The 65,986-nt window shown below is 46.8% G+C and overlaps 2 protein-coding genes across 3 annotated transcripts; both read right to left on the bottom strand.

Moving 5' to 3' along the window:
* Positions 1-14,678: 14,678 nt before the first annotated feature.
* prdm5 (PR domain containing 5) lies at positions 14,679-37,938 on the bottom strand. Of its 2 annotated transcripts, none has more exons than XM_003973916.3 (16): positions 37,693-37,938; positions 37,021-37,104; positions 35,943-36,065; positions 34,295-34,466; positions 34,037-34,214; positions 33,836-33,928; positions 33,610-33,731; positions 32,987-33,066; positions 31,631-31,715; positions 31,401-31,558; positions 30,939-31,032; positions 29,441-29,601; positions 26,854-26,947; positions 20,582-20,667; positions 16,869-16,973; positions 14,679-15,480 (listed from the first exon to the last, which is right to left on the bottom strand). In XM_003973916.3, the coding sequence occupies exons 1-16, from the start codon at positions 37,789-37,791 to the stop codon at positions 15,316-15,318; spliced, it is 1,899 nt and encodes a 632-aa protein (XP_003973965.2). In that variant the 5' UTR covers positions 37,792-37,938; the 3' UTR covers positions 14,679-15,315. The 2 variants fall into 2 exon arrangements, with proteins under 2 accessions (XP_003973965.2, XP_029684518.1); XM_029828658.1 differs by having other exon boundaries at positions 30,939-31,137.
* A 7,656-nt stretch (positions 37,939-45,594) lies between these two features.
* Positions 45,595-55,786, bottom strand: ndnf (neuron-derived neurotrophic factor). Its single transcript, XM_003973917.3, has 4 exons — positions 55,391-55,786; positions 50,294-50,488; positions 49,835-49,959; positions 45,595-48,570 (listed from the first exon to the last, which is right to left on the bottom strand). The coding sequence occupies exons 2-4, from the start codon at positions 50,485-50,487 to the stop codon at positions 47,174-47,176; spliced, it is 1,716 nt and encodes a 571-aa protein (XP_003973966.2). The 5' UTR covers position 50,488; positions 55,391-55,786; the 3' UTR covers positions 45,595-47,173.
* Between the last annotated feature and the right edge of the window lie 10,200 nt (positions 55,787-65,986).

Genomic DNA, 65,986 nt, shown 5'->3' on the forward strand with positions numbered 1-65,986 from the left:
ATTTAATTAATCCTGCAGAGTCCTCAGCAGCAAACTTTGATGTTAAAAAGGCGCATTAGTCACTTCTCAAAGAGCCCCCGGAGCTCTGTTAAGGTTCAAGATGATGCAGCTGGGAGGAATCCCAAAGCTTTCCGAACACCTGAAATAGTTTCGGAAGTGCAAGGAATGGGAAATTCCCCACTCATCGGTGAGATGTGCCGTTGTGTCCCGAGGGTGGCGAGGAACACCTCCCAGACTGTAGCAGAAAATCCTGCCAAGACCCCACACGTTACCAAAAAAAGCTATAAAAGTCCTGTTTATTGCAGAGCAAACTGGATCGTGTCCTCCGACTTGGGTTGAGATCATTGTGTAACTTCCTGTTTCCCTGTTGCCCCTCCCACTAACCCTCACTTTAATGTGGTCATTAAATAATAATACCCTGCTGGTCGGCCCGGTTTTCTTTTTTTCGGAGTCGTCGGGCTGACTGGTACAAAAAACTGTGTGGAAAACAAAGGCCTTCCCGACATCCAAGCATTTCCGGAATTTGGGTGAAGTCATCACAAGTCTGCAGACATCACACCTGTGCAGGTCATTTAACACAGCCCGCAAGTCTTTTGACGTTCAGAACCAGATCGTGTCAGCTTTATTAACAGATCTGGGCTGGACGGTTCATCGCCGGAGCTCAGATCAAGAAAAAAGAGACAAAGTGAGAATTCTGCTGACATCAAATGGAGGTTGAAACATCTGTCTCTCCTGACTGGGGTCAAGTAGAGGCTTAAAGCCGCGTCATACTGTAAAAAAACGGCTTCAGCGCCGACGAAAGCGGCTCGCCTGCTTCGCCGTCGTGAACATCTCGGCACAAAATTCAACTTTGTGGACAAAAGTTCTGGCTGTTGACTTTGAGAGCACATGGATGTTTAGCCGGTGACGACAGAAGCTGCGTTTGTGTAATTACTGACCCGGGGCCAGACAGTGGGGACACAGGGCACCTCGTGACATGTATGAGAGGTGACTGGATGACAGACGCTGACGGCGGGACCTTTGTTCAGACCAGGCAGTCGAAGACAGCGTCAGTCAACACTCGGGATTGGGACTCAGGCTATTAGTCAAGTCAGAGGACCTTCATCTGTCCTTCAGCAGAACTTTAGCACACCAGAGGAGGTGGCGGCCAAACAAACGGGCCGAGTTCTCAGAGACACAGGTGGCGCACAGTTGAAAGAGGAGTCCCGAGACAAGTTCAACGTCATCAGAGCCTCGGTCAACAAACTTTTAGAGGGAACCCTGAACATTCGGGCAGGTTTCATGACCCGTTTGACCCCGATGGCGAGAAAATGACACGTGAAAACGAATGAATTTTGTTTATTTTGGATCAAAACTAAAGAGTGTGATGTCCTTATATGGATGTGATGTCCTTATATGGACATTTGTTGCACTAGCAGAAAACTGGTGACTCTGGATATCAGCGTCTCATTGAGTCAGAAACAGGCTGGAGAAGAACTCCCGAAAATAAACTGTTTGGTTCAAAGTAAGGTTAGAATTAAGCAACAGGCAACTGATTCAAAGCACTAAATCTCCTAAATGGGGGCGATGTGCATAACTTTGCTGTTTGCTCAGCAACATGATTCAGAACACAATTATCGCAACGTCCAGTTTTTGATCTCTGACTATCTGGCAGTTATGAAGCCCCAAAACAATCTGACGCCGAGAGAAATACGACTTCCATCCGAGCGTCTTATTATTGAATCAGCCGAGCGAAAGTGACATCCAGAGAACAGCGGTGATGTCATCCGTCAGAGGATGTGATTGATAACGCTAGCATGCTTTTGATTTCAGCCTAATTCGCTCTCTGCGTGAGCGCTACGCCGCCGCCGCCCGGCCCTCATCTCTGTAAAAAAAAAAGGCTTTATCTCACCAGTGAGATGGTGTTTATGTCCTCTGCGTTAGCGGAGCGAAGAGGGCATGTTTGGCCGCCAAACCACCGTGTCGATGATGTCATCCCAGCCGCCGCAACCACAGGAGCCGCGTCTGCGCCCGTGCAATCTGTTACAGTAGGCAGGTTCGCTTCATTCGCGTCCCGCTGGAAACCAAGATTGCATCTGAGGGTAAACTGTAATTTCAAACACAAATGGGATGGGAAAGGGTTTGTCTCTAAAGAGAATTCTTGTTTTTTTGTTTTTTTCAATTTGTGATCCTGCAGCTGGCCTGCGGACGTGCTTTTGGCTGTGTTTTTAAGCATTTATGTCACACTCACGTTGCACCATTACATCTACGCTCTCCTTACAGAAAGAACACAATCTGTCTTTTATTTATTGCAGTAGTGCTTGTTTTGAAAAACAGAAACATTCCGCACAAATACGTGCACGCTGGCTCTGCGTCGCTCCACGTTCAATAAAAGGGGAGCTACGATGCTAATGTCCGCCCACCCTCTGCTGCTGAATACGAAATCTCAAGCACTCACAACAAATCTCTTTGTTTTAGATCTTTCAGACCCTCTCCCTTTGGAATTTCACTTAAGGTGATATAGAATGGAAATCATAAATACCTTAGTCACAGTAGGTTTATTATTAACATGTATTAGCCATTTCATCAATATTAGCCCGCTAACCATTAACAGGATTTCCCACCAGAGATAAAGTGATGGATTGAATGTGGCTCCGCCTCCTACCTGTCTGCAGCTTCTTAGCCCCTCCCATGAGCCCTATTCTGAGAAGAAAGCTTACTCATATAAAAGTAAGATAATCCCAAAGGAAATGTGTTAAACCGGCCACCTATGAAGCCTGTGATTCCTTTAGATCTTGCTTCGCTTAGCAATGCTAGTTGCTGTTCAGTGCCTTGCCAAAGAGCTCCTCTTCCACACTCACTAAAAAGCAGATGGTTACTGATTCACCATCCCGAGACAGGAATAAAGAAAAGGTTGCACCAGTGCAGCGGTGCAGACATACGACGTGCACATTCCAGAGCCTCTGGAGCTTCTCCTCTCTCTGCTGCGCTGGGATCCATGAGCCAGTATCTATCAAAGTTCACTGAATCATTCAGGAGCAAAGAGTACTAAGTTTCATAACACCACGGGAAAAAAACCCTCGAAGCTCAAAACTCAAAATCCTCAGCTGGCACCAGAAACCCCTGTTCTGACTTGACCTCTGCAGCGGGGGTGCGTACAACATTTACTTTAGCAAGACAACATATATTCACGGGACATAATGGAACCACTGGGTACAAAATGTAATTTTATTAGTGTTTGTATAATAAACAGTGAAAATGAGCCTGCAACACAGTGGCTAATGCCTCTTCCCACAGTTTTTTCTCTCTCTTTTTTAGGTCTTTATCTGTCAAAAACTCCCGTCATTATGTTGTGAAGCTGGCAGCGAGATAAAAGATGCCTCCAGATTTATTGCCGTCTTTTCTTTGGCTCCACCACAGACGAGTTTCTGCACCGTCTTTCTGTTTAACACCAAACAAGATGTGAGAACACGCAACACGCAGCGCAAGATGGAACAAGTTGAACGCGATGTGCGGAGGGCGTGCAGATGTGCGTGGCTGAGGCGGGGAGCCAGGTGCCGTGCAGGAGAGCCGTCCGCGGCCCCGCCGCTGCGTACGCTGCGGGCCTCTGACACCTCGCCGTGGACCTGCGCCACGCTAACGGCTTTTACAGGAACATCTGGCAGTCGAGGGGTCTTATCGTCCAGCTCCCTGCCAGTTACACTTACTCTGCACACACACACACACACACACACTGCTGGCAGGTTAGCCGCACAAGGACACAAAAACACCAAGAGAAACCAGGGCTAATCTGTCCATTTTTAAGCCCAAAGTTTATTTTTACGGTCCCCAGCTGCTCTTGCTTCATGTGTGGAAGCAATCAGGAGGAGCGGGAGAGAGAGGAATTATGTTCACAGATCCAAACGTCACCGAGCCTGCAGGACAAACTGCAGGAGCAAGTATGAAAGGCCCCATTGAAAGGAGGTCTGATCGGGCCGCCTGGGCAATTGCCTCCAAATGGATGTCGCGTTTTGTTTTTATTTCCCAGAGAGGTCACTTTGCAGAAACGCTCCGTCTGAGGGCGGCGAATAAGCCCCGAAGACCACTTCAAAGCGCATTGTTGTTTCAGCGAGCGAGCGGGGAAATACGAGAAGAAGCTGCGATCGTTTTCCCTCGTCTTTCCCTCCTTTTGTTTTCACTTATCAGGTCTGGTAAACGTCGTCTCGGCAACAGCAGCCTGGACGTCGTGCTGCGTGCGTTTAAACATTACAATGCAGCGTTAAGGCTGTCTGAATCAAAGGGCGCTGAGATTTCCTTTGACGGCCATTTTGGCGGCGCACTTCCACATCAGTCATCGGAACCTCAGACCGATCGTCTGCTGCTTCTCAGAAACAACGAATGAATATATAAATAGATAAAGGTCTCAGTCCAAGCCGGCGCGGCCTTGAAACAGCCTGAATGCTGGGCTGAATCAATGATCATTGACCCTCCGCGTGACCCTCGCCGGGCATTCTGCCCTTCGCCTACAGCTGGAGCTTACCTGCCCGTCCGTCACCGGTTGACAAAGTGATCCGCTCGGGAAGCCAAATGAGAACTTTGAACGCAACAACAGAGAAAACTGTCACCTTTGCCCTCATGAGTGGGGAATAAGGTGGGGAAAATAACAGGAGGCTAAAACACAAAGATTCATGGTTCAAATTAGCTACATTGCTGAACTGAAATCAATAAAACCATTTTTAAATGTTCTTCTAATGTGCAGTCATCATCCGTGTTGCATTCACTGCCAGAGAAACACTGTAAAAACTGCATATTTAAAAATGGCTGCCATCAAAAATATTAATTTCTTCCCATTTTCAAAGTCAAACTGACACCTGGATAAATTTAAGAATAAGAAATAAATAAGAACAGATGGGCTCAGATATCTTAATTGATGTATTTTAAAGGTCTTTGGCGCCAAGGGTTCCTCACCGAGGCTGCATGCTTCCTCCGTCAGCCCCGAGGATGACTCTTCTCTGCCCTCGTCGTCATCTGACACCTTGTTGCTCTGATGGATGTTTGCCATCTGGTCGACGTGTCCCTGCACTTTCATCAGGTCGGCAGCGGGCAGAGCGCCGAGGCGAGGGAGCGGGGCGGCCACCTCGCACCTTCCGTGCAGGAGATAAAACAACCGTCCCATGTCACCACTCGGGAGATAAAACGGGGCTCCTCTTCACAGATCGTACATCAACATTATACCATCTGACACCGCGAGCAGCAAAGCATGCTGGGTAGATGACATACGGGCAAAGATGGCTCTCTGGTATCAAAGGGGAATAAATTATCCAGAAAAAGTGGTTTAAGCGTGAGCGTGGGAGGATGGGTCGCTCTGCCTAAATATAGAGATTTACAGCTCTTCTGGAGGACTTTGAAACGCTAAAAAACAGCGAAGAACTGTTTGTGCCTCTAGCGCGCGCTCCAAGTTCAGGAGTGTGTGCGACCGTGCCGTCCCGCTGGGACTCCAGGCCAAAACCACACAGCCTATATGATCTCTATAGAAGACACCGGGGGCACATCTGTTAACCATTGGCTCCGCACTACATTGATTTTTCAACAGATCACGACAGACTCAACAACTGTACCGACTGGTTCCTTCACCTCAGCGCAGGATAACGTTTCCCAGGGCATTCCATAGCTCCGCGGATAAGATAGTTGCTCTCTCTAAAGGGCCATATATATGGCTCATATCATAAATAACAGCTATTAGCGACATCTTACAGTCGATAAAATATGAGATAGTCGTGCTGATGGCTTCTATTCGTCTTAGCTTAAGCATTTATGACCTTTCCGCAGCTTCAAACCGGGGCGGGAACTTTGTTTTCACTTTTGAGGAAGCGAATATGACGGAGTGTTTTAATTTCTCCCAGCGTCCAGCGGCAGACTGATTGTCTTTGACATCGCTCTCACTCGTCTGTTCCTCTTCGTGTCTTCCACCTTTCAGACGCGATTAGAGGCGACTGTTCCGTCCTCCTCTCAACGGGATCACACCGCCTGTCATTCCGACCTCGTGGTTTTCATCTCCGGGGTTCGGATTTCCCTTTCTGGGGGGGGGTGACCGGCCTGCTTTGGTCGGACCTGGGCCGCTGGCGTGGTTGTTTATTTGGGGGACGGGCCCTCACGCCGTCTCAATGACTTCCCAGTCGAGTGCGCCGCAAGCTTTAATTACTGGGGTCTGAAATGAGGCTCCATTAAAATGAATGACCTTCATTAAAGGGGTATTAAGGGGCAGATGCCTGCGCTGGTGGGGCTGAACGTGCAGAAAGGTGGAGGAGCGGGGGGCACTTGACCAGACGTACAAGTGCCTGAATAAACAGCTCGGCAGGTTTTCCTTCTTTGAGCCCCTTAAAGCGAAGCCCCACTGCGACCGCCGTCGAGATTACAACCACCTGGCCGCGCGCCTGGTTCCCCCTCCACCCCCAACATTTAATCATGGATGAAATTCATTTATATGTTGCGATAATTGCGCTTAATTGTTTCTTTGAAGGGGACTCGGCCCCGGCAGCATCTGGCTGACATCTGGCCCAAAGCCTGAGAGAGTGACTTAGTGCGCAGCAGGAAGCCGTCGGCCCGATCGGCCTCCATCGCCCATTTAGCCGGAATGAAGACGAAACCGAGCCGCGTTTCCGAGGTAACGAAGCCGGCCCAGAACCCCAAGCAGACGAGGTGCCTGGCCGCTCCGTCTGCCTCCACACGCGTTTGAACCTCATTGAATGCGCGTCGCCGCCGACCATTCCAGGTTTTAGCCTTCTCCCAACCCGGCTCCGACTGTAAAACCCATCTGGCCCGCAGACCCGCTGGTGACGAGGCACGACCCAGACACGCCGCGCTTTATCCGTGCACAGATGAGAACCCAAAGACGCACACACACCCTCGCGAGACACGGGCATTACCTTCATTACGGGAGATTTACGTCCAGCAGCCAGTGCCAGCACAGGAAGTGCCGTCCAACGTCCACGCGGGAGACGGAAAGTTCACCCAGTCGTGAGCTTCCAAGGGGAGCGTAATCCTTCTGGCTCCAGTCCTGTCAGGAGAGCAGCTGGTAGACATGCATCCGTTTACAGTGCGGCCAAACAAAGTGAAGTTTCGATTAAGACGTTTGACAGAAACGGTCAGATTTCATGCTGCACATGTTCTGTTTTCCAAACAACAGCTGGACGCAGTGACGTGGAGCAGAAATCAGAGGAGTCGAGCAGCTCAATGTGGCTCCTCCACATACTGTCAGTGGCTCTCGGAGGCGACGGTGGAGCACTCAAAAGGTTGGGATGATCACTGTTGACACGTGTTTACAGCCTCAGAAGCTCAGACTGGGATGCGGTCGCCCTTCAGAGATGAACAAAAACCAGCTTCTCTGAAAAGTTTCACCCACAATAAACTCAGGGGTCATGTGATTCCATGTCTGCAAGCAGGTAGCCAGTCCTTTTCATAATGAAATATGCTCCCTTAAGTTTCTCCCTGGACGTTTTAGGTTGTTTTCTTATTTCAGAAGCTAGGTCTTGGTCCCAACCTGAGTTCCCCGTCAACACAACCTTCCCTCAAAGTGTCAGAGACATGAGCACAAGTTGCCATTCAGGACATGATTATTATTATTTTTTGCCTTCTTGAGTGATATTCTCATTCACACGGAGAGCCTGTCAGTCATACCACCGCCCCCCCTCCACTCACGAAGTGGCGTTAAAGCTGACACGTCACATCTGGAAGCTCTTCCCTACATGTGGGAGGTGAGCTGGGGAGGCTCCTGTACCGGCCTGATGCAGGTTCCTCTGGAAACATTCCCCTCCGATGTTGCTGGATCTGGCAAATGCAGGCAGATCGAAAATGGTAGCAATTTGCTGGGAATCCAGGAGTCTTTAACACCTTTTTCCCAGAGACTCTCGGTGCAAAAGTCAGAAGAGCGGCGCGGGTTCGAAGCCGAGGTGTAAAGAGCTGCTAGGTAGCATGTGAGAAAGCATCGGCGCTTTAAATCTTAGCGACATTTGCTGGCCGCCTGGCACTTGTTGATTGTAAAAGGAGGCAGTGGGGACGATTCCAAGTTACTGTTTCCTGTGGAAAATCTATGCTAAGTGCGCCGCTGTGTATAGTTAAAGGACAAGGGTGGTCCCCTGGCAGGAGGAGAGAATTAAATAGCCATAAATAAATCTGAAGGCTAAATGATGTCATGAACGGCGAATAAGTGCTGCTGTCAGGTCTTATGACACAACTGCAGAGTGACACAAGCGTGATGTGTCGCGCACAAATACACACTGCACACCGCACTGAAACACACACGTGTAGCGGACTCCAGTGATCTGCTTCCAGTTAGGTCGTACAGCGTTCCTGTTGGGCGGCTGTACAAAGGGATGGATCCAGTTTCAGGACATGCTTTTAATGAAACTCAAGCTAAAACACGTTTGTGATTGGAGAACAAAGGCCGGGCATCAAAAGCTGTAGCGGGGGTCACCTGGGCTAAAGCGCCGTTGCAGCTCTAAACTGCAGGTTTTTGCAAACAGCAAACTCCAAACAAGGCCCCTCCGGAGCGTCGCCTGCCTGGAACAACATAAAAACAACGTAGGGGCTTTAAATTCTTGCTATCTAGGGTTACCGCTTGTATTCAAAACTCAGCGGTGGTTGGGCTGGAATTTAGAAGGCTTTCCAGAGAAGAGAAGGCCAAAAGCTGAAGCCACTGAAGCCCGAACAAGCCTTCAAAATGAGAAAGCAAGAACCAGCTGAATGCACCATATTAAGTGCATTTTTTCAGACTAGCGTGTTAGCTTAGAGAGACCAAACAGCTTAAAACACACTTCACTGTGTAGGATTTAGGTGCTCCAACAACATAATATGAAGAGAAAGAGAATCCTGATGAGTTCTCTTCTCTGTGCTTGGCCAAGAAATATCCTTGCACCACTTTTCCACTGCATGGAATTACACACATCACCTCAGACCTACACTTCTGTCAGGCTTCCAGGTACTTTTGTGCCGTTTCTTTTTCTGTAAAAAGCTGAGGTGATTCCAGTGTTGCAGTGCTCAAGCCCATTTTGGAAAAGCTTGGTTCCTTTTACACTTTAACCCAACTGTTGTTTTTTTATGGCAACTGTGCAAGAAGCTGCTGTGAGGTGACACATTGAGCTGTGAATGAAATGACTGTTTATTTTCTAAGAACAATAGAAAATAAGCAGAACCTGTGGGTCAAAGCAACAAATGCTGAGTTCAAGTTGGAAAAAATGGATTTTTCTGGGCAGAAAAGAGCAGCTCGCACAAAAAAACAACTACATCCCTTCAACACACTAATATATAGAGATTAAGCACCAGCGACCCACAAAACGACACACTTTAGCCTACTTAATTGGGATTGGTGCGTTAATGTCATGGAGGAGCAGTTTTAAAGCCCTAAATTATCGCTCCACACACCACTGCGCGCCAACAAGCAGCTCAGAACTCCATTTTGAGAAGAAAATCTGGAGTTCTTAGAAAGAGCTTCATCAATCCCAGAGCTGATCAGAACAAACAGGAATTTCCCTGAAATGTTGCATCTTTATTAGAGGCGACGCCGGTTTCTTTCTTTCTGGCTGTGCTTGCTGGAATGGTGCTATTTATGGAATGGAATATGTTTCGCCGCGAACCCGTTGAGGGTAAAGTGGTGGAAGAGGGACGGACGGGTGGATGGAATATGTTTCTGAAAATTGCTTCACCGCGCACACGTCTTCCCACGCCTCCACCGCAAATCCCAGCGAAAGAAAGCGATCCTCATCAAAGTCCCCAAGGCGTTCTGAGGCCGGGAGGCAGGTTCCCAGCTCCAGGACTCGCACCTGCAGCCACACCACGTCCAAGACAGGGAACCAGAGAACAAATGTTGTAAAGAATAATGAGCCGCTGCTTAATGGAGCTTCAAACTGCTTTTGCTTGTTTACTGTGATGAACGGGAGGTTCGGAGCAGCTCTCAGACAGCGTCTCCCAGTGTGAGGGGGCTCCCGCCCTGTCGTGCACGGGTGATCTTGAGATGCTATCAGATGGAGGGGGGAGAAAACCCGGCGGGATGTGAGAGCGACGATTGTAAAGGGGTTAAATATAGGGGTTGCCCACATTTTCCAGGAGAAGCGAGCGGAAAGTCCAACACAAACACCATTGTGCAGCGGCGAGGCACAAGCTGGTGCATCAAAGACTCACTCAAGGACATGGTGGTAAACTGTCTCAGGCCCAACACAGACTGAAACTCAAGAGTCTCAATGAGGATTATTGTGGAGTCGCTATCTGCTTATTTTCACCCCCCCCCCCCCCCACCTCCCCTTGTCTCCATAAGACGTCACGGCAGAAGTGCATCTGTCGACAAGTGCAGGTTCTGCTCCTGCCTGCCAGAGTGCTGGATTTCATCGCTTCATCCCCCCCAGTTCTCTCCACAGACAAGATTTTATTTATAACAAGGGTATAATTTATGGGAATCTGAAGTCCCTGACTACTCTATAACCCAGGTCAGACTCACTCATTCTTCAGCATGACAACCCCTGGCTCCTGGAGTTATGGGATCAAGGCTGAAGTCTTGCGGAACGCTGCCCGGGGGAACCGGGAACCGCGCTTCCTTATTTTATCAGCGATTCAACGAGTGAAGACGACCAAGGGCCTCAATAAATCATCTGCTTGCGATGGCAGCGCGGCTGCAGCAGGGCAGAGCGCAGTTTCATGTCATTCGTCTCCATTTTTTTCTTTTTTAGAGGGGACACGTGATTCCGTGAATGCAGGACTCACCTGCACAGAAACACCAAAGCAATGTAATATATGTATTTTATGAATCAATAAAACACAACACTCTCTCAGCTTCTCAGTTGTGACCACAAAGGATGATGGGATATACTGCTTGGTTAAGGGCAATCAGTAAAACATTGCTTTTCGCAATGCATTATGGGATATGTTGAGTGGATTTAATAGGGTACAGGGATCCTTTAGATAACACACGGTCAACTCTACAAAAGACAGGTCCTAATTAGTGCACTATGTAGGGATTAGGGAGTGATTTTGGACACAGCCTAAATGTACACGTTTAACATTAAATTAGATTTGTTGGTGTGCAGAGAGGAAGCCGAAACATTTGGGCAGCGATGGGGATTGGATGCCTTGCTCAGGGGCAACCAAGAACCCTCCTGTTAGACCAATTCCTTTCCTCTGACCCACAAGTTGCTGAGAATGACTGGGGATGAGATTCAAACAGATCTCCACGTACAAAATGAGCCTATTGTTTGAGATTTAACCATCTTGATGCTAAAGCAACAAATTGTCTGTTAGCAAACGCACCCTCTTTTAATTAAAATGACCTCACTTCCTGTTCTAGTCAACTGTGTTTGCAGGAAAGGAAAGGAAACAGGCAAAGATGGCTTTGAGCGCCGTCTGCGCTGCGTAGTCGCTCGTGCGTCTCTGTGGGCGCGAGCGGCAGCCACGGTGACGGTCGACATGACAGGAACAACAGCTTCATTACAGTTGTTTGACCAATAATTTCCTGTAGAAGATAGATGTGTTTTGGCTCCGGCAGCTGTTCACTCTAACAACAGTCACTCCCTTCACATGGTGTCCAAATATGGCAGAGCAATTACAAGTCTGTGCACGTGTGCGTGCGAGTGTGTGTGTGTGTGTGTGTGTGTGTGGTCTGGGTTAACAGGTTCTGCGTGGCTAATTCAGAAGGTTCAGACTGAAATCAGGTCCCACCACCCACTTTTCTCTGACACTGACCTTCTTCATGAAGTTAGCACCCTGTGTGTGTGTGTGTGTGTGTGTGTGTGCGTGTGTGTGTGCGTGTGTGTGCGTGTGTGCTCCAGGTCATACTCAACTGTTTGTTGGACCAAGTCCTGCGTGGGCACATGAAAGGTGTGTGTCTCGCCGCTGTGGCTCTGACAGGAAACAGACCCTCGCTGCCGTCTTCGGTTTCTCCAAACTCACATCGATTTCAAACATGCTGCGAAATCCAAAGCAGAAGTGGCGAATCAGCGAGTCAATGACGGAAACGTTATGCCACCGCTGAGATTGCTGGCAGCTGTTTCAGACATTAGAAATAAAGATATTTGGAGCCTATGAAAGTGTTTTGTTTTCTCGGCCAAAGCCGCATTTCCTTCCTTATTTATGCTGATCTGAGCGCAAAACCACCGAGCTTACGTTGACGGACACGATATGAGCTGAGGGAGTGACAGACGAGCAGCACCCTGAGCAGATTTCTAACAGCGGTGGATCCATCATCCGACTCAGGCCGTTTTGGCGGGAGCGCCTGAGTCTTCTCCGTCAGCACCAATCACCTAGCAATAAATCCGCGAGCGGCGTGGAGGAGAGAGGCGGGGCGCCGCAGCGGTAGCGGCCTGGGGGACATCCCATCCGAATGGAGAAAGGCTGGGTTGGCGGCTCCTCGCCGAGCGCCTCGGCCTTGGCAAAGGTCAAACTCTTATTGGATTTGCTGCTTGTTGGACGCCGTCTGTCAGGTTCAATATCTGCCGCGACAGATGAACCTGAACACGGCGGCGGCGCCGTTTAACCCCTGCTGGCTGCATTTTGTAAGGTGACACCTTTGGCTCCGGTGCCTGTTTTGTTGCTTCGGCGATAAGCGACGCAGAGACGGCGCGCGAAGCGACGACGGCGGCTTGTAATGCGCCGGCGAGTGATAGCACGCATGGACAACGCGCTGACGGAGCTGACCAACGGTGAGGGCTCCAGAGGAAGACCACCGCCGTGACTGATGTATTTAACCTTGAACCCTGGCCCCCGTGAGCGCGAGGGGCCTTCCGTTTGCTATTTCCTCACAGCTAAAAAAAAAAAAAGGCGACATTGCGGCCGCCTTTATTTAGTGACAGGTTCATCCTGCCAAAGAGGACAAAACTGGGAAAAGAAGACAATCCTCCATCACTCTTGGGAAGTGTTTCCGGGTTTGGTGTGTAACCTTTGTACATTGTGTAGCTGTTCTCCTTCTCTGGATGTGCCCCCATTGTGCCCCGGCCCTTCAAATGCTGCTCCTTTTCCTGAAACCAGTCTGAACATAAACAACAGGGCTCCCAGGATCCATCTAAAGTCCTCCACAAAGGAAAACATTAATGAAATACCAGCAACAATGAGCTAAGCAAAAATAGGGCAAAGAGAACATGTTGACTTATTTAATTGCATCCAACTAATGAGCAGTCAAACACAATGATTGTCCATGTACAAGTGACTCAAAAGTCAAGGTGGAATTGGGTTTTACTCCTATTTAAATTAATATTAAAAGTTCTTTCAAGTCTGTTTGTCTGTTCAGAGAAACTGTAGAAACACAAAGACAACGCCACTTTGTGCCAAACATTCATCCTTTCTTTTGTGTTCGGCATCGAGGCTTTTAAGGTACAAAGGTGACGCAGTCTGTTTCCATGGAAATGTGTCTTTAAGGGACCATAAATCACCGCTAAAGGGACAACCCAGGGTGCCCAGATGCCCCCCCCCCCCCCCGGGTTCTTCAGCGTGGCACTCTGTGCTGGGCACACAGTCCCCTCGGCTCAGGACCGCCCGTTGCTGCGACGACACAAACCAAACACGGAGGTCAGACAAGCGTGTCCGTGTCATTCCTGACATGGCAGTGGTCTGCCGTGAGGCTGAGATGGTTGGGTAATGATAATTCTGGGCCGTGGGCGGGTCTGGCGCTGGGCTCCGTGGATGCTGGTGGGGCCCGGTCTGGCCACGATCACAAATGGGGAGGCGACACAGGAAACCAGGGCTTCCAGTAAAAACATGTAATTAGGAACACATTGACTGGATGCTTTGGCATCATACGTCCGGCATGAAGAGAATCATTTAAAAAAGAGAGAGAGGCTGAAATAGAGGACAAGATCAGCGGGTCAGTGGAAAAGTCTGATGGAAAAGGGCTGAAGAAGAGTCGGAAGGTGTGATGGAAATACAGCCAGTAGTGCAAACAGCCCCCCCACCACTGCTACTGTGTCTTGGGTATAAATGCCACTCAACTGGAGCCTTTGCTAGCTCACCCCGGAGCCCCCGCTGCTAACGAGGGCGGGGGGGTCTCTCAGGGCGACCCGAGCTACGCCCTGCACAGGTCCACATGTGGCCTAAGTGGGGGCACCAACGCCCCCAGCAGGTATCGATTCCTCTGCTGCGAAGCCGCCTGCCAAGAGCGCCATGATTAGATAATTGTTAAGCAAACAGCGCACGTTCAGAGACCCGGAGATACACATACTGTACCGGGTGTGTGTTTTTAGGAAACCTACACCGTAAGATTTATGAAGCATGCACAGCGGCCAGAGCAATGAGAACCCCCCCCCCCCCTCCACTGAGAGTTTAGCCTTGAGACAGCAGAGCGCCTCCGACGGGGAGGGACGTGCAAAAAAGAGTCATATCCAAGAAAGGCAAACCATCAGAGGCACTTCTGAGTGTGCGAATGGTGACTGTGGCCGACAGCTGGAAAATAAAGGGCTTTAATTAGCCCCCCCCCCCCGCAGTCTGCCGGCCCAAGAATAGGGGCTGGATTAACAAGAACCCAACACTTTTAATCAACTCTCAAAGCGTTTCCTTTCACCCCCACTTCAATGTCAACCGTTCACAAACACATAATTAGAAGGAGTGGAGGAAATGGGTGTTTGCCGGGCGCTTTTATACAATTCAAAACACAAACGCGTGAATGAAAGTTCACATTCTGCAGATGCAGAGGAAGAAAGTGACGCCTCGTCACCCGGGGACAAAGAGGGGCAAACTGAAGCAGATTTTCTCAGAAATACTGTATTTAAACAGCGAGTTGAAAAGCACAGTGTAAACAGTATGAATCGACGCGCACGGTCTCACACACACAAACAGTACTTTATATTCTCCGTGGGTCTCATAAACAGTTTATACACGGAAACATTAAGAAACTCAGCAAAAAAAATGATCATGACAGTTCTTTCGTGGCCCTCTGCTGGTAGGCTGCAGTACAGGAAGGTAGAAATCCAACCAAACAGAGATTATCACCATCACTGGCAAACAACAGCTCTAAAACAAGCATCCAGTTTCCTCAGCCAGCCGACCCGGCACCATTCATAGCGTTCAAAAAACTTTATGAATCTGATGTATCAGCATTTCTAAATGGGCTTTATTGCAAATCCTATATGGAGACGCGTGGTGTGGACACTGAATACAGACGGGACAGAAGGGCGACGATAATCCGAAGGTAAAATGAACAAAAAAAAGTGCATTTCCACGTCTTTGTCCGTGGACACTGGCCACAGCTGTACAGTACATGTGATCGCTGGTCAATAAATGCTACTGGGGCGACGTAACCATGCAGAACATGGAAGCAGGATGGCAAAGGTGAGCCGCCCGGCTGCAGGAACGCCACGTTGTCTGTACGCAGACGGACGGCTGCCCCTAGCTCTCCGTTTCCCCGTGCACGTTCTCCATGTGGACTTTGAGGTAGTCGTTGCGGGTGAACTTCTTGTGGCACAGCTGGCACTCCGCCATGGGCCGGTTGGGGTTGTGCGTGAGCTTATGCCTGCTGAGCATCTTCTTCAGGCTGAACGACAGGTCGCAAACCTGCCAGACAGACAGAAAACAGACACGTGGGGCACGACACGTAAATCGCACGTGGCAGAGCTTCGTGACAGAGGCACCCCCCACCCCACCCCCCCACCCCCAAAACGGCAACAGCAGGACATCCAACATAAATGAGCCGTTTTACGCCGCACAAAAGACCATCATCCTCGATCAATCATCCTAATCCGCCGCCGGCTGGCGTTGGGTTTAGCGCGCGTCGTCACGGATCCCGGCGTGAGCGCGAGCCCCCCAGACGGCATCCAAAGTGTGACAGCGGACTTGCAGAACATATCACACACACACTTTACATCTGCAGGGGTGAGACAGGGGCTGAGACCAGTAATAGTATCACTGAAGCCCCATCAGGCACTGGAGAAACTTTTTTCTTTATTATTGTTGAAATATAATTTATATATTATTTTAGTGCTCATCAAGGAGGAATAGAGATCAAAAGAAGAGCAGATTCCTCTTGTGCTATAACATTTATACCCCTGGTCCAACTATTTCTATTGGTTCCAGACTGGTTCTGTATTTATCATAATAAAGGCTATTAGCACGTTTGATGTGCTATCATCGTGCTGAAGAATCCGATCCAGTGTTGGCAAAATACTGCGAACATCATAGGGGAGGCTTGTCTCCTACAAGCTGGTTGGACAGACGCTGCTTTTATGAGACCCTCCAGCTTGTCTAAGAAAATGTTCCTGGAGCTGCGAGAGACTTCAGTCCGACAGCAGCACAAAATCAAATCCACGTGTTATTTCTATCATCTCTAATAGTTTGGCATTGAATTCTACGCTTTAAAATAGCTCTTTGAGACACAAAAGGGCCGCTGTGCTGCACCGATGCCTCACTGACACCGTAAAGGACACTGACTGTGGTCTCAGACGTCTCCAGACTGTTCCCATTTGGAGCTCAAGGCGACGTGATGGAGACTTTTATCAGTGTTGTATTTTACAACACAGCCCATCAACGGCCACAGACGGGCGAGGGTCACGCGGAATTGCTTTCGCTCCTTCCAGACATAAACATCTAACAATGCTGCCCATGAATTTAAAAAAGAGGTTGGCACCCATTTTATCTGAGGATCATTATCTGTTCCTCTTATTTGAGAGATTTAGAATATATTGATAATATAAAGGAGCCATTATTGGGATTTAAATGTAGTTTGAAGTATTTAGAAAAGGGCTTTTTTTCTCTCTCTGCTAGTGTCTACAGCCCCTTTATGGAGCTACAGACACACAAGATGATTTCACATATTTAACTATTTTCAGATCTACCGCACCGTCGTGAAACTTTAAAACTGGAATTAGTGATTACCTGTAGACACACACACACACACACACACACACACACACACACACACACACACACAGGAAGGTAACACTCACATCACACTGGAAAGGTTTCTCTCCCGTGTGGGTCCTCATGTGCTCGTCCAGTCCCCGTTTCTGGCTGAAGGCCTTGTGACACTCGCTGCACTTATACGGCTTCTCCTGCAGCAACAAACATGCACACATACACACTCTGCTTTTAACAGTCCTCCAACATGATACTCTGCAATATGTCCCTGGTTTGACTACTTACGCACACAACTTAGTGGCCCACATGAAGGCACAGAAGCTTGTAACACACACTTACACCCCTCTGCCCGTTGTCACACTCCAGGTGTGTTCTGAGCATCACTTCAATATAAATGAAAGCCTTTGCTGCCGTGGCCGCTGGGAGGAAATAACCAGTATAAACACCTTCACAAACACACAGGTTCTTCCAAACAGTGAGGGGAGTGTGAGGAGACTCCCAGAGAACACGTATCAGCGCACGTATCAGGGTGAGTGTTTGCACACTTCATCAGTCGACCAGGGAACATTTCCTCTGCCTTTTCTAGAGGTTGGGAGTGTTGATATAGATATCTCCTGTACACGTGTGTGTGTGTGTGTGTGTGTGTGTGTGTGTGTGTGTGTGTGTGTGTGTGTGTGTGTGTGTGTGTGTGCACCAGAGGCCAGTGAGGAGACGGCAGGACCGGTTCCCAGTGTCACTCTTGTTCCTGACAAGCCTCTCAGATAGTGGATGCTCGACCCACAGGCGGAGCTGTCACAGGAAGAGGGTGAAGCAGGAAGCAAAGGGTCCTGGGAAAGGCGCTATCATGGGCAGTGACATGGGATACAAAAGGAGGTAGAGATCAGGTTCAGTGCGTGCGTGCGAGCGGGGGGGGGGGTCAAACCGAAATAAAGCAGCAAGCGTGTGGGAGGTCGGCGTAAAGTCCTTGACTTAATCTGTGTGATGCACATTCTCACCGTAATCTTCCGCTTTAACCATAATCACAACTTCACAACTCAGGAATAATACTTCTACAACAAAAGCAAAAAATGTAGGGGTGGGGGTGAAAACCCAAAGGTCAGAAAACATATGGACGGATTTAGTTGGTGCTGTGTACCCAGAATGCATCGCTCTGACCCCGGTAACATCGAACATCTGTACCTGGTGACCTTCACTCTTCAGCAGCTGTTCACCCCGTGACCTCCGACCCGATCTTTCCTCTGAATCGAACCCCTCGCCAACGCAAAGACGGGGTTTGGTTTGTTTGTTCCCCAACAGCCTCCTGTCTCAAGTGTCATGTTAAATCTGTTGGTGTTTGTTCAGCAGCACGCTGACAGGACATCAACACGCTCCACTGGGCTTCAGGGGGAAGGCAAAAACCAAACTCGTTATGGACGCCATCTATGAAACTTGCAAAGGTGGCAAAAACGCCACCGGGTGAGGGTGGGGGGGTATAAAAGTGCCGTCATAAAAGCTGTTGACATTTATTCGATGTCACACACAGACACAAATCACCATACCGGCTGATATCAAACACAACAGCACGTCCTTATAAAGTCGTCTAGTTTTCAGAGTTCTTTTTTATTTATAGATTAAACGAGCCAATTCAGAAGGTTGGTCCCGACCCTCTATAAAGACAAGTACTAGTTCCAGAAACACTGACAGTAACAGATACCCTGAGCACACGAACGCATCGTTTATGGCACGGGCTTCTCCCCCGTGTTGCAAACAACATCTGACGGTTTTTTCCCAATTCAAATAAATGTGATGTTTCAATTCCAAATGTAAATTTGTACATAGAAGCTAAGCAAACACACTGATGTTAAGTTCACAGGTTTGTCCGTGCTCCTCTGGCGGAAATGTGAACTTTGGGTTTATTTAAACTTCCATCTGGAAGCTTTTTAAAATGTGACTTTACTTTTCAGCACTACGGGGGTGTTTTCTCAGACATTATATCATCCATGCTCGACACACCCTTCAGAAGTCCAGAAGATAACCATACAGTATTGAGTTGCAGGAGGAAGCAGTAGGGCATTAAAATAGAAATAGCCTATGAAGGCCTCTAAATGTAATGCATATCTGAAGCCTTTAGCGTTTACAGCCCAAATCCATCCACAAAATGTCCTCTCTCCTGCAGAATCACACTCCACATGTACTGCAAAATGAAGTGTTTGTGTGTGAAAGAGTTAAAGATGAAAAAGAATCCTTAAACACACAGGTCAGAAACGAAGCCCTCAAAGCTTTTGTCCCAGATAAACGTTCTGCTTATCTGATTTTTGACCTCGATGGAAAAATTCTAAATGCATCCATTTGTGCGTTAATGGTGAACTGCAGCACTTCCTGCCAAATGACATTGGTTCCTCGGAGCCGTGACTTCATCGGGATCTGCTGTGTGTAACTGTTCGGCGCCTTTTTCAGAGCCACGTGAGCCAACACAGATCTGGGAGCATTAGCAAGACAGCGTCATTCAGTTTAATCAGCTGATCCCCAGAAAATGAGAGCTGCCTGTTTCTGCTGGGAGATGTTGACCTGGGGGGGGGGGGGGGGGGGGGGGGGGGGTTCCCTACGATCTCAGCGATGGAGGAAGAGCCGAGAGCGCAGACAGATCGCAACCGTCACACTCCCGATGATGGAAAACTATGAAACTTTGATTACGATACTTTCAAAGTGGCTCACAGAAAACTCACAGACCTCTGGAGCTTCAGTAGGACGTGAGTACAGGAAGTGGCCTCGCAACAAACCTCATTTTTGCAAGTTCAAGCCATTGAATTACTGGTGTAATACTCCTCCTGAATGCAGCGATCGTCATGGAGCCTGTGGTGTCTCTCCCTGGGTTCGATACGAGATGATTTATGAAAGAACCTGCAAATGACCCCCGCAACTCTGTGGGGACTGTCACACATCTTCGGTGAACTTTTCCCCTCCAGGAGGCTGCACCCAGGACCATTACACAGCCGTGGAGCTTCTGTACCAGCACCACTGCTTCATCCCGTCAGCAGATGACTGGTGTAAACTTCTGAGTCACTGAACTCCTGCATGCCCCCCACGAGAGAATCGCATTCAGCTCCGTGCGTTCCGGTCCATAAAGGCGCTCGCTCGTGTTGGCCTACGCTGCATTAAGCAGCAAGACGACCCTGTGCGCGTACAGGGTGGGGTGACGACTCCGTGTCTGCATTGCCTCAAAAGCCTTGAATCCACTGAACGAAATAAAAAAAAAGGCACCACAGTAAATAAAAGAGCAGAGAGATCAACCGCAGCCTGTGCTGGGATCCAGGAGCATGTGTGTCTGTCATTACATCCCTTTACAGAGGATTTATGCCAACGGCGGCATCCCCTAATGTTTTTCTGACCACCCGCCGCGATCTGAAACCCGCCCAGCCGCGCCGACACTTGAGTGGTGTCCCATCCCGATGCAGACCTCTCCGCCGCTGCCTCGGCTCTGGAAGGAAGGCGACTTCTGATTGGAAATTCCAAACTGTCTGACCGCCGCTGTCGCTGATCTTTCTGGGCTTCTGTTGTCCACAGCAAACCTGGAATTCTTTCCTTTATTGATATGGATTCAAATAAAAGTAGAGACAGCAGCTGTTGTCTGGTTGCTTTGAGTTCCGCACTTGTTTCCCCTAAATTATCCGTGCCTGTATTCGTGGGAGCCTTTTCCAGTTTTTCCGTGAAAGCTGACCTTCTGCGCCAGTTACGCCTTTAGGTTTTCCTGTGAAGCCCTGAACACCACACTGAAGACACATCAAGCAGACAGGAAGTGCACTGAGAGGTGGAGGACACTTACACGAGTGTGTGTGCGGATGTGCATTTTCAGGCCATCGTTTTTGCTGAACGCTTTGTCACAGTAGGGACACTGGTAGGGACGCTCACCTAGGAAACAAAAGCCACGAGGAAATGAGAGGTCATTCGGGTCACTTTTGGAGACACGCATCACAGTTCAACATATTCTGATACTGTGCATGATGCTGTGGCTGTCAAGTATGTTTCATTCACAATAAAACTCTGATAACATTGTTACTTTAGCAATTATTATCATGTTATTATCTTGTCATTTGTAATTGGTTCCACATTTCCACTGCAAATAAAATAGCAAAGACATGAATGTATTATTGGCCTCCATGACACGGCGCACCAGACAGGTCCTGGATCTCATTCCCAGCTGGAGAAATTCTTTGCAAAAGGCATTTTTGGCCGTCACGGTGCCAAAAAAGAGCCTTTATCTTATCCGAGGGCTGATTTGCCTACTGCGGGCCAGATACCTTCCACTGACAGTCAGGCTTTTCTAATATAAGATTTAGAACAAAAGCATTGCAGAATTATATCGGAGATGTGGAGACTTATTCCAGGTGCAGCAAAAGCTGTTTTTAGCTCGCATGTTAGATCGTATCTGCTCATCCACCAAAGATGGGAAAAAACAAAGTGACAAGCTGCCACTCAAACAGTCGGCTGACAGCTGAATCCGATTACCATGTCCTGATCGACAGGCCAGATGCAAGGACGGGACCTGACCTGTGCAGTAGATGTTCAGTAACATATAAAACTGCTAAAGCAAACCACAACAGCAAGGACGCATGTGCAAATCCAGCATTAACTCATAAAAACGAGTGCAACAACAACAGCTCCAGCCTCCAGAAGTGGAATGAAATGTTCCCTAGAAAAGGAGAAATCTACAGCCAGACGCATGTGTTATGGTACAACAATCTAATTTCCTATCAGCGTAATAGTAATCTCCCTTTAGTGACTAAGTGAGTATGCAAGTATGCCATTTTATTGATGAGGGAGATGCTGTGCCCCTGTAAGTAACAGGGTTAATTAGCTGAGTTTCCTTGGGATTAACGATGCAAAATGCTTATTAAAAATCAGAAAATCCATCCAGGGAATATAGGAGTAAAAATATCCCCCCGGACCAAAGACAACTGTGTCAAAAGTCTATTTTTCTTGTATATAATGGTACGTGAAGAAGGGCTGAGTGGCTCAGCAACCTTCCAGAATTTGGTGTTGGCAGCGAAAATCATTTGTAACCGTGTAACGTGCTGTCGGAGAGCCCCACTACGGCGCTTATACGCAGGTGTGGCGTCTGACTACTATACTGTCATAACACATTTTTACTGCACCGGCTCTCGGCTGTCAGAGGAACAATTGCTATATTTAAAATGCTTGACCCATCACAAATCCTCTGTCCTGCAGCAGAGACGCTGTGGCAGCTGTCAGGGAGCAGATGTACAAATTAGTGTCTAAATCTGCCGTAAATACCACCGCAAACTGGTCAGAGGGGCGCACAACAACCCCAAGAGGGGAGTGGCACCCAGTTAAACCCACAGCCTCGCACCGGCCTGGGAGGGGTTAACCAGTCCCTAATTCCCCCCGCAAGGATTTTCAGCCTTTTGTTGACAAACAGGACAATTTGAATCCCAGATGTGTTTGGAGAAAGAGGAGAGCCAAACCGACATCTTATGTAGCACGTTTGGTATCGGGTTAAGGCCGGGCGCTAGCCTGAGGAGTGCTGGGGAAGGCATTAGTGTGCTATTAGCATGACGCTGAGTGTACTCCATCCCTGTCAGGAGCAGACTATTGTCAGCTAATACACGGCCCAGACAACCACACCCTGGGAGCACACGTGTGGGCGTGTTGCTTCACCTACAGACTCTCTGTGGGACTCATCTACAGAATGTAAACACAAGCAATGATGGCATCTTACTGTCATTTGCCAGTAAAGTCTCAATAAACACGTGCTGCTTTGGAACACACATTCTTGCGAACACGGCTCGGTTACTCAAGCGGCCGGTGTGGTGTCTGCTCTGCGGAGTATTCCTGTAACTGGAAACCCTCCAGTTATTCCCCAGATTGAGCCAGATTGTTTGGGGATTATAAAGGGTGGCTGGAGCACTGAGCCGGAGCTTTACGTGTGTGAACGCGGTAACTGATTTAGCATGTGCTGAAACAGAACACCATCTCTTTGACCCTGGCTGTCTCTCCCCCGGCCCCCGCTGTGGTCCTCGCACTCCTTGTCTGCTAATCGATCCGTTTGGCACCCCTCGTGTGTTGTATAAGTGCGCAAATGCGGCTGCGTGTCTGGTTAGCAGATGCTGCGTCGCCGTAACGCGCGGGGCTCGCGCCTTTTTTAGCTTCAGGGCTCAAGCATTAGCGGCTTTAGCAGTGTCAATCGGAAATTAATTTCTAGATTCCTCCAGTTTCGCTGAAAAGAGATCTCAAGTGTCCTTCCCCTTCCCCTTTCGAGTGTTCTGTGTCACCTTGTGACGGGGGGTGTCGGAGGTGTTGGAGATGAGAGGAGATCATCTTTGAAGAGCCCCAGGAATGTCTGACAACTTTTACACTTGACCTTTCTGTTACATCTGAGGACAATTCCCTTTGACCGAGCTGTGGATGAGACTCGGAGCGCTTCGCACACAAATGGCGTTGTTTTACTGAACTTTTCTGCTAAAGAAAAGCACAATTCAGTAAACCTTTCAGGTTCGTAACCATGACCACACTCAGGGCAAACACACACTCTACGTCTGCCTATGATCTGCCAAATATCCTTTTTAGGTGAGCTCGTCTGGCATGAGATCATTCAGCGCTGCAATCTTCAGTTCTCTTTTTAAAAAAAAATCTAAATATTGATATGAAAAACCATAACAAATGACTGAGATAATAAATGCCATCTGTCCGGTGCCACCGTTACAACTTAAGACTCCATCTTTAAACTTCTACCACAATATGCTGCAATAAGTTGCAGAATGACACTAATGTTTAAGCGTACATGTGAAGAAGTGGCCTTTCAAGTCACAATGCTAGTTTGTTTCATTGAAACAGATCTAGTTGTCAGGAGTCCAAAGAACAGAGCACCAAGTCCCGAGTCCTCGTTTGTGAGGAAAACCAGACACAGGTTTTGACCTGTGTGTGTATTACCTACTGTATACAAGCTGATAATAGCAGAATATAAGGTTTGACAGTAATGATCTCCCAGGGGCCTGGACCAGTGGGAACTGGGTTAGTAGATTCGTCAAGCTTATCTCAGTTTTAATCTTGAAAGACGTGAGCGTTTACTCGGCCGAGAGAGCCTGACAAATGCACAGTGATGAGCTGCATTATCTCACAGGGTTTCGGTCATTTGTAGGCCGCAATACTCCAGGATTTTGGAGAATGTTCTGTGTGTGTGTGTGTGTGTGTGTGTGTGTGTGTGTGTGTGTGTGTGTGTGTGTGTGTGCGTGTGCGTGCGTGTGTGTGTGTGCGGGGGGGGGCTGCAGCCAAAATGCCTGATTTATGGCAGCGTTTCAAAAGATTTGAACGCCTGTTGCAAAGTTTTAGGCAGGACTGTGAGCAGCTCCTGGACTTTGTTCCCCGCCAGGGAATTTCTGTTTGGATGGATGGATGGAAAGTTTAGCCTTTGTTTTATAGGTATAGTTAGTGACTTAAGGTGATTGTTTTCTGGACGCAACTGCAGTATTTCAAAATTCTGTTATTTGTTGGTTGTGAGGAGGAGGACGACGATGATGATGATGATGATGATGATGATGATGATGATGATGATGATGATGATGTTATTCGTACCAATGCTACAATGAGCATATGGAAAAAGGCAAATCCTCACCTTGACTCTCAGTGCATACCATAAACAACAGACTTAAGGTTCTTTCTAAAATAAGAGTTAAATGGCTTGAACCGCCCTCGGTGCCCACGAATGACGTGTGTCATATGATGTCACCACCATTTCCATTGGCAAAACTCATTTCCATAATCCCGCCACGCTTCTTTGCCACATTATGGCCCAGACGGTGGGGAAATCGACTCACTGAGCTCCGATGTGGAGAAGGCATATTTGAAAGGCTCCAAACATCCATCGCTGGCTATCGACTTCAGGGTTGTTTTTTTTTGACGAGTCGGGGTTTATTAGCTGTCGGTGAGCTCAGGAAGACTGACGCCCGAACGGCACAACAACCAATTTGTGTGACTGATGGTCCGCCCAAACGCAACGGTAACAGGATCCTGGCCAAATATACAGTACACGTCTCGCCTGCTACTTAACACCCTCTTGCTGATGACTTTCTCCTCAATCAATTTCTCACTTTACCAGTTTCTTCCATAATGGTCCCCAGTGTTTACTGGGAAAGTGATACAGGCAGGAATTCTCCGGGGAATCCTCACACGGTCCGCTGTGTTTAGCGGGTAAATAATCAATGCTGACTTGTTCCTGTGCGGCAGGAAGACAAACAAGATCAAGCTTTCCTGTCCGCCGTGCAGTAAAGCTGTGGATTTAGAGGTCTTTACCCCCCCCCCCCCAGCTTTGACACGGGAAAAACGAGCCATCTTTAGGGTTTTGCTTTCGTTAGCGGCGCTGTTTGATGATTTACACGTCTTACTTTTAAACACCTAGTTAGCATTATTGGCGGCGGGGCCGAGAACAAGATGGGCCCTGTCGGGCCTGCGCGAGAGAAAGACTCCAACTTTTTACCATTTCCCTTTTACCCAACACACCGCAAACAACACCCCCTCCCCAAAAAACCTATAGAATGAGGGGACAGATTTACAGCCAGTCAGGGTCATGGGTCATCTGGCTGGATGCTTTCTTGGAGTGGTCTTTTCTTTCCATCCTCCTTTCTTTCTCTGGGGTGTCCCCCTCCGCTCCCACCCCTCCCCCAGCATTCCTCCCTTTTGTTTATTCTATATAAATACAATCAGACTGGGAAGCAGCCCACACTGCCATCCCCTCTCTGTCTCCCTGTGTCTCTGTTGGTTTGTCCTTCACACATACACATGTATGAAAACACATATAAACGGCCCACACGCACGCACAAAAGGAGCCTGTTGCCAAAGCGCGACTGCCAAACGACCATCGCCCTGCCCGGGATTCAAACGCGCACATTTTGACACACTATAATCTTGTCGCCACCTGAAAGAGAGGTTTAGGAGGCTTCGTATGTGATTTAGCATCTAAAACGTTCCAATTTAAACCGGGGTGGTGAATGTGACCGACTTAATGACTAACTTATCGCCGCCACGCGATAAACACACTAGCTTCTGCTTCTAAAATCAGATTTAATTGTTGCTGCTGCTGTAATAATGGCTTTGTGATCAGGGTGCGAAGGAACATGTCAGGTTTATAAGAATTATTTCAGAATAAATCCGGTAGTTTGTGTCAATTGTGAAATTAAAAAAGCAAAATGTGAATATAATTCATTAAATCACCGCTCCAGACATGTTTTGGACTGACTTGAGGCTACTGCCACAGCGCGTGTAACACGGTTTCTGGGCCTTTTCTCGGCCTTTTCTCAGCGTCTCAGCACATTACACAAGTCGTTGAGTTTCTAATTGGGGGGTCTGTTAAAGGTTATACTGACGCGGCGCCACCCTCATACTGAAATTAGAGACACGGGTGTTAACGAAATATTTCTTTAGAGATCTATAGACGAGTGGTTTGAGGACAACAACTCTAAAGTTGGACAAGCAAGAGTCCGTGTGTTTGTGTGTGTGTGTGTGTGTGTGTGTGTGTGTGCCTGTGTTTGAGGGGCCATGCCAGCCCTCTGCACCAGTCTGTTGGTAAGGAGACACACAGGAATGTGCAGCTTTCTAGTTTAAGGCACTTTAATGAACATCCCAGGCTCTATTTTTGTGCCAGTGCAGTGAGTGGAACAAGTGGTTCGCCACCATGTTGGAATCTACACACAGACGCAAATGTGCTGGTGACCGGTAACGCGCTTAAGGACCGAGCTGGCGTCACACTGGACATTTAGGATTCTATTCTCCTGTTATTCACTTTTCCTTTTTTTGCATTTGTGATTGTATTTGAAAATTAATTGACTTTGATGTCTACATGTCACATCTGTGTAACCACCCCCCCCCCTTTAGCAACCTCTGACGTGGCGCTAAACACAATCTGGTCCTCGGTAACTCAACAAAATCAAATAAAAGCGGCAAATTGGGGGGAAAGGGGCACTTTGTGAATCCAGTTACCTTCAAAACAAATATCCGTCTCTATATATTGCCGTTGGTAAACGAATAATAAGTGATGTTAACGGTTGCCGTGGTGACAGCGTTGATGTGAGCAGTGCCTCTGACCTGTGTGGCTGCGGATGTGGACCCTCAGGGTGCCGTTGCTGGCAAACTTCTGTCCACAGTACGGACAGATCTTCTCCTTCTCTCCTGTGTGTGTCTGGAGGAGAAGAACAGACGTTAAACACTATTTCGCTTGACATCCTCATATTGTATCTAAAGCGACTGGAGGTGAGAATGTGAGCCTGAGGCGTTGTTCGGCCTCCGTGATGAGCTGAGCGCGCCCCAAATCAGCTGGGATGGGCTCCACTCATCCCCCCGTCAACAAGAAATAATTCACTAACGTATGTAAATCCAAAAATTCAGTCAAATGAAGTCAAAATAAAGCCTTTGTGCTCTCCTTGACAGCATTAATGCCTTCAGGGAATGTCGTGCACGCTAACTCCTTCCCTAGAGGACGGAGATGTGCACGTTGTCGTTGCCAGGATCGTCAGACAGGCCACCAGGACAGAGACCCAGGGTGCACGTATCCCTCCATCCCTCTCCTTCCCCATCCTCCTCACCCGTCACCTCCCAGCAATCATCAGCTTCGGGCACATAAGGGCTACACGTGCTGCCCCCCCCCCCCCCCCACCAGACCTTGCTCCCTGGTGAAAAGTGCACGCTGAATTCTTTCCCCCCCGGCCTGCTGTAAATTTCCCCGAGCGCGAGAGTCTGAAACACAGAGCAACAGTTTGGACAGGCGCACAACAATGCGGAGACACCTCCTCTCCCCCCCCCCCCCCCCCCATCCTCCGACACCCCACTGTGTCCCTCTGACACCTTGGGTGTCTCGTTACAAAGGCTAGATAAACAGAGACACACACATGCTCATGCTGAGCATTAACAAGAGCACACACACATAACCTTGAACAAACAAATCCACATCCACGGACACATGTGTCCCAGATGGAGCGGAGCTGCATTATTCAGTTTCTTGTTTGTACAACAGCGAAGCCTCCACCGGCTTCACGAGGCAACAGGCCAACGTGAGCGGAACATCTCGGATCAGGCTGGAATTCACCGGCGGTTCTACGCAGCTCGTCAACATAATAACAGAGAAATAACCGACGTGTCTGTGCAGACGCCGAAGAGGCCAAGCCTGCAATTTTCATTTAATGATGAATTTTTCCACAAACTGCTCTGACGCCGCTGAAACGGCGTAAGACCGTCTGTGAAAACAGCGGCGCACGTGAGCACTGATGCCCCCAGCGTAACAGGAAATGGCACCGCGCTGCCCTAAAACGCTCTCATCTTCAGGCACCTGATCCAGAGGGTCACCTGTACCAGAGTCCAGTCGTTTTTAAACGTGGAAACATAGAAACGGCTTCAAAAACCCGCTGACAGAATCGTGAAAAGCTGGATTCAATGTTCGGTTTTCTCGACGTTCAAAAACATTACGCATCCTGTTCCGTTTAGATTTCATTATATGCGGGCATCGACCCTCGTACACAAGCTCATCAATCAGAATTTGAGGCTAATAAAACACGACTGTGAGAACTCTTTCGGATTATTTTGCGGTCAGAGTATCATGGCGTACATAAAATAAGATGTCGACAATAACCTAGCCAGATGCGGGGTTACTCTCCACGTGTAAACAGAGCCAGACAGTTGTCGTATCCTCGGAAACCTGGTCCTGATCAGGGCCAGAACTCCTGGCAGCCTCCAAAAAAAACCTGTAAGGTTGAACGTGCCGACCTGCCCCACTGTTCTGGGACAACCTCGGAGAGGTTTTCTTTTACGCCGAGCCAAAAACCCGTTTGATTCCAATCTTGATCCATAACCACACTGGACACTGTCAGATTTTCTGCTCATAATCTGCCCTGAGATCTCTTTCAGGTTCTGGAACCCCGCGGAGCTAATGGACAAGGTGCCATTTCTAATCAACAAAGCAATCGATTCGCAGACCCGCGTGGGCAGCGGTGGTCAGCAACGCCGAGGTTGGAGGGCGCGAGGTAATGGAAACACTCTGGGAAAGGAGGTGGGGATTTCTTACGTTTTAAACTCAGGGGGATAGCAGATGATTGATTGTGGACGAGTTGATTTGGAAGGTTTTTGAGCGTAGGTAAACACAATGAGCGGGTCGGGAGACATTCTAAAGAACTATGCGATTTCATAAAGATCAAAATCAAAAAATTACAAACAAATGTGTCCAATATCTTGAATGCAGCTTTTCTTTTGAAATGTCTTTCTCTTTCTTGACCACTTTATCCCTTTCGGGGCCATGGGGAGGCTGCTGGAGCCTCCCCCAGCTGCATATGGGCAAAGGCAGGGTACCCCTCAATGAGGGGCAAGTTCATCCAGGACCCTAAGTAGGCATTTGGGGGTTCTGTACCTTGCTCAAGAGTACCTTGGCAGTGCTCTGAAAGGGTACTGTCAACTTCCCCTTCCAAGTTTAGTAAACACTGGGGCTTGAACCCACAACCCTCAGCCCCCTACAGACTACAACCTCTTTGAACTATTTATTAAGAAAAAACAACAAAAACTATGACCATAGCCCATATAAATGTTCCCTTTTAGTACGGTTTCCACCTTTCTCCGCCTGTACCATAAAACACACACATTGTGACTTTTTCTAGTGGACAAAACAGCTACAATTTGGGTTTTTATTCACCTTCTTGTGGCTCTTCAGCACAGACGGCGTGACGAAGGCCTTCTCGCACAGGTCGCACTTGTACTTTTTGTGGCCGTCATGAACCACTTGGATGTGCACGTTGAGCGTGTCCTTCCTCTTGAAGGTGGAGTCGCACTGGTCGCACTTGAAGGTCCTCTCGCCTGCAGCCGGGACAACGCAGTTATCAGTTGTTGCTACCTTAAAGACACAATCATCACGCGCAGCATGGTGACCACCAATTTCCCCCTCGGCCTGATTGTGCAGGTGGAGGAAGGGTGCATTGGGTTAACCCCACACGGCGCTCTCTAGAACAGTCTGCTTCTGTTTCATTTTTTAACATTTAGGAGGAATTATTAAGGCTTCTGCAGCATATGATTGAAAACAACACCAAAAAAGCTGCCTCCCTTTATGAGCCACTCCAGACAGCGTTCAGACTGTTCAGCTGTTCACAGAGTGCAGACTGATGTTTTCATTCACACCTCAATAGCGCTGCCTCTATTGTTGTAGCGTGTGTGTGTGTGTGTGTGTGAGCGTGCTCGTGTGTGTGTGTATAATTGCCAAGTCCGCACAATGAAACAGAACACCAGCAAGGCCGAGATCCAAATGGAAACATACAGTCTGCTTGATGATGATAAATGTCAACAACACCCACACAGGAAGCCTTTACACGGAGCAGATCAGACCGCGGAATCGTGCACGTGTCCACATATATATGCACTGTAATTCTCATTTGAACATTCGCACAAAGGAATGATTTAAGGTCTGAATGGTGCATCGTAAATATTTGGCGCGCGCTGATTCTGAAGAGCATTCGAGTCAAGAATTCAGGAGTGGTTTACATATGAAACACGTGTTCTCTGTCTGATTTAATATCAAATGATGATTTCATCAAAATAAGAAAACAAAAATGTGCAGATGTGTCAGCAGGTGAAAGCAGACACCCTGTGCATTCTCTCCCCAACAATAAAACCAGACCCTCCACCCACCACCCCCACCCCCGCCCCACGTACTGTCTACAAGCTGATATATTATACAAGCCCAGCTATTATACAGACGGCCCCGTGGGACAGGGACAGGAAATGCCGCCAGCTCCACAATCTCTTTCTTATCTGACTCTACTGGGGGAGTAGCACCGCATCCTGAAGCAACTGTCTGGAGACGGAGTGCTTCCAAGGACCTGCACACAACCTTAACATCACCACAGCCACACGTTTGACAGACTTATGATTATTAATGGGGAGGGGTGAGTTCAGGGCCAAATAAAACAGACGGAACATAATAAGGTCCTTTGCAGTGTGATTTTAACAGATATACTACTTATAATCTTTATTCGGTATCTGTCAACTAATCCTACATCTTTGTCTGCACAGATAAGACGTGGTCTCATTTCATTAATAAATCTATTTAGCTCAATTCTTTCTTTTTTAGAGAGTAAATCTGATGTTTTGGGTCGTATTCATGCAGAAATGTGCTGACTCCGGCGTGAGTGCACACTTACTGTTGTGGATGAGTAGATGGCGCTGCAGGGAGAAGGGGGTGCGGAACAGAGCTTTACACTCCTCACACTGGAAGGGTCTCTCCTCGGAGTGGGTCTGCAGGAAGAGGGGCATGTTTACCGTGTGTAAGCGGAGCTGCCTCGGCGGGGACGGTGATGAAGACCACGGGAGGAGATCGTGCGTCTTTGGGTGGTTGAATTGCTGTGGGAAAAGCAGCTCAAAGGGGTTTAAAGTTCAAAGTGCTTCTGTTTTTCTGACTGTCCCCCTTCCCTCGCCGCCATGGCCGACCTGTCCGCCTGAGTGACACCTCAATCCCCAGAGTAAACATGGGGGACCTCAGGGGTGCAGCAGGCCACAGACCTCACAGATCCAACCACCTGTGAGACTGACTGATCGTACGCCGCAGCCATCTTCGGTGGACAGATAAAAGCCGAACAACAATTCCCGTTTTGTAACACGCTCACCTTCTTGTGGTTCTTGTAGACATTGCGGTGGGCGAACTCCTTCCAGCACAGCTTACATTTGTACGGTTTGTCTTCGCTGTGAATGATCTTGTGCGCTGTAACTTGGTCCAGACGTTTGAACGAGCGGTTGCAGATCTCGCAGGTATACGGTCGCTTCTCTGTACAGTGGCACATGTCAGGGGTTCTGGATACATTAACAAACCAGCATCACTGAGCACCAGTTTCTTTACCCGAGTGCGTGATCATGTGGCGTTTTAGCTGATTGGTCGAAATGAACTTCTTGTCACACGAGTGGCACTCGAATATCTCATGCACCTGAAATAAACATCAAATGTATAAAGTTGGAGTAGACAGCATGTTCCCCGGTAGTTTTATAACACTGTTCTTGCTGGGTGTTGCTCTGACAACTCGACAGATCACTAGCTTACAGCAACAATAGCATATGCTATTGCAATCTCGCCTTTTCACAGCTGCTGCTGCAAAAGCTTCTTCGGCTTATGATGATAATGGTGATTTAAGCTGCTTTGGAGCTAATGTGTCCTTAGTGTGATTGCTCCTCTGCAAGAATAATACTTTATGCAGCCATGGATTGCACTGGAAAGACGTATAATGTGTGACTGCCATAAAAATATACTGGTTTTAATCTGGTGTACTTTAATCTATTGACAGAGCTCTTCTGCCTTTAGATTGCCAATTCAATGATGGACAAGAGGTGACGTATGGACAGAGACAACGCTAGAAAGCACCTCTGCACACATGTTGGAGGAGGTCAGTGAAAAATGCTCCATAAACGTACACAAAGACCTGAAACTGGAGAATTTAGAATCACTTATAGCGTCGACAACTCTGTCACAACCTTCAAAGTTGTTGGAAGCTGCTCAGTCTATTGATACAAGTTGATTAACTTGGAAGATCGACAAGAGAAAATGAAACATCACAACTGGCAACGTATAATTATGATCTATATCAAAGAGACCTGCTTTGATCATATTTCTGCAGCTGTCATTGTGATGAAAGCTGTTCTCTTGATCTACAGCAGATCGGGTTACAACGATCTTTCTTGATAAATACTCCTGTTTTTAATGCAAACAACTATACAAGGCGCTGACAGAAACTGGTATTGGATCTGCATATTTTAATCTAGCACAAATGGCCTGATGGAACCACATCACACAGCTTCCAGCCGTGACACACACACTCCCCATCAAAGAACAGCAGAGCAATGAGGGCGTGGGGGCAAAGAAATCCACTAATAAATGTGTAAATGTCATATGTGAAGCATGCTGTAAGAGCTTGGCTGACATTAGACTGAACTAATAGATCGTTCTGAATAGACTTCAATATATCAGTTTAAACCTGGAATCCATTCGCGAGGGAAACCAGCCTGACGCCAAAGTGAAAACCTTCCTGCGTGTCAACGGAGCCTCTTAAATTTCACAGGAGCTGTGGGATGAGCTTGTAAAATAGAACCCCCCCCCCCCAGCTGATTGTTTTTCAGAATGTTTTCGCAACAACGTGCTCATAAAGACTCGTCCCAGTGGAGGTGAGGTTACGATACAACAACAGAGGACATCGCCGAGCCTCACCTTTCTGTGTTCCTGCAGATTCAGAGAGGAGGAGCACTTACGGTTGCATATGGTGCACGTGAGCTTGCGGCGTGCACTCCCTGCCAAGAAAAGGGGGAGTAAATGAAAAGGCTGGCGGCAAAATTCAGGAGAAGATCACAAAGCGACATCCCTACAATGACGCTATTATTGTGGGACCCATTTCTTTCACATGTCCACATCTGGACAGAAGGCACCACATCCCCCCTCGCCCACACACATCCCTTCTTCTGACCACAATGGTTGAAATATGAAGGCCCGGGTCATAATCTGACATTCATATTTGGCTCACGTGTGTGCCTGCTCACATCCCTGCCGCCCCACATCCCATCATTAACGCCGTAAGCGTGGAATCCCTCTGATCGTGACAGATGAGCGCTCTCAGAACACCCAGGTCAGCAATTACATAGCACGAGTAATTAGAAATGTTTCTCTCCATCACATGGGATTCAAATAATCAGGGAAAAACAGTGTCCATGTAAATCCTCCAGTGATGAGGCTGCTAATAGATAATTGCCCCCTTTAAATGATGATGCGAAGAAAAGGGAGGCGAGTGATGCGAGCGCATGAGAGACACAGAGAGAGAGAGAGAGAGAGAGACCGACCTGTGTGGACATTTCCTTTATGCTTTTTCAGGGCGTCCTTGCTCTTGAACCTTTTCCCACAGCTCTCTGCTTTACAGATGAACCTGGCGTCTCCTTTACAGGCTTCCTTGTGCTGCTCAAAGCTGCACAAATTAGAGAGAAAACACCACGTGAACGCAGAGGCCGTTCACAAGTGCAGAATATGACGGGTATATACACTTTATATTTGTATGCGTGTGTATATAACCTGGATTCAGAGCTGAAGCTGTTGTGGCAGATGGAGCACTGGTGGGCTTTGGAGTCGCCCGATGGATCCGGTGATTCAGAACAATGGAGGACACTGGTGAAGGCCAGCAAATCGGCAATCAGGCCTCAAATGTGTAACAAAAATCACCAAAAGCAGAGAAGCAACCTGACACATTCCACAGATGGCTGGATGAGAACCTACTGGCGCTGCAGAGCCTGCTTGATGGGGAACTTCTTGCCACAGTTCCTGCACTGAAAGTCCTTCTCCTCTGTGGGGGGCCTCTGGTGCAGGCTCTGGAGGTGGGCTGCCAGGATCTCCTCACTGGGAAAGCTGCTCTCACACAGCAAGCAGGGGTGATCCTCCTTCTTTATGATGAGCTCTGCAGAAATGAGAAGGACGCAACTGATTCATCCATGTCTGCTTGGGATAATAAACCAGGATAATAGAGCTCCACTCTACCCATTTCAACAATATGACTGTCATCTTTGTTGTTTTCATCGTCGTCTTTGATGACCTCCTCCTCCTCTTCCTCCTCTTCGTCCTCCTCCATGTCGCTGTCCAGGAAGCCTATCAGGAGTTCAGTGTCCGTCTCAATGTCATCCACAGCCAGGTAAAAAATGTTCTCTCCATCCTGGAAGACAACAGAGCAGCTCTAATCACAGAGCTCACGGACAGAAAGACGGAGAACAGCAGAGGATAAGCGGCGCTGCTAAAAATACAGTTAGAACCATTTATGGAAATAAACACTCAATTCCTGCTGAGACGGGCCGATGCTGAACGTGTAACACCCCATCTGTTTATCCTGATTGAGGCCAGAGGTCAAAATCTCAAATCCTTAAAAATGTTGGCGTTAACTTCCTCTTCCTTAAAGGTCGCGCTAATGAAATCAACGTGTCATTTAGCTTTAGCTACGGGATCCTAAATGTACATAAATAACGATTAAGAAGTGGAAAGCTGTACAATAAATGTCACTGCTGATGGAACGCAGAGCTTTAGCGCACATGGCCGACCTTTAATCACGCCGGACATTTGGGTAATAATGGCAGGAACTTGACCCGCAGACCTGAGATGTTCACCTTTTCTTCCTCCTGCTTCTGCTTTTCTTCAACCAAAGGGGCGACCTTTGCAGACAGCAGCATATTGAGTTAAATTTGAGCTCAGATTCTGAATGTTTAAGGAGTCTGTTCTACCGTTAATGCCTAATCTCCCTTCTGATGCCCTTTTTAAACCACTGTGGCTGCTAAACTTACCAAAAATATATGTTTTGCAATTCTCAAATAAAGAAACTATACCTACATCAACAAAGCATGACGTTCAAATTTCACATGTTTATTTCTGGTGTATAATTTAGAAAGCTTCAGGGGTCATAAAGATCTGTAATTTGAAGTTCAGTCTTTTATAATTAAAAGAACTCTTTGATATGGCATCGATGATGCGTATGAAATGTCTTGAGTGATGAAACAGCCAGGGGCCAAATATATATCCCTGTGACCCACAAATCTAATAGAAAGATTGCTTTATTGAAAACGATCAAAAAAAGAACCCACTGTATTCTGTAGGTTAGGAAATGAAGACAAAGAACAAAGTTTGGCTGCTTTCATACAAACCAGAGACAAATAAAGGAGAAAATAGAGCAATAAAACAGTTTTTCTTCATGTGCTTGATTTATTTTCCCGCCTGTATAGATTGTTGAGGCTGCAGTGAGATAAATCTGACATTTTTACAGCAGTAGTCAAGCTTCTGTCCTGCTGTACTCCACGTTATCCACGTTAGCCACTGTTTAAAGGAAGCTTCAAGATGTATTACGTTGCAGTGTCTGTGTGCTCACTACATGCTTTTATTCTTATCATCTAAAAAAATGGCCTCATCTGGTCACCTGGGAAGTCTTTCAGCACAAAAGTCTTTCAGCACCTTTGACCTACATCACTTTTAGAAGGTTTGGGGTAGAAACTCATGGTTTGAGAGAGTTTTGGCATAAAGGCCATTTCTGCTTCTGTGACTATAAATGTATCTACCACTCTGTGGTACCTGAAACACATCATTGTCTTCCCAATGTGTCGTTACAGTCGAGTCTGTGGGATTTACGGTCCACTGAGAGGAAATGTACCTGTATGGCTGCCAAGTTCTTCTGCTCCTGCGAAGGCGCCTGATGGACAAACCGCAGCCAGTTGGCATGACGAGGGTTACTAGCATCCAAAATATACAACACATCCCCTTTGCTTCCACGGACCTGGAAAGAAAACAATAACCACACAAGCTGTCAGAAGTGAACCGCCGCTTCTTCTCCTGTCGATATGTGGTCAGAGCGCGCCGGACGTTCGCTCAGACACCCAATTCTGTGTATGGGGTAGCTGCCGATAACAACCTCAAAGCATTTTTGTGAGTGGTTGCCATCAGGGGCTTCCCCACAACATGAAATGAGAGAATGTCATGAAGCAGCTAGTCTGGTTAATAGATCCAAAATGGAATTAAATGATCTTTGGCTTTCTTTCAGTCATGATTAAAGGTACAAAAATATCTGTGTGCTGTAGCCAAAACGAGGCTGTTCAGCACGGATTCTATCCAGCCTCGAGGGTTTCAGAGTATATTTGACTGATTTCAGACAGAGATTTTCCTTTCCATCATCATCATCCATCCATCATCCCTCTTCTACCACTTTATCCCCTTTTCAAAACTATTTAACCACAACTCTTCAAAAAATAGTGAGATATTGATACATTTCAGTATGAAGCTAATATTGATTATTTAATACTTTACTACTGGGTGTATTATTTATTGCTGTAGTAGTTCTTGATGCAGATGATAAATTGCAGTACATTTAAACTAAAAGAACAAATCGCAGTCTTTTCAGCTCCAAACTATTTCACGCAACTATTAGCACTTCAGCTTGATGGATAAAATCAATCCAAATTAAAACATTAGTTTAACTGTCAGATCCTAATAAATAAAACAGAAGACATTTTAGGTGCAAGCCTCGTCTTTTTAACTCAAACTCTGCATTTTAATCCCAAAATGTCATGTCCTGTACTGTGCCCACTATTTAGAAAAAGGCTATGACGAGGCTGTGTTCAACTATTCGTTTCATTTTGAAACGAAGGATTTCAGAGGTCGCAGCACAACACAATCGCATGTGGAGTCAACACACAAGTGTAAGGTGCAAAAGAAGCACATGCGTGTGCATTCACCTCCCACATTAGTCTGGTGTCTGAGCTCTCATCCAATTCACCCGGCAGCTTTTTTTCACCAACAAATGGTCCAAACTTCTCACCCTACAACACAAAGACAGGGATTATTTGTCATGCGGAATAAATCCTATTATATATATTTCTATAAGGTAGTTGATGATCATTTTCGGCAGAACGTTGGGGAGCCTAGCTGGATATTTAATGACAAAGACTTTATAATAATGATAATAGTGATAATAGTGAGTTTAACGCGCATCGTTTTGACAAAAGGGGGCGTGGTCACTCTGTGTTGCGTTCATGCTCATCCTCGCACTTCATAACCTCACCATAAATGCATGAACCCATTCGTCCTCAATGACTTCATACTCCCTCTGGCAAAAAAAAAAAAAATACCACAGAGAGTAGAATGTAAGCGTGATGTAGAGAATTTTCACGGTGTAGCAGCCTTCGGTGTCGACATTGTGTTGAACGAGAGCAGCAACTGGAGTCTCGGTATCTACGTGGCACTTCACGTCACAGCAGCCCGGGCTGGAAGCTGAGACCGTTAAAACCAATTTAAGATATAAAGCGAGAAGGAAAAACTCCACAACTCTGGAAAGGCTCTTCAGGAAAAAAGACTCTCCCCGCGTTTACAGTGGGTTATAAAATAGGTCCCGACAAGAAACAACAAACCTTTTTCACTCGTCTCGCTGTGTAAAGACCGATTCCATCCTGGACTTTTGACGATTTCAGGGAAAATCTGTCTGGCACGTACATACCCAACATTGTCATTTCTCGGAAACGCTTCCTTCAATGACAGTTATTTGTCTATAAAGTATGTCAGCGGTGGGCTCGCTTTGATTTAAGAATAGATGGGTTTCTTCGAAAAGTGGTCCAAGTTGAACTTTTGCTGCTGCAGTTACAGGAAGCCAGAGCGGCGCTGTGATTGGTCCAAACTTTGTAACCAGAAGCTACCTTTGCTGTCGTGTTTCATTCATACAGACTGCCCACAAACACACCACACTGGAGCACAGTCATGCTGAAATATACACACCACACTGGAGCACAGTCATGCTGAAATATACACACCACACTGGAGCACAGTCATGCTGAAATATACACACCACACTGGAGCACAGTCCTGCTGGAATATACACACCACACTGGAGCACAGTCATGCTGAAATATACACACCACACTGGAGCACAGTCATGCTGAAATATACACACCACACTGGAGCACAGTCATGCTGAAATATACACACCACACTGGAGTACAGTCATACTGAAATATACACACCACACTGGAGTACAGTCATAGTTAAACTACACACCACACTGGAGTACAGTCATACTGAAATATACACACCACACTGGAGTACAGTCATATTGAAATATCCACACCACAATGGAGTACAGTCATATTGAAATATCCACACCACACTGGAGTACAGTCATATTGAAATATCCACACCACACTGGAGCACAGTCATGCTGAAATATACACACCACACTGGAGCACAGTCATGCTGAAATATACACACCACACTGGAGTACAGTCATGCTGAAATATACACACCACACTGGAGCACAGTCATAGTCATAAAGTACACATCAAACTGAAGTATAGGCTAACTCAAAAACACACACCAAACTGAATCACAGTCATACTCAAAAATACACACACCACACTTAAGTACAGTCGTCATCAAAATACACACCACACTGGAGTACAATCATACACAAAAATACACACCACACTGAAATACAGTCATACACAGACCTACACACCACACAGGTTGTCTGGATGAAATACTCCTGTACCTCTGCAGGCTACTTTAAGAACTAAAGTCCAACCTTGAGATAAAGGAGATTCCAGCAGTTGCTTTGATGAAATGAGCATCTCTATGAACAGAAATGCGTGTGTAGCTAATGCTTCACTGACTGTAGCTGAAGTTGAACTTTCACTAATGCTTCTTTAGATTATTAGTAGATATTTTGTTGCCCTGGACAGTATATAATCTTGAAATATGGCAGATTTTTCAGTCTGTAATCAGGCTTTGGTTATCTGGATGGTGCATAGTTGTACAAGATCAAACAATGGTAATCTCAAAAGACATCCAACCAAGTCTGAACACGATACCATGGCTGACTTATTTACAGCAATTTCAGTACATGTTATGAGTTTAATTTTAAGCTTTGCTGAAGAGCCAGTGTTGCGGGATTGACAAATATACGATGGCAGAGGTCTGGCAGACACTGCACAATAAAAGAAGAATCTCTTTGTCCTCCGTTCGAAGATGGGCGTCAGTTTATTTCAGAGTTTAGAGAAATGGTTTCTTCATTCACCGCCACCTCTAAAACCTCCAGATATTGCCATGGATGTGTGTTTTGGCTTGAATTGCTGCTATGATTCAGAAACCACAGTGTAACAACAAGCAGCAGACCAGGGGTCTCGCTGACCCTTCATCTTCAAACAGGCAACTCTGTGGGCCAGAAACCACAATTTACCAACAATCAAATGTTTCTGGGGTGCATGGTTCCTCTGGCCCGAGGCCGACTGTTAAGAGTCAACTGAGCACGACCTTCCAGGCTTAAGCATTTAGTCTATAGTAAAACACCATAATGAGGACTGCAGGTATTAATTGTATAATTACTGCTTTCATATTCCTGGAAAAAAAACACTGTTGTTACTATGGTAACATGTACATCCTCGGCAGAATTACATTATCTCAGTCAAACATGTAAATATATTTCATTGTTACATTGTGTCACATAGCTACAGTCATCTTATTCTAAGCAACCAGGAGCTACAGCCACGGTATCATGTTCCTGCAGTCCACCAAGCTTAGCTGTCAATCATGAGGAGTCCTGCTGTTCTCCTGGTGTTAAATAACTTAAAATGAACGATTGTGGCCTCTTAGATAGACCCCCATAAATTATTTAACTCTAAAAGCTGATTGAACCATCGATGCTTAAGGTTCTACTGGGTCCCCTCATGCCAGCCAATCAGCTCGGACCTGTTGGGACACTGTGAGATGTCTTCAGGTCCCTGAATGTTCCTTGGTTCTCTATCACACACGTTCGATTTGGGAGGGGTGTTGTTGAAACTTGAGTTAATTCTGGAAGCGTTTTGTGCTTCTGGCGGGACACCTGCAAACAGTAATGCTGACGTTTGTGATTTTTGTGAAACGAGAATGTCCGTGTGAATGTCAGGAACCCGACATTCCCAGCAGAACATTTGTGTTGTGATGACTGATGTCATTTACTTCTCTCTCAGTCTCGTGGCTGATTGGTATTGTCCATTTTGTGGTTTTTGCCCCTTTTTGTATTGTAACTGCAGTCAGTTTGCACGCGTGTCTGCCTCTTGTGTCGTAGTGCTCTGGTCAAACTGCTCCCCAACGGGTCCAGATGTGCTGGTTTCTTTTTGAAATACAACATATTCTTGAATCGTGAGGTTTACTCAGAAGTCACGATGGTGCGTTCGAGGCAAATCTGTCCTTCAGTATGGATTATTCTCTCAGACCTCCATTGTATTTGGGATGGTGTCATCATTGCTCCGTAGTCATGATCCAGGTGTATTTTAGAGGCTTAATCCACAGGAGACGGTGACAGGGGGACTTACTGGGTGACATCCCAGATCACTGCACTGAGAGGGTCTTTGTGTGAGTCGGCCCCACCCATGTCCTCCTTGGTCCATTTCTGTCCCCTGTGACCTCTCAGTCGTTGCTTTGGCCTGTCGGGGCAGGGCGATTAAATGTCATGACCCCTTTTTCTTCCCCTCTGTGCCCCCTGAGGACCCTCCAACCCATTAACTTTCACTCAGCTTTCACTCAGATCCCATGGTCCCCCCCACCAGCTCTGATCTCCAACACCTGTCCAAGAGACACAAAGACACACACTCAGAGGGCTTCACTGCTAAAGCTGGGACCCCATTAAAAGATAATAGCAAGAAGGATGATAATCTGGGTTTTTGAAAATCATGGCCTCTGTGCTAACCTGCACAGATAACTTAGTCTGTGCGGTGCATCGAAGTTTAAGACTTTTTTTCCACTCTTAACTGAAGTTGGGGGCAGAGTGAAAGTAATATGCATTATAAAAGAGTCATTTTCTATGCTTAAAATCATGGTAATTTGGGACAAATGGGACAGTTAATGGCATTAAGGCCAGTTTTGCAGTGGTGATGATGAAACCTACCAAAGCGCGGACACCGTAAGACACTGATGCATGGAGGATTTAATCCCACAACTCCCAGATATGTTTCTAATTCTTAATATTTGGTATCAAGATGCCCGACTCATTCATCTCATAACCACTTTAAACCCAAAAGCACTCAGTTGTGGAATGGAGTCAGAAACGCTAGAGGAGTCCCGAAGGGCCCAAAACGAAAGAAACCACATTTAGAACATGTTGAAGGAAAGGATTGCGTTGGAATAAATACTTTCAGTTTCTTTTTTTCCCTTTTTTCCCCCTAAGTAAATATTTTCACTTGGGGAAAACCTCAGTTTGGCCAACATACAAATGGTTCCATACAGGATTTTCCAAATGGAGGTGAGCATTCTTCTGAAATCTCTCAAACCTGATACTGTAGATTGAGGGGGCCAGACCACCTTTTGTTTCATGTTTCACAAACCCCGCAGTCCCTCACCGCAGCTCCCTATTTCAAGGCTGTCACCGAATAGCCGGCAAACCATTTCCTGAATCTCCGGGGTCGCTGGATAAACGATGTTTTCATTCGACAACCTCAGGTCGCCGCTAAAGGAGGGAACCTTTTGAAATTACTTCACTGATGAAGCGTGAGAAATTATGGGCACTTAGAAGCGATTTGGTGAGCACAAGAGAGCACGGGGACCACCCCCTACGCTGCGACAGCAGTCAGGACACAAACACACAGTCCATACACACAAGTGTCCCAATTAAATCACATTTAAAAGTAATAAAAGCGTCCCTCCTGGTCAGACATCACCAAATGCACCTCATAAGCAGAGGATTGACATTTGTGGATGGTTATAAACCTGATGGAAGAGTTAAATGTACAGTAGGGTTACATTAAACTCAGACCCAGGAGCCAGTCATTGTTTTTCCCTGCTTGAGTTATCCTAATGGAGATCGTCTGAGACAGGCAATGCCCGAGGGCTACCAGCCCCTCTCCGCCCTTCCTGGGAAAGGGCTTTTGGTCGGGATGGATTTGGAAAGCAGCTTCAGATTCCTGCCCGCCTGCCCGCCCGCCCGCCCGCCCGCCTGCCCGCCCGCCTGGCCCTCTGTTAAATCAGCCCTGGTTTGGACCCGAGCCCCAACAATGATGTATCCCCGGAGTCACCGAAGGCCAATCATTTTCTGCTCCTCTGTACCTCACAGCTGGAGCCGCCTGAATGTGTGACAATTCAAAGCGCCGTCATTTCATTTCAAACTGTTTACCTTGGAGATTTCAAAGGCCGTGACGCCCGTGGAAGGCTGACTCATTTAACTGCTCCGTTTTACAGCGCCGATCCCGCCATTCAGCGCGTCGCTTTTTTACCAACAACAATGTTTCGCTGCCTTTCTCGCCATGGGAGTCGCGCTCAAAGCCCTCCCAGTGGGTCCGTCTGCTTGCTGTCCGTCTCTGTTTAGACTCTGTGTGAGCCTCTCCTCCCTTTTCACGATCTCTGTCCAAAAGTGTCACTCACCTCTGAGTTGAGCATTCACACACACGCATACACAAAACATGCTCACAAACGCCAACCTCTAAAGCCCCCCCACAAAGGGACAGTGGCAGTGGGAGTTCTGCTTGTGTTACAAATTAGAACTCCTCCAAATGTTGTGACAAGTCTTTTTCACTAAACTGTACTGTCCGTGTGACAAACTTAACGAGGTGCAGCTCAGCATTGAGGGGAATGCTTATTGGGATGTGTGTTTTTAGGCGGGACACGCTTAGTTTTTCATTAAATCAAGTGCAAAAAATTTAAAAAAATAAATAAATTGAGAATACTTCTGCTGGTCACATCCTATTACAGGAAATGTGGTGGCTGTTACCTGTTAACCTTGAGATGAGTCTCCACGATCCAAAGCCGGCATTTTAAGTATAACATTTGTTAGAAATAGGTGAATTTAAGAAACATTTGGTGCTGTTTATGGTCTGCACAGTAATCCAGGCTTTATATCCCCCACACACACCCAATCTTTTCCACTTTCATAACATTCACATTGGTCATTATGATTGAAACGTCATGGACAATTAAAATTTACCTCTAAAATGAGCCATTCTCAGAGCCCACACAGTTTTAGTGCATTGACCGAAATGACTTCCTGTCTCAGAGGTCCTCAACGCTGTCCCGCTGGCCCTGGCCCTGCTCCAGCTTTAGCCTGTGGGTCACGGAGCCACATGTGATGCCACAAATGCCTGCACAATGACTTAATCCTCGACCCTGAGAGGACAATACCAGTGATACTTAAAATAAACCGCTGATCATCAAGAACAAATCTCAATTTCTATATCTTAACACATATGTGCTAACACACAACACATATGCGCTAACACAGGAAACGCTGATCATCAGCTCATTAAGGCCATTTTTATCATACTCTGCCAATAATATATAAAGTGATAACCACTTTTTATAGGATGTGTGAATTCAATCTGTCTATCTATCAGGACCTTGTTGGTACGTGGCAACTTTTCCACCCAGTATGCAACCTCAGAAGCCAACTTTACTGAATTTAATTTTGATTTAATAACTTTAATTGTTTTAAAGTCAAGTTGAAACAAGAATAACAAAAGCAGAAGCACAATTCAATGCCAGTTTAGTAGCTGTGCGGCGGTATGAAAGCATGTGTTGTTACCGTTTAATGACACGTTTGTGAACATGAGGGCCGGGTCATAAATTATATCAAAACTGGATGAACAGGTCGTGCTAATTAACGTTGTCAACGTCTGTTTTGTTTTGGTGTAGCGTGCATATTGTCACTTAAAGTGACGGGGTCGTTGTCAGGATTCAAATCTATTTTGTTAGGATCAAGTTTTGCAACTGGTTGACAGACAAAATGGGCAATTACAACCAAGGGTCAAAGGCAGGCTGCATAAAATGCAAAGCCGAGTGCATTCCCACACGCTATGACATGAAAGTCAGAGGGTGTGAATAGTTCACGCTGTTGATCGTCTCTGGTGAGGAAAACCTGCCTCCAGTTTAAGTTCTAATCACACTTCAGGAAATCTGTGTTTGCTTGATGAACTTAACCGACTCTTATGCGGTGGGAAGTCGAACCAGCCAAACTGGGAATCCGAGCCAGGTCTTCCGTGTTCTCCTGTGATTACTTCACCTCCTACCCGACCGCTTCATGTCTGTCTCCACTTCTCAGCCCACGCCGTGTATGCACATATATACAAAGCGTATACATCAAAGGCCCGCCCTCATTACCAGGCGAAAGATAAACACGACCCCGCAGATGGTTAGCTTCACACAGAGGTTTCTCTGTATCTGTATATCTGTGTGAGTGTTTGTAAGGAGAACTCCTGCTGGAAAAGGGTCTCTGCACACTTTATTTTACATACAAGGATGGGTGCATGACAGCACGAGCAGAGCTTTTATTTGCAGAGGTTTTACGCCGGGCAGGACCTCCTCCACGTTATTCCAGGGCACCAGCAGGTTAATGCAAGCCAGGTGGGGCCTGCATGCATTTCCTCTGACCAGAAGTGAAATGATTGACAGTGAGCCGTGGCTCCCCAGAATCAGGGCCACAATAGAAACGTGGCAATTCAAGCGCAGCAGCTGCTTTTCTTGGCCACAAAAGAGAGAGCATTGGCATTCACCTGAGACGGCGCTTAATTGGAACGTGTGGATATGCGCAATGACGTGCGTCTGGCTTTTCTCTTTTCTTATTTGTGGTTGACTTTCTCTAATGGATGAATACTATTGCAAGTCGCCCAGTTCTCCAGCCTCAGCGTGTTCACTTAAATAAAGGGTAGGGGTCAGTAGAAAGACTGCAGCTCTGCGGCTTGTTGGGTTTCCTATCATCTGCTTTTTATATTTTTGAAAAGGGGACTGTTTCCACAGATAATTGCAAAAACATCATTTTCAAATCATTTTTATTTATGGAGTGAAATGATTGTGTAATGTTTTTTGGTGAACCCAACATGTTTAGAGGGTTCCCTCCCATGGAGTGGACGCACCACTTTTTCCCCCAAGACAAATCAACAGAAAAATCTTCTCAGCCATGTTGAAAACAGTCCCACATTTTCTCACCGCCTCGTGGTCGCAGGATACAGATCGCTTAGGTGCAAATGTGCTGATAGAGGCCACAAACTGCAGAACAAATGGGCAACAGATTTAAAAGGAGCTTTTGCAAAGGAATGGCCTCCCTGCTCGGCTTCTGATTGGCTGAGACTTGTTACCGTCAGCAGAGTTAATTTCCCAGCACAAGGAGGGATGAAAATTTGGGGATGTCGGGATACAACACGAAGCTACAGTACAATAACAGCTGACAGTGAGGTTTTAATTGCTGTTTTCTGTCTGATTCAGCTGATCTTTGTTGCAAGACTATAATTTGTCATGTGACTATTGCTTGTTTTCGGTTCGTTATTGTATCGCTGTGAAACCACTCAAAAAGGCTTTTTTTTTAAAAATTCTTTACTCACCGGTATTTGTTTTTTTTAAAACAGTTTAATAGATCAGATCACTCAAGGCCCCATCGTAAAGGTTAGAGTTAGAATTGAATGAAGGAATTGAGATCATTTTAAATTTTAGTACTTAATACCGCTACATTTAGTTTCTAGTTCAGTTTTGGTCAATCCAGCAAAAAATGTACCTTCATTTTAACCATGTTTTAATATCTTTCTACATTTTTCCCCTTCTCTTGGGAGTACCAAAAACATATATATGTATAGTTTGTATATTTCAAAATACCCCATATATATTTTATATGACAGAGTACCAGAGCTAGAAATACAACAGCCCACTAATTGGTCCACAGAGTATCCTCACCTTAGCTCGCAGAAGAGGAATGTGTTATAACTATGGTATGACACACTTCTACACCGTCTCCCTACTTAATATAACTTATGCAGCAATTGCATCTGACCTACAAACCCCAAAGTGCTACAAACCAGATTAAGGTGCTCCGTCACGGTTTTCAGCTGGGTCTGAGCTGAGCCCCGCTGCTTAGTGCCGATGTACCGATGCCCTCCCGCCCTGATGTTTATGCTGAGAAGCACTTTCAAAATGTCGCAAAAGAATGTCTAAAAATATCCTTACCCAAAGACAAGGAAATGCAGTGGCGCGTGCGTTACAGTACAACAACGCTACTTTATTACGATGTTCCAGTGTGAATATGTACACCTTGTGTGACTGTAGCATGGACATTTGCGCGGCCTGAAAAAAAGTGTTTTAGCAAAAATAACTTCAAAGGATCAGGTTTCATTTATGTGACCCCCCCCCCCCCCCCGTTTCACACAATGTGCGGTGTACGCTTTCGTCTCCCAACCTGTGATCTTAACTGCTTGGCAAAAGAACATGACACCCAGGGTGACAGAGGGATTACTTGTTCTATATTTAGAGTTTATGTACATGAATATTGGCAGGACATCTCTGTACATGTGACACACGGTGACTATAACACGGATCTCCAGCACATTTTCAGGATGGGCTCTAGCGCAAACACTGGCTGGGATACATAAGGGAATGTCTGAGCTACACCAAATTCCTCACCGTAACAGTTACTATTGTCAGTAACAAAAAGACAATCAAAAAGAGAGACTGAGAAAAAAAGTATAAAATAATTTAAATTCCTCCTAAAACATGGATATGCACTGAGGGAGATCTATACAATGCGGGTAGCTACCGTATCTCCTTCAGTAATTCGAACAAGGGACGTACAAACAGGACGGACAAAAGCAAACGCCATGCAGCCGACGGAGGAAAATGTACGAGATGAAAGGTGATCTTTGAAAATTCTGAGTCGCCGGCGGCAACGTGATGTCAAGACGAGGAGCACCTCACGCGATGGGCTACCCAGAGGTGCCTCAATGTAAACATAAATATACAGGTTGAGATCTTTCTTGACAAACAGTTCAGTTACTGTCACAGGCCCATCCGCTGTGTGAGTAGTCAGTCTGTATACACTCCTTAGTAGAATATCACTTCGAGTTAAATAAACTTATTTAATATATATATTTATAATAGATTTCTTCTTTGCAGAGTCACTTAGCAGTACTTCCTTGTTTTCACCAGTTTGCTCTGGTATTTCACTGAGTGGCCACTGTGTCCCACCACGTAAACATCCAGCAGGTAGGTCTTTCCTGGCTCCAGCCCTGTGACGGTCTCTGTAGTCACAGCTTTCTGCAGGTTCGGGCTGTGGAAATACTTGCACAACACCTTTTCTGACTTCCTACGGGTCTCTGGCCCGGCGCACTGGTTCTGCTCCCGGCGTCGCTGCTCCTCTCCGTAATTGTCGGCCACCTCTTTGCGGTAAATGCAGTATTTGTTGCGGTCCTGCGTGCCCAGCCAGGCCACGGTGGCGGAGGAGCAGGTGCGCAGCTTGTCGAAGGCCTTGATGCGCATGTCCTCTGGAAGTGAGGGGAAGGGCTGCTTGCTGCTGGGTTTTGTGGTGGCCAGGATTTTCAGAGTGGAGGCTCCTTTCCTGCTGCCTCGCAGACGGATCAGGTACTTGGCTTTGGGCTTCCCCCTCAACTGGAACTGCCGTATCCCCTCTGCATTCTGGGAGAGCAGCAACTTGCCGTCACGCCTCACCTGCACCTGCACAGCGTCCAGACACGTGTGGACAAAAAGAGTGACCCTCTGGTGGGAGGACACAGGAGCAAAGCGGAGGAACTTGCTGCCCTTTCTCTTGATGTACACTTCCGACACTTTGCCATCCTTGAGCTCCACCGTCTTCTGACGAGCCTCCTCTTTTGTGCGGGCAAACGTGCCCACGTACGCCGTGCTCGTGTTGGTTGCAGAATTTACAGCAAAGACATCAAAGTAGTACTGAGTGTCTGGCTTCAGACCCGATACGGTGAAAATGTTTTTATTGCCGATGCACAGCTTCTGAATGTCCGCTGGTTTGGGCTTGGTGGCGTAGGCCCGCGAGATCTTGTTGCTCGTTAGGCCTCGGTCTTTACCAAAGCCAATTTCAGAAGGGACAAAGCCAAAGTGTGCAAAGTCAAAGGGACTGAAGTCTCGACCAGGTTTGGGAGCCAGCACAAAGGCATCGTCGGCGCTGATTTTAGCTTCGGCTGCACACATGCTCTTGAAATTGTGCTCTTTGTTGATGACAACACAGTACTGCACAGGCTGACCCATCAAAGAGCCTGTTGGTGTCGGCTTCCAGGCCAGTGTGACCGTAGTGCGACCCAGTGCCGTCACATCGACGCGGGGGTCGTAGGGAAGCTCCGGGTAAGGCTGATCAGATTCGGGAGTCGTGGTAGCGTACACCTTGAAGTTGCTGTCTTTCTCTGTGGAGAGAAGCTCCAGCTGGTAGAGGCCGGAGGGCGTGCTGGCGGCCACATAGGACTCCACATCGTTGCCCTTGTAGGCGAAGAGCTCAGTCCCCTCGTCCACTGTTACCTGCTGTTTCTGCTGGTCCAGAGGTTCTGGCTCCCCTGGAAACCCAAAGCAAGAACACGAGTGAGACACAAGTAAACTCTTTGACTGGCTCACAGCAGTATCCGAAATACAGGCATGAAAAGTTTCATTAATCCAAAATTAATGGAAATAACTGAATACTAAGGGTACTAATGTCATTTAATAGTTTCTTTGAAAATTTCTTATTTGTATTTTTTCTGTTTTTCTGTTGTCGTTTTATTTCTGACGTCATTGGCTGTTTTTAGGGAATATGTCATAAATTTGTGCATTTATGACTACAACAATCTAAATATTTTGAAAAATAGAGATTAACGCCGTGGGGTTTTTGGTTTTCACGTTTGAGGGATCAGTGAGAAATAATTTCCAGCCGTGCTAAAAATAAAGAAACGTGTTGATTCTGAGGGGTAAGGGTGAAGCTCTGCGAGCCCCGTGGATGATTAGCCCCTCACATGGCAGCCATGTTTTCACTCCAAACATCCCCAAAGATCACAGGCCAGCACTGACTTGGCTTTTCAGGGGAAGCTGTGCTACAAAGAGGTGCCTTGTAAGGAGACACAGCCCAAGCATAATATTATGTTTGTCAACCAGAGTGTGCTCAGTGGTGTACTAAAAATTAATGCTCAAAGATTTGCTCCCGCTAGAGCTGCAAAGAGGGGAAGAAGTTCACTGGTTCAACTGGCTAACGCTCCCTCTTTCCTCTGGTGATGCTGCGTGCGTTGGGTCCCAATCTGCCGCTATTCTTCTACTTACAGAAACATTCTTTTCTCTTGAGGCAAAGCGCAGCAGCACCAGCACCAATAAATCATTTTGTAATATCTCATCTGACAAGTGAACAGACAGAGGCCCAGGTGCTCCATGTGTTGATATTCAAATATATGCTCACATCAAACATCTACACTTTAAACCGCAGCTATGGTCATCTGGCACGCTCTCCTGCGCCCTCCAGATGGAGAAAGTCTTCAGATGAGGCAGAAGGGAAGGAAAGAAAAAGAGCAAGGAAGGCAGCGCGCAGGATTTACGTAAAGGAGACGCAGGCGGGGGGACGCGGTGGCTCCGACTGGACAGAGCGACTGCAGCAGAGTGGAGCTCTTCTCCCAAATTACAGACGTCAGCTCAGACATCATAAGTGGTCAGACTAGACGCTACGACTGTGACTTAATTAAAACCCACCACAACAGCAAACCTAGCATCACTGCATCATTTAACGGTGCGTAGTGGATAGCGATATTTCCACATAACATGCCATTAAGCTCTTCCATGGCTGCCTGGGGTCAATTATACCTGAGCCCTCGCCGCTGGCCTCCTCAGGCAACTCCTGCAGGGTGAGCTTCCACTCCAGAGGAGCGTCACAAGGTGTCACCGTCACGGACAGGGGGGTGTTGTCTTCCTCCACCACAAAGTAGTACCTGTGGAAATAATAGGTTAAAACGACCCATCCTGGCATTTCTTTATCCCATTTGATGGTACGGACGGCGCGGTCGGACTGGCAACACTGTGGCTGTTGCTGCCCCGCCGACCTTGGGTAACTCTCAGCTCCGAGCAAACAGACTCTCTATTGCACAAGCACGACTCTCTCATTTATTATTTAACCTTTGCATCAACATAATAGATTATGTTCCGCAGCGTCTGTTTACAGGAAGTGGAGTTGTGCAGTCAGCTGCAGACGTTCAGCTTATGATAACATGTAGACAGTTTGAATCGTTGGGGTTGTGCAACTTGTTCGGTCGGTGTTTGCCGTACCTTTTTGGTGTGTCCCTGAACAGGTAGCCGCTGATCTCGGCTCCATCTGGGATGACGGAGGAGTCGTGAAAAAGCGACTTGTCGCGAATCTGCATCTGGAAAAGCTCCTCATCCCTTGTGGGCAGCTTCTGGGCCAAAGCTCCAAGTCCCAGCAGCACCAGCAGCGCCACGCTCCAACCTTTAGGGTGCCTCATTCTGGAACGACAGAGGATTTACCTTTCAGTCCGGACTCTGGTGTTTGCTGCGAGGGCTGCAGGTTCATTTAACTCCACGTCGTTCATTGAATGAACCAACGGATGACCTGAGGGTCCTCCAATACTAAAACCAATGCGTTCGGAGCGCCCCCTGGTGGTAGGTGGCAGTAACAGAATGAGAGCTGCCTCTGCTGTGATCTGCTTGTAATTGGACATGGAGCCACAACTGCATCTGGAAACCACAACCTTTTTGTTTGTTTGTTCTCTGTGTAACGAATGATTTTTTATGAAAGTAAAAGCTTCTGATTGGCAGGTTTTTGTCATTCTGAGCCAGAGTCGCGACCATTGTTTAAGTTAAACTAATGCATGATTAAAGAAAACACTCTCAAGGATCTACAACTGTCATCTCGTATGACTCCCAATGTTAGATACAAATAAGCATATTACTCATATTGTGTAATTATTTCTTTATTTATGTTATATATACCAACATTACCAGTGCATATAAATTACACTCACATCTGTTACTGCCATGGAAGTTCTGAGTGTGTGTTTTTTGTTCCTATCTTCCCTTTCCTTTAATTAAAACAAAACTGTTCCGTTCCATTTGGCAAGGCACGGCTTTGGCACCAGACATTACAGGCTTCTGCTTTCATTTTCCTCCACTACACATGTTACTTTGTGTTAAGGTCTGTTTCCAATTGTCATTTAACTTTTTGGTTTTAATGACATTTAAAATTCAGCTTGTGTGCCAGTGAAATCAATTGGATAGAAATTTGAAGAAAAAAAAAGGAGTGGTGAGACACAGGCGCACAAAAAAAAAAGATCTGCTGCAGGGGCTCATTTTATAACACGCTTAATATAAAAATCCCCAAATCCATGTCATTTAAGGTTTATTGACGCTCACATAAAATAGTTTAGCGTTGCAGCCCGCCGACTGTGCCGGGGCTCAGGAGGAGGTGCAGCTGACTGTGGCTGAGTGCCTCTCACGTATCCCCTGTCTATTGATTTTACCCCATTGATTGCAGCTGATGGGAACGCCAAATCCCTGGTGATTTAATCAGTGTAATGATGGCAGATTAGCCAGATACTTTACTGCCATTTACTGCAAGTGAGACGGTGTCCTTTTAATGACCCCCCTCTTTTCCCTTTCTCTCCTCGCCCTCCCCTTTCTCTCTTTTGATCACGCTCTTTCCACCAACGAGTAATCTCTTTTTGCACAGGCGGCGTACTCTCTTCGCTTGACTCGGGCCATCTCTCCAGGTCCATCACAGGACTCAGGCTTTAAAAAAAGCCCTACGACAACATGGCTTCATCCCTGCAGCCTCTGCCTTTAAATACCCACCCCCCCTCCCAAAAAAAAGCCTTGACAGAGCCTGTCAGTGTCTCTGTTTGTGCTGTCTGAGCCCAGCCTCCCACTACGTTGCAGAGCTTCAGAGACTCAAGGGGAAGCCGCCTAAGTGGGACTTTGAGGTTTGACTCACAGAGAGTGGAGATCCTTATCACCTCGCCTCGTCTCCTTCCACTTCAGAAGCGTGTCAGTTGGAACAAAGACGAGTCTATTAATGCACAGAAGAAGAACTGACGCGCGGCCCTCGAAACCCACAGAGACGCGGCTCCGCCGGCCGCTGACGTCGTTACACTAAACATCTTCTGTCGGTCGCCCAGTTCCCCGCTGCTGTCATCATCATCATCATCATAATGTTGGGTGCCCCCTCGCAGTGAGCCTCACATGTGACCTGGCTGATTTAGAACCCGTGACTGGGCCTGTGGCCCATTCGGGCCGCAACCGCTGATCCCCTGGGTCTGTATTAACTGTCTATAATGCAGAGATGACAGCTGAAGGCTGGGTCACCGGCACAAACACACAGTCACGCAGTTCTGTCACCAAAAACACGTTTTAAGAAAACTGCATGTGGAACAAATTAAGCCCTGGTGCTTGATTAGAATCATGAAGAATTGCATTTTCACCACAGCCTTGTTTTTTACGACACTTCTAATTAGCTTCACACTTCTAGCGTTTTGCAGAGACGCGGTAACATGTGAGATACGAGTTAAAGGGGGTGACTGCAGCGTGGAATGGAGACAGAAAAGTGGAAAATAATCATGGCCGTTATTCCCACAGCTGCCTTTGACACGTAACACCGAGAAAATGAGCGAGGAAAAGGAGCCCCTCTCCGTTATCCATATGTATGACCTGAGAGGCTGTATCCTTTCATTTCAGCTGCCACTCTAACAGCTTTGACCCTAATTCTGTGCCATTACAAGCGAATCATGTGCAAAAGCCGGGCCGAAGTATACTATTCACACGGCGTCCCAGGCGGGCACATTAGCTTCACTGACCCCCATCAACAGGACGATTAAAATCCTAAAACATGATTAAAGCTAAAAAACATCAGCGGCGAGCAGGAATCCAGCCCTGGAGTGGGACGGCTTGCGTGGTAAACTGTGTGAAGTATGGACCCCAGTGTGTGTGTTTGTGTATTGTTGAGTTTGTGCGGACCAAAGTGCCCCGACCATCACTTTCTCTCCTCGTTTGTGTTCCCGCTCTCCCCCTCGCCTACCCTCCAGCTCCCTGTCAAGACGGATAAGCCTCCTTCCTGCTGCCACATGGAGCTCATTAACAGAACGGGAGGGAATAAAAGACAGTTTAATTTCAACACAAATAAAGAGACATTTCAGATTCCACCCTACAAGAAGCCTGGCGGGACTCGGGGGACCCGGAGCCTCCGTGTGTTTGCTTTAAAGCAGATTCATGGCGGCACTCGATCGCGAGCGCCGTCGCAGCTGTCACTCCGGGGGCCAGCGCACAAAATCCACAAGGGCCAAGGATGGAACCACACAGGACCGGGACCAAGCAAAGCAGGTTTGGTGTTCTTGGACAGCTAAACAGCTTGTTAACATAGAGACTGTGGCGAGGGCTCGGATCCAGCGCCTGAGGGTTTTATTTGCTGTGTGTAAGCAGACTGCAGGCCTGTGTAAATGGTGGCCCTGTGGACGGAGTCAGCCACGCCATCTAATATATATTTAGAGGGGGGAGAGGGGAAAAAAAGCAATATCTGCTATTAAATATGGGGCGGCATCAAATCCACAGACAAATTAATCCTTCATAATCGCCGCGCTTTTCTGCAGTTTGATTCCAAGACAGCGATTTAACCGCAGATTACACTTCTCAGATTAAACATCCATATGTTGTGTTTGTGCTATATGCTGCAAAATAAAGTGCATGACACATGTGTCCAGTAAATCTGCCAGCCCTCCCCCCCAAAAAAGCACACATGTGTAAAGCGTCACAATGCTCCATCCACATCGCTCCCAGTTTGACTTTCCAAACATCATCCCAACAGACTTGCTCAACGCAACGACGGAAAGTCGAGCCCCCATATTCCTCCTCTCCATCTCTGGAGCATCCAGAACTCCATCCTGGAATGCGCCTTTAAGGAGAGTCAGGTCGCAGGGCCGCTTTCCGCAGTTAAAAACAATCCTATTCAGAGAGAATTGAGGGGGGGGGGGAGTGAAAGTTGTTAGCGGCCCTGACTGATGCGGTGGCATTATGGGCCCTGGGGGTAGTTAAAGCCTCAGAGAGAGGGGGAAAAATGCCCCATGGGAAAGTCATCCACCCACTGCCCATCATCCGGGGCGCACATGCACCACACCCGGCTGCATCGTGGGAAGCGAGCGGCGTTATGGAGATGCAGAGACGTGGACGCTGAATGCGTGATCCGCTCGGCGCGTCCATCTCACAGAGTATAATGGGGGGCTTTGCAAAATGAATGTGCCCAGGGGGACCCGGGAGCGGGGTGTGGATATAATGAATAATTTAGGAAGGAAGTAAAAGTTGGCGTCCTTAATCTAGCAGCACTGACTCTGGATGGCTGACACAAAGACAGTACGCGCACCGCAGCCTGTCACTTCTCCGGACGCATAGCAGCAACGCTGGAGGAATTCTTTCAGCCGGAGAGTTTTCATATGCAAATCACGGTTTAGTTACGGTATGCGACGCAGACCTTCCCATTTTGACTGTTGTTTTTTTTTGTCCATGATTCATTCTCTTGAGAAAGTAGAAGGGAGGCAGTGCGGCTTCAACCCTGCTGCTAAATACAGTTATTCAAATCCCCGTTTCGGGTATGTCTCTCATTAAAGCCCGGCGGAGAGGGAAAAACGCGACTCTCGCATGCACCACATGACGAAAACAACTCCAAACTGGAGCAGAACTGTCATTAGGCTGCCTTAAATCGTTTATATTAAAGGGAATGCTCGGTCAAATATAGTGAAGTTGCAATTATGAAGAATTATAGTCGCCGTGAGCTCCACAGACTGGGCTCCTACAGGTGCGCGAAAGCACAGGAAGGTGTTCAAATACAACCACAATCGACCCAGATTCCACTTAATAAAAGTCCAGATGCTTTTTATAGGTTGTAGAGAAACGCGAGGATGGAGAGGACGCCGCACACAGCGCGCAGGCTGCTGGAAGTGCTGCGCGTATTGATAAATCGCTTCTTTGGGTGCCGTGTCACCCCTGGGAGCATGGGAACCGTTTAGGAGGCACAAAAGCAAGAAAGTTCTCATAAGTTCATCCTCGTCGGCAGCATAAATACCCACAGCGAACCCCCCGAAATAAACCGCGATTAAAAGGAAGCGAGTCCAGACTCGACTGAAACGCGTTTGAAACTTTGGAGTTCGCGGAGTTGTAAACCGCAAAAACCTCTTCCTCGCCCCTCGCCTCACTGGCAGCCGTTTCAAAGGCACCGCTCCACTTGGTTCCGAGTTTCACAAGGGATTTCAGATACAGCAGAAGCTACTGAAAAGTTCAATTAAACATATTCTTTAAACACACATACATGGATGGAATAAGGTTGTCCTGGTTGCTCAAAGGCTGCGGATGCAGCACAGTTATTCTTACCTTTCTGAAATGAGACGTCGGAGTTTTCTGAAGGATGATTTTCAAAGTCAGTCTGAGCAAAAAAAAAAAAAAAAAGTAATAAAGGAAAAAAGACCAAAAGTTGTCTCCGGTAGTTCCCTCCGCTGTTTGGCTGCTATCAATCGGATTAGGCGAGCGCTCTGCGGCGCGTATGCAGTTTTCTCGCGGATTTAACTGGTCTCTAGTGGGCAGGGGTGCGTGTGTGAGTGCGAAAGAGCGTGTGCATGTGTGTGTGTGTGTGTGTGTGTGAGTGGGTATCCTCAGTTGCTGGCTGCGCGTCCCTCCCCTGCCGAGCTGCTGCTATTGAAACCTCTACTGGATTGGAGGCAAAAGTGGTGCGAACTTCTTCCCTGCGCGCTCGGAAGGAGGACTCCAGGACGGAGAACCAACCCACAACCCACTCCTCCTTCTGCACGCCACAAGTTAGGGAGAGAGAGAGAGAGAGACGCACTCTAGGGTTTGTCTTGTACATAAACTGTAAACAGAAGACACTATAGGATTCTTATTTTATAGAATTTAAACACAGAAACTCATTAAAAACTCGTTTTCAGATGTCACCGGGGCATAAATCCAGACTGAGTTTCTGTTTTTTTTATTTCCTAGGTGTTTACGCTGATGCCGACTGGAAATTATAAGTGTGGGCAGCAGCGCAGGAGTCACGCAACCCTCAGGGCTCCGCGCAGACAGGTTTTTATCACGGGTGTTGACGCCTGCGTGTGCGCATCGCGAACACGGCTGCTCAGCATCGCTGAGGGTGGGAACCCTGAAGTTCAGTGGAAATGAGGCGGAGAGCAATTGTGGGAAGTCACAACGAAGAAGATTCGAAGGCCTGGGAAGCAAATATTTATCTAAGATAAGAACCATTGTCTCCGAACTGAATTGCCCACCCAAAATTTATGGCTTGACGGGGGGGGGGGGGGGGGACCCCCGAGGAACAGGCAATCTACATTCAGAGGATGCTGCTGTTTCCTTCCCATGGAGACAAGCGGGTGTTAAACAATTCACTGACAGAGATGAAGAGATAAATAGTGACATTGTGACCTCAAATACCACCAGTTTGTGAAATGATTTAATCTTCTATTTCTTTTTTATAGAGGCCTTTTTTTTAGAAATAATTAAAAGATGGTTCTGAAGATACAGAACATATGTACGCAGCCCTGAGACCGCTTATCCAGCAAACTTACAGACTCGGAGTGTCGGTGCAACAGCGTCATCTAGCGGCGGCGGCGGCGGCTTCGGGGCCCGTTGGGGTCAATCAGAAAGGTTTTCGTTGTCGTGAAAACAAGTGAAGGAAAATAAACGTCATGGAGGCAAAGGCGCGTGTGCGCGTGCGCGCGTGCTGTGGCTGTTGATGCCTGGGTTTATGATTAGCGCGGCTGTGACTTTTACATCTCCGGGATCAAAATAGACGCCAAATTGAATGTGCTAATCTCCGCACCACCAGCGGCCTGTGGAAATGAATCTACTCCAGGGACAAATATCCTCACAGTCACGCGCACACGCACGCACGCCCTGACCCAGCTGCATGGCTGAACGTTGAAAGTTTATCCACACCAGGGACAGTTTAGTTGGGGTAAGAATGGAAACTGGAGAAGGAAAAGGGCTCCTGTATAATTGTAATCCATCTGCAGCATCCGAGCCGCAGCAGAGCCCCAATCTGAGCTCTCTGTGATAGATTTACTGATCAGAAACACCTCGCCTGTCTGATTTTCAGCTCCTCCTGAAGGTTTTCCACTGATCTCTGGGAAAGGCTGTCAACAGTGTACTGGCTGATCCGTTTGTAGTTTGTTTTGGGGTTTGGTTGGGGTTTCTTTCCCCCCATTATTGCTTCGGATCAAATTCAAACTACTTTCTTGATTTATTATCAGTAGTTTGAGTCTCACGAAACAGGTTTTATTTTTCTGCTTGCATCAGGATTTGAGTTCTAAAACTGTCGTTCACGCTTCTGAAAACCCCGGACGAGACATTACACGTACATTTCATATATAGAGATTTTATATCGCGTTTTAGAGGTACGCACAAACTCATATGTGATTTAGTATAGCAGCACTTGTACAGTTTATAGTATACAGTAGTCACAGTATGAGTAGAAGCACTATAGTAGTAGTAATAGTCCTAGTAATAGTAGCAGTCTGTTTAATTGTGGAATACCAGATACATCTTTGGAGTCAGAATTCTTTTTGTCAACATCTGCATCTATCAAAGGAGAACAAACAGGTTTTTTTGGTTAAGAAATGCTGCTGCTGACATGAAATGAAGCGATCAGATATTTGAATCATTCTGATCTCCAATGCTCAGCAAATAAACGTGTTTTGGAAGTAAAATCTTAAATGTGCGTGTATGTGTGTGTCTGTGTGTGTCTGTGTGTGTCTGTGTGTGTGTGTGTGTGTGTCTGTCTGTCTGTGTGTGTGTGTGTGTGTGTGTGTCTGTGTCTGTGTCTGTGTGTGTGGGAGTGTGTCTGTGTGTGTGTGTGTGTGTGTGTGTGTGTGTGTGTGTGTGTGTGTGTGTGTGTGTGTGTGTGTGTGTGAGTCTGTGTGTGTGTGTGTCTGTGTGTGTGTGTCTGTGTGAGAGAGAGAGAGCATTCTAGGACGTATGTGGAAAGTGGGGTCATTTTTGCTGGTCCTTACAACTTCAAAGGCCTGTTGGAGGGTCAAGACGTGGGTTTAAGGTTAAGGTTAGAACTGGGTTTGGGTCAGGGTCAGGGAGTTGGTTGTAACAGTTGGGGTTAGGAGTTAAAGGAGGTAAAGCGTCATGTCGATGAAAGTCCTCACAAAGATAGAAGTACACGGATGCGTGCGTGGGCATCGAATGAGCGGCGTCTTGCTGGTGAATCAGGAGTCAGGAAAAGCAGATGTCTGCTGAGATTCAGATGCTCTTTGACCCCGGCGTGTTTGCTCTGGGGGATAAAGTCTGTCTCCGACTGCGGCCTCACCTGACTGATCTCCTTTACATTCGCGCCATCAGCTCAGGTGATCCATTAAGGCCCCCCGGCTGGGAGGGCACCAAATGGAGGCTGAAAGCTGTAATCTTCATCAGTCAGCTGACATCTATTTACCGGCGTCTCGGAGGCTCTCCATCACTGAGGTGTGGCTCCGTAGCGGCCCGGCTTCATCATTAACGGAGCAGCGCGCTCCAGGCAAACATCCACTCTGTAAACATTTCCCCCCCGACTGTTCTTTCCTCTATTCCTCCCTGCGTGGGGGGAGGGAAGAGATGAGAAACAGATGATGTTGCACACTGTCATATTCTCTATCAAACACGCCGGGGCGGGAGAAACAAACCGTCGTGCGGGTGACACCGAGAGCATCATCATCCCCGGCGGAGAGGGAGGAGAGGCGGAGGGTTACGGTTCAAGGGAAAGACTGAGGGAGGGGAGGACAGTGACGGGAAACCAGGCTGAGTTGTGAACATCCTGGGCTTTACCCACCTGGCCCTGTCTAAAGCTGTGCGCAGAGATAACGCAGGCCGGGAAGCTCGCAAATGCTCAACAGCTTTGTCTCCTCCAACGGCCGAGAAGGAGCGGCTCGACTTCTCGCTCCCAAGTTTGAGGATTAGAGGAGATCTAAATGTAAATGATGGTGGTGGTGCTCCAGAGTCTATTAGCTGAGTCAGAGTCAGATTGTGAGATGCACAGATCTGACTGGGCTTCAGGGGCGTGGCTTAGATATGACTCGCCTTTAGGCTACTACAGTTTGATATGTGATATGTGAAGGAAAGGAAGAGGGATGTGATGCCACCAGGTGCATCCTTGGATCCGAATCAACCGTTTCCACCAGCATTTATCATGAACTTGCTCCACAGCGTTGTTAGCGTAACATATGGCGCATGTGTCTGGGACACCGCAAAGGTCACCTCTGAGCGTAATTTGAATCTGCAACCTTTTTCAATTCTATATGTAAGTCAAAAGCTGAAGGCTCCGAGTTTTTGCGGCGAGCTCTTGGCAGATGACGGGTCCGCTTGGCTGATATGAGGAACTCGCTCTATAGGCGATCCTTTAACCTTCTCATCTGCTCCCCGTCTTCAAAAGCTCCTCCGGCTCCCGATGCTCCAAAACTAAAAGCCACAATTGAAACCAGATGAAAGAGGACACAAGTGAGGAGCACATGTCGAGTCAGCCTCTGACTTCCTATCATTATCCAATAAGAGAGCGGCGCTGTCAGCCTCCCAACTTCATCCTATTATCCAGAGAGGGAGCGGCGTGTCCCGAAAAATACCGGGGGGGCCGAGAGACATAAACAAAGAGCAGAGTTTAGATTCCCAATCACACATGGAGGGCTGACGTGAACAGGAGTCCGTCCCGGGCCTTTTTGGTGAAACTCTAGAGCGCAGCAGCTCCAGGCGTGGTATGCTGATTGTAAACACAGCCGTGAGGAGACAGGCGGAGGAGGATGTGCTCTCCCCACTCTGCTGTCTGTCTGCAGGCCACATGCGTTTGAACTTAAACCCTCCGTCCCTGCGTCCTGGCCGTATTAGCCTCTCCTCTTTGTTTACGTTCCATATTTACTTAATGGAGCTGCGTCTTTGCGGCGTTCTGTGCGTGCACGTACATCTTGAATCTGTTTGCGGTGACTAGACACACTTGCCGTCCCTTTAAACTGGGAGGCTGCGCCGAGACTGCTGGCTACGGGACAGCAACCACAGGTGCTTCCTAAATCTTCCGGGACTGAAATCCTGAGACAATTAAGTGGATCTTTTTTTTCAGGGGGAAATTAGCAATAAGAGATGGTGTAATCGGACCACGGCCGCATCTTTGCAACAGTTGCTACAAAGGTGGTTTTTAAACAAGAACGCTGGGGACTGATAGTTCCTGGTTCCTGTAGGTTGCCTCATTCCCACCAAGGCCTAAAGTCCTGGGCAGATTTGGACTTGGAGTTCTTGTGGACTTGTTTACTCAAGTCACAACCATCTTGTCACTGGCCGATCTGTCCACAGTTTGCTTCTCCATCTTGGAGCGCAGCAGACTCGAGTCCACTGCTGCAGATGGCTGAAACCAAATACTGTGAGTATTTGTCCCTGCAGGCAACGCTGCTGCCCACTCTATAAAGTTCCCGACCATCTCTGAGCAGCCTCTGATCCGGGCACAGAAAAAGGGGTTGGACATAGGTTCTACAGTGCTACGGGCTCGTGTCATTTACGCACAACAACCAGCAACAACAGCAAAACAGGATGTTGCTAAATGTTGTCTCGTCTTTTGCGGTTTCCTTGATGAAGGGGATAATGTATGTTTTCATGAAGGTATGTTTCTTATATGGCACATGTTGAGGTTGAGGTTGGAGCTGCTTCGGTCGTGGTTCTGAACCCACCAGAGCCTCTGAAGGCCCAGTGTGCTCACATGTGGGCATCACATTTAGGCTGCACGCCAGAGATGTTAGGTCCACTTTAACTGCACCAGAGTTTCCTTGTTAGGGAAGACGCTTCCAAGCGGACCCTGGAACAGTTCACTTTCCGTTTGAAGGCAAATGGGATAGTTGACACAAAACTACAGCCGTCACTCACACAAGGCAGCAAGAGAGCCTTAAAAGGCTCCTATTTGCTAAATTACTTTTTTTTTAAAGAGTTTTAATATCTTTTGAGTTCAGACAAGTCACTACTTTTTACAGTGTAGCTGTCAGGACTGTTGGGAATTATTTGAATGTGTTTATGCTGGACTGATCGTGTTCGGCCTCCAGCTGTGCTCCACCAGTGAAAGATCCTTTTGACACGTGTTCAAGGACACTGATTTGTTTTATTTGTATCCAGAGCCGCAGCAGCTTTTTTTTTTTTTTTTTTTAGACATTCGAATATTTTAAAAGATCTGGAGGAAGAAAACAGCTTCTCGTTTTAGAAATCTGCTCAGTTTTCATAATCATCTCAAATCTGTGTCGTGGTTGCTGATTTATGAAGATTTATGATTCTAATGATGACGAGCCTGTTGCTTTTTTCCCTAGAAATGATTATCTACACATTTGATATTGATCCCTCTTCAGACACTTTTGTCTTAATTCAACATGGCTTTCTGTAATAAAATGTGTACTATACACATTATAAATTTTAATATAAGGCCTTCTTCAGTTCCGCCTATGCAGGTCTTTTGTACTACTCCTATTTTAATTCATGTTGTGAGCGATAAACCATTCACCAACCTGGATTTCTCATTTCTCTGCCGCAGATTCTACTCACATTAAACTTACTGTAATATTTTATGGTCCAGCAAAAACAGACGCTGAACTGGAAACTTACCTCAGACATAAATCATCATTTCCAGTGGACACATTTTGCAGTTTAATGACCATCTCAGAACTCGGCGCTGGAGCTTTAACCTTGTCTTTAGTGCACATCGCCATGCTGAGTAATGTCAGTGCAGAGGTTCTACCGGTGTAAAGACCTGCCGTTGTTTCCTGTTTCTACCCAGAGAGCTGAGAAGGCCCCGCGTGCTCCTCAGGTTTTATTAGATTTGTTCTGTGGCCGTCATGAGGGAATTGCTACAGATTCACAAAAATGTCCTGACTGGCTGTTCAGAAAGATTTTCCCAGACGAGATTTGACAGGAAAAGGCTGTAAAATCCTTTCAGAGAGCATTCCAGTGACAATATCGCAGGCCGACAGAGGCCCGGGCCAAGTGTGCTGCTCCCATATGCTGTTGGACAAAGAGAGGAGGGCTTACTTTCCTGGGCTTGGAAAAATATATATAAATCAAATGAATTATAAAAAAAAATGTTTTATTGACTTCATTATGAGCACATAAGAGTCAACGTCGTTTAACAGCATTCCAGTCTCAAAGCTGTGGATCGAGACCAGGGGTCGGCAACCCGCGGCTCTGGAGCCGCGTGTGGCTCTTTAGCGCCCCCCTAGTGGCTCCCTGGGGCTTTTTCAAAAATATTAAAATGTAAAAAGATGGTGTGAATATATGTTTTGTTTTAATATAATTTCTGTAGGAGGAAAAACACAACAAACATTCTTCAAGTTTTCCAATGCTGTAAAAATGTGTATAATAAGTATTTAATTTCAAGATGTCATTATAATAGAAGTTAAAGCACCATCGTGCAGCAGAGTGGCCACGTGGTGCGTCATTCTCTCCAGGATGCTGCAGGGAAAATAAACATTTAATCATGAATGCTCATTATGTATTTGTAGCCTACTGATCATTTTAAAAATAGGCTAATATAGCTAATATATTAGCCTATTTTTAGCCTACAGTGTTGCCTTCATAATAAGGATTATATACGGCTTTTAATTTATTGCACCTCCAGACAGATTTGGTTTTTGGTTTTTTTGGTCCAATGTGGGCAATGTTCCCTCTAATTTTTCATATGTCTGGGCATACAGACAACCTTCCTGAGCACACTGAGGACCACTGTGAGCAACATCAGAAGTGCTCGCTGTGGCCACACACCAGTGTCACACCTGGGATCATAGAAAGTTTCATGGCTCATTAAAAGAATCAAATTACAACTGCAATTTCCATTAGTTTACTTTTAATATAACTCATTTGGCCCACTTAAATAGTGCAATAATGTAGCAATCCCTTTTCCCATCTTGAGTCTTCGATTCCAACAGCATTCAAATGACTTTTCTGCTGAATGTGTCGCTTGAGGTAGTCCAGCTTCCATTTTGTCCATATTTTTCCATCGGAAAACTCGCTTACAACTTTAGCTTCACTGCATGTTTTGCAGAGCAGACCTTTCTCACTCGAAAAAGAAAAGATCTCACCCAGTTTCACTGCTTGTTTACACATACTCCGACAGCCATTCCAACTTAAAAGAACCGCAGTTCTTCTTTACTTTGGTTTGGGGAGTCGACGTGTCACATTCACTGCCCGCTCGTTTCGTCAATGCCGTGATTGGCTGCGTAGCGTCATTGCATCCTATCGTATCGTATGATTGGCTGGACACCTGTCACCTGTCACTCACTGAATTACACAGCAAAATGAAAAAAGTTATATATCTAATTGATTTGCAGTGCGTTCACTGCGCTGGATAGGTTTTCTTGTGCGCTGAGAGTGTGCGGCCAGTGCGCAATCGCGCAGTTGCGCAGCTTAGAGGGAACATTGAATGGGGCTCTTCCAACATTTTGGGTGGCCGACCCCTGATCTAGACGGCATGTGAGGCGGTATGAAAGGTGACACCGCCCTCTAAAGGCCACTAAGCAGCACTGCAACTACTTTGAACGGTCAACCCGCCATGTTAATATATAAGCATTATTTTAATAATTTTTTCCATGTGGTTTTGCAATTCAAGCACTTTGAAGTCTTTTTCTTGCAGCTTTTGTCACATATTCTGATGATTTGAATGCATACAATCATTATAACATAGAAAATATACACATGAGAATATCGTTTCCTTCACATATGCGTCAGTCAGGGTGGGTTCAATGTTAATGTTCCAATGGATTTTTCCCTCTGGGCTTTTTTTGTAATTCTTTTTTTCTTCTAAATGTAGTTCCTGTAGCATTTTGATTTCAGATGATTTATGGTTCTGCTCGAAGCCCCTTTTGTACAGCCTGTTTTAGTACAGTTCAATATGGCTGTGTCATTGTACCGTCTCCTCTGGTTGCTATTTTTGGAACACTCGGGGTTGTAGATGATGCAGAACTTCCCTCTAATCTAAAAAGTTATTAAAGTTATTGCCTTCATCACCCTATTGTACAGTCCCTCCGAGTTATAATCCCCACCTGTGTGTCTCTGTGTGTATGTGTGTGAGTTGTAATTCCCCTGTTATAAATTATGATTTCATAACGTCAGCACTTCAAGGTTGATCTAAAGTCATTGTAAAAGCTGGCAGGTACATGGAGTAGACTGTAGCAATACATCTTTGTTATTTAAATTATTCCTGAAGGGCTGTTTAGTAATTACGTTTCTTAAAAATTTAATTAACAGAGACGCCAGTTTAAACGCTATCATTTTACTGGCATTATCATCTCTTACAAACAGATCTATGAATCTGCTCAGGGGACCACTGCACCAGCTGCTTGTCTTCATTCACCTCCGTCAGTTTTCTCTGAGCTTTCAATGGATGAACATCCAGCTGAGCCACAGACGTGTCAACAAAGCCAGAGGAGGGTCAGCTGGGGGAAGGGCCTGTTTACTTCACAACACATAAAGGCTACATTTGCAAGGACTTTTGCTGTCAGCTGCACAGGGCCTGAACTTTGGACCAGTTGGAATTTGTAATGCACATGATGGGTCTGCAGTACAGGAGGTAGTCTGCTGGATATATAACCCACTATTGCATAAAATGTAAACCAGGAAAATCTTTAATTACATTGTGTTTTCATACCTTAGATGCACTTTACATATAACACAATACTTGACTGTTAATACTTACCTGTATTATTATGTATGTATTATTATCTTTTATCTACTGTAATGTATTTTGTAGTCTTGCCATTTTGTCTACGTGCACAGCAGCTTTGATCACTTCGGAAAATACTAAATTACCATTATCGTTATTTTTATTACTATTATCAGTGTTGACAATTCTGTCAAATACTGTACAAAATAAAAGCTAAATTAAAACATTATCTCCACGATTATCCCTCACAAACAACATTACGATGGATGGATTCATAACTGCACAATAATGGTTAATATATGCGAAAAATAAACTTTCTATAATGTTCCTATACTGACAGAATTGGGTGGGAAAAGATGCAGTTAGCGTTTGAACTGTAGGTGTGATTCGCACCGCTAGGTGTCAGTAATGCAACTTGTGTATCCCTTTTCTTCTGTTACAGCTCAAAAGAAGAAGACCAGCTTGGCCGCCCCGTATCCACAGCCAGTGATCCACCTCTGAGTCAGAGCCCTCTTAAAATAAAAAAAACCCTAAGCTCGTTTGAACGATAGTATTTTCATTATTCACCACAAATCAAGACTTTCAGTAAATCAACCATTAAAATGAAGTGTAATTCATTTAACGTTTCCTTTCATGTAAAATGTAGATTTCACCTGCTTGGTCTAATAAGGCATCTCGGACACCTGTCACTGTTGACCTCTGGCCCCCAGCTGCAGCTCTGTGTTGGGGACACTTGAGATGTCAGTGTCAGAGTGGTGCAGATGCACATGCAAGAACTGGAGCACATGCATGTACAGAGACACAGGCGTCTAATTACATTGCCTGCAAATAATGCAATAATGGTTCGTGGAGCAGCCAGGTGCTCCACAGACCATGTGTGTGTGTGTGTGTGTGTGTGAGCGTGTGTGTGTGTGTGTTTCCTTTATATATCAGTAGAAACTCCCCCATATGTCTGATCCTACTGTTGTGTGATGTCAATTGTGTTTGTGTTTGCGCGCACATGCACTTATATGTGTGTGTGTGTGTGTGTGTGAGTGTGAGTGTGTGTGAGTGTGTGTGGGTGTGTGTGTGTGTGTGTGTGTGTTTCCTTTATATATCAGTAGAAGCACCCCCATATGTCTGATCCTACTGTTGTGTGATGTCAATTGTGTTTGTGTTTGCGCGCACATGCACTTATATGTGTGTGTGTGTGTGTGTGTGTGTGTGTGTGTGAGTGTGTGTGGGTGTGTGTGTGTGTGTGTGTTTCCTTTATATATCAGTAGAAGCACCCCCATATGTCTGATCCTACTGTTGTGTGATGTCAATTGTGT

Source organism: Takifugu rubripes, chromosome 20, assembly GCF_901000725.2.
Source record: "Takifugu rubripes chromosome 20, fTakRub1.2, whole genome shotgun sequence".
In the NCBI taxonomy this organism is placed as follows: domain Eukaryota; kingdom Metazoa; phylum Chordata; class Actinopteri; order Tetraodontiformes; family Tetraodontidae; genus Takifugu; species Takifugu rubripes.

Excerpts from the sequence above, each read along its gene's own strand:
- prdm5 (XM_029828658.1), bottom strand. The coding sequence starts at position 37,791 with ATGACAATGTTGGGTATGTACGTGCCAGACAGATTTTCCCTGAAATCG. Across the intron at positions 31,716-32,986 it reads ATCTGCAGGAACACAGAAAG|GTGCATGAGATATTCGAGTG; the intron begins GTGAGGCTCGGC and ends TGTTTATTTCAG. Across the intron at positions 26,948-29,440 it reads TGCTGAAGAGCCACAAGAAG|ACACACACAGGAGAGAAGGA; the intron begins GTGAATAAAAAC and ends CTTCTCCTCCAG.
- ndnf (XM_003973917.3), bottom strand. The coding sequence starts at position 50,487 with ATGAGGCACCCTAAAGGTTGGAGCGTGGCGCTGCTGGTGCTGCTGGGA. Across the intron at positions 49,960-50,293 it reads TTCAGGGACACACCAAAAAG|GTACTACTTTGTGGTGGAGG; the intron begins GTACGGCAAACA and ends TTATTTCCACAG. Across the intron at positions 48,571-49,834 it reads GGCCAGCGGCGAGGGCTCAG|GGGAGCCAGAACCTCTGGAC; the intron begins GTATAATTGACC and ends TTGGGTTTCCAG.